Raw genomic sequence first — 72,089 nt, forward strand, 5'->3', positions numbered from 1 at the left:
TGAGCCAGTATGAAGAGAAGTATTTATCATTTCCACAATACAGGGGCCAATTGAATCAAACACACTAGTGAAAAATGAAGATGGAAGGACATCAAGGGGGCTTGAAGTCTGTTTTATATGACAAAGCAGGCCTCTGATGTCTTGTAATGTAACAGGAGTAAAAGAGGACCAAGTATCAGAGGAGAGCAAGTTGAAAGTTTGATATTGAGAGGATGATGGAGAGATATTAGACCTGATGGCAATGACCTTATTTCTGAAATAGTTCATAAACTCATTGCATTGGGACGTTGAGTGAACTGGTGCACAAGGAGCATCAGGAGAAACAATACTCTTAATTGTTTTAAACAAGAATTTAGGATCTTTCTTTTTTGAAGCTATGAGGTGTGAAAAATACTCTGTTCTGGCATTTTTCCACATGTCATTTAGCAAGAGGATAGATTCTTTAAGGTGTAACTTATAAACCTCAAGCTTGGAAGCCTTCCACAAACGTTCTAGCTTGCGACAGTATCTCCTGAAATTACGAATGTTTTCATTTAACCAAGGATGAGATTTCAAACATAGGACAGTACTTTTTTTCAAAGGTGCCACTATGCGATGTGCACCGCTGGCCACAGCCGTCCCCTTAATGTGGATGGGTGGATGTGGGTCAGCATTCCTCCTGTAGTCCACGATGAGCTCCTTGGTCTTCTCGGTGTTAAGCAGCAGGTTGTTTGTGTCGCACCACTCAGCCAGACGATCCACCTCCTCCCTGTAGGCGGCCTCATCGTTGTCACTGATGAGGCCAATCACCGTGGTGTCATCTGCAAACTTAATGATGGTGTTGGAACCATCAGCAGGTCTGCAGTCGTGGGTGAAGAGGGAGTAGAGGAAAGGGCTCATCACACAGCCTTGTGGTACACCGGTGTTCATTGTGATGGTAGATGAGCAGCGGTTATCCAGCCGGACATGTTGGGGGCGGTTGGTCAGGAAGTCCAGTAACCATTTGCAGATGAGAGAACTGATGCCCAGGTCTGTCAGTTTCCTGATGAGTTGTGAGGGGTGGATTGTATTGAACGCTGAACTGAAGTCTATGAACAGCATTCTGGCGTAGGTGTTGTTGTTGTCCAGGTGTGAGAGGACAGAGTGCAGTGCGATGGAGACTGCATCCTCTGTGCTCCTGTTCTGGCGGTATGCGAATTGGTGGGGGTCCAGGGTGGGGGGGAGACAGGATTTGAAGTGTGCTAGGACCAGTCGCTCTAAGCACTTAGTGATGATGGGGGTGAGTGCTACTGGGCGGTAGTCATTGAGGCAAGATGGGTTGGAGTTTTTGGGTATAGGGACGATGGAGGTGGATTTGAAGCAGGCCGGTACCACAGCGTGGGCCAAGGACAGGTTGAATATGTCTGTGAGCACTCCTGCAAGCTCCCCAGAACACGCTCTGAGAACACGCCCGGGGATGCCATCAGGACCTGCAGCCTTGTGGACATTGATCCTGCTCAGCACCGCTCCTACATCGGTGGGGGAGAGAGTCAGAGGTTGGTGGTCTGGCGTCACGTCTGCTTTGGTTGTGGGGTTCCCTCGCTCAAAGCGAGCATAAAAGTTGTTGAGCTCGTTGAGGAAGGAGATATCAGAGGACGCGAGGGAGGGTTTGGTGGTCCTGTAGTCTGTGATGGTCTGGAGTCCTTGCCACATGCGTCGGGGGTTGGAGTTGGAGAAGTGTTCTTCTACCTTCTTTTTGTAATGGTGTTTGGCTTTTTCTTTTTAAACTCCACATAAACTTGGTTTATATCTGACCCAGACAGACTGCAGGTCATAACTTCGTACCTGAAGTTCAGTTCACCTGACACTCGGACCGGCGGCCGCCTCGGGTCTCTGCTCCTCCTGCCTCCCCTTTCCCTCATCCACCTGCTGCCTCTGTGGAAGCTCCGCCATAGCCACCACCAAACAACTGACTTATTTTTACACATCGACCAGCATCCGGCCAATCCACCACCTTCCATCAATTATACCGGTAAAAAAATAAAAAATTTTAAAAACATCATCATAAAAACGAAAAATCACCATCGGTATGCCCGATGGCCAGTCCAGCTATGGTCGTGCCATCAGTTAACCCTTCACGTGGCAGCTGTGACACGCGTGCCCAGGGTTGCCGACCCCTGCTCTAAAGCATCTGATTTGGATTCCTGAGATCAAATATATTTTCCTTTGGCTTTGTTTTCTTCCCATTTGTGGCTTTAATGTAGTGTTACATCCTGTTTGTTTGCTTCCATCTGTATACATGTCCAGATTCACTGTTATGTTTCTATTCTTACATTGCTGTGTGATCACTGTTCCCTCTGCTAACTGATGTGACCTTTTGTATCTTACACTGATACTTGTCATATTTGTATCTGCGCCTAAAAGATAAAAATAAAAAAAGTTTTCCATGGTAAAACACAGCTCCACCTCCTGCAGTTCTCCCTCTGAACCACTAGGTGTCTCTGTTGTCTAAATGAAGACGTGCAGCACAGCAACCACAGCAGCGCTCAGATCACACGTGTCCTGTTATTATGTATAAAAGCATGAAACAGGTGAGACAGGTGGGATCAATATTAATGTTGCGGAAATATATGAAAAAGCAACAGAAGAGTGAAAACATTTCGTGTTTCTAGAAAGATCTTTCAGCTCATAGCTGCTCACAGACTGTATTTACAAGCGACAAACTGCAACTCTACAGTACATCTACAGTATATATCAAATATATTCTGTATTCAAATCTATTGAGTGATGTTTGAAAGTCTTTCCAGGTGAGTTTGATCCAGGAGGGTCTGAAGCCAGAGTCTGTGCAGAGACTGTAGAAGGACAGAGCAGCAGCAGAGCAGTCCAGATACACTGATGATCCTCTCTCAGATCCAGAGGGACACACAGGGATGATGCTGGACTCTACATTGTGTCTGACAGTGGAGCTGTTCTCAGAGCAGTTCACTCTGCAGCACTGACAGTCATCTACACTTCTTCTCATTCCTCTGTCAGTCACTGCTGGATGAAGCTCTCCTCTCCACCTCCCAGTAACATGGCCCAGTCAGAGCGTCTCTACACACAAGCTGCTGCTGCTTCAACCTCTCTGGATCATCAGGACACAGCTGCTCCTCTCTCAGCACACACATCGTCCTGTTTACCATCATCACCACCTGCAGAGAGAAGAAGGAAGAGCAGAGGAGATAAACGAGTGTTTCCAGAGACTCTTCATCAGCTGTCAGTCAGTGATGCAGCACATCCAGTATAAAGAGCAGCAGGGACTTCAGTGCTGGGACTGTACTAGGACTCATTGTTGCTTCACTTTTTCTAATCTTTGGATTTTTATTGAAGTTGATGAAAATGTTTTTCACTCCTAGTTTGAGTTTGGACTTTCATTCATTAGAAGAACCTTGGTGTGTCCACTCTGAGCTCTGTAGGAACCCCAACAACAAGCCCAACAATCCAGATGGACGGTTCCAGCTGTTAACTGGAGGAATTCCATCCAAACATCTGCTCTCACTAAATTCTTCCTCACCTACAGACTGTGTTCTTCACTGCTTTAAACTTGGAAATGAATGCAGTCATTGGTCTGTGTGCTGATTTATTCAGAGAGCTGATTGGCTGTTGACAGTACTTTATCAGAGTGTGTCAGCTGTTACTATGGTGACCATAAAGGTGACAAAAAGGCAGAACCAGGAAGTTTTTGCGTCCAATCCTGAAGCCTGTCACCATTCTCCTCTCACAACTTCACTGAGAAGCTGCAGCTTTACAGGAAACACTGGATCTTTGTTTCATACTGACTGTGTTTAGTACAATACTGCTGACAGCACCACCCACTCACTCCATCACTCTACTTACACCAGAGTCTCCAGTCTGTAGTCTGGACTCTGCTGAAGATCAGACATCTGCTTCACATCTGGATCCTTCAGGTTGTTTCCCGACAGGACCAGCTGTCTCAAATGGGAGGGGTTGGACTTCAGTGCTGCTGCCAGATAATCACAGCTGATCTCTGACAAACCACACCACCTCAATCTGTATAAAGAATGAAAGATGTAAGTTTATTAGACAAAGTGTGAGCTTGAAATCATTCAGTGTTTCATCATCTGTTTAGAGCTGAAGAAGGTTCAGAATGTAGAAGTTTAGAAAATGGAAACTCCAAACAGCTGAAGCCAACAGGAAGTAGCTTCAAATAGGAAACTGTGCAGAGTTTCAGACTATATGTCCTGATGCAGCCAGTTGGATTTTGGAGATTTGAATCTCTGTTCTGTGACTAAGTCCTTGAATCATTTCTTCCAGCTGGTCCAACAAGACAGACTAAGTATTGGACATGTGTTGTGGCTCCATTAGGGGAGCTTCTAAATGCGATGTGATAGCCCCCCTGGGTCTGTCAGATCACAGGACTGAAGAGAGCTCAAACAGGGAACACAGTTGTTCCAGTCTGGAACAACCAAAGACTCTGTACTGGGACTGAGGGACTGCTTTGACAGCACCCACTGGGACTTTTTAAATGCTCATGTTCTCACTTAGATCATCAATTTCTACTGACATTTCTTTCTGGGAAAAATGGGGATTACTTTGAAATCAGGAAGTATTTTCCCCAATAAGCAGCCCTGGATTAGTAAATCACTCCAACATGTTCTCAGGCAGAAGAAGCTGTCTTGTTATGAGGGAGAGAAGAAAAAGATTGAGGCACAGAAACTTGTTGAAAGAGAGACAAAGCAGCTAAAATCAGGTGTAAAAGTAAAGCAGAGGATGAGCTGAATAAAGGACACTCAAGGCTGGCTTGGAAAGGAATGAAGTCCATGGTGGGGATGCAGAACAAGGAGCAAAGATGAATGTGATGCTGAATCAGCAGAAGACTTGGACTCATTTGATTCCAGCTTTGATATCATTGATTTCAATGAAGAGCTTTGTGATTGTAGCAAAGGGCTGGTAGCTCTGAGAGTCCCACTGATGAGGTGTTTGTGTGGAAATCTCTTAGTGGGACCAAAGAGAGAAAAAGCCCTGGTCCTGATGCTGTGGGAGGGAAATGATTGAAGTGTGCTGTGAGGAACTGACTGGGAGATTTTCACACATTTTCCAGTCCTCCTTGGAACAACAGGAAGTTCCCAGCATATGGAAACAAAGGTTAAGTGTCCTATGGCACTCAGTGATGATGGTGCTGTGGCCCACCACCTCCACCTCTTTGTAAAGGAACTAACTGTCATCTGAATCTTCAAATGGAACTAAGACTTCCTCCACTAGGTGGCAGTGTCTGAGGAGAAAATGTTAGTGAAGCTGGTCTGGAGTCAGAAACAGGAAGTTGCAGGATTTGGGCTGAAATGGGGAAAAGTGGTTAGCACTACTGCCTTAAAGCAAGAAGGTTGTAGGCTGAAGCTTGTTGGCCTTTCTGTGGAGGTTGGATGTTCTCCCACAGTCCAATGAAATGCTGCTTAGGTTCATTGGTGCTTCTAAATTGGCTGAAGGTGTGGATGTGAGAGAGTGCTTCTCTGTCTCTCTCTGTTGGCCCTTTGATTGACTGCTGACCTGTGCAGGTGGACCACGCCTCTTGCCCTATGACAGCTAGGGCACAGGCTGCAGCCCTGTGAGCCTAAGCTGAATAAACAGTTAGCAAAAATGATTCATAGATGGCCTGAAATTCCCCAGTTAGCAGATTGGTAGATAGCTATGACATGCTAATCCCATTGTGTGTTTTTTTCCCATATTACTAACATGCCAATTTGTTTGTTGTGATTTATTATCAGCCAGACCCATATTTGCTTTAAATGACAAATTTATTTAAGACGGAGTGATTTATGTAAGTCTGGGATGGTACGTGTTAAAGGCTGCTCACAGATCCTACCTGCCCGATCTTCTTTTCATTGATATTGCTCTTATGACTGATGAAGCCGAGCTGGTGAGTTTCTGTGTTAACTAAGTAACGTGTTAAAGATACAAATATGACTATTACCAAACTGTACTGTCATTAATAGTGTTGCTTTGTTAATGTTGTATGGTTGTTTTATTTTGTGTCTTTCAGTTGATTACCTGGTTTCTGTAAAGGCACGGTTACTGTACTGGTGTTAGCTTATGCTTGTGCAATAAAGCTTATAAAAGGCAGCAATCAGAGCCTGAGTACGACACAGTTTCATCAGTTAAAACACACCCTTACGGTGGGAGTTTACTAAATTAAAGGTAGTTAGCTTAGTAAAAACCATACAGTAATCAACACTTAGCCAGCCCCACGACGGAGAAGTGGAGGAGGGGTCTCTGTCGGCTACGGAGAATCCCGTAATTAGACGGAGCCCGGCCGATCGTCAAGCCGATCGACGTAACTTCATCCCCAAAACATCGTCAAGCCGTCGTACGTGAGAGACTGTGTTTTGATTTCCTTGCTGTGACTATTAGGGCACTGGCATAGGATGAGCCAGCCGCCGAAAACTGACTTTTAATTGAGTTACTAGCCGCTAAGTGACCGGAAGTGGGCCGCCGCCATCTTTGTTGAGGGCAAAGGAGTAACGCCGGTAATAAACAAGAAGGAAAAAGTCAGTATGGCATGCCAAGAAGAATTAAAGAAAAGGCGGCCCTCTGCGCAAGCAGTTTTGACTAGGAAAGCCAATTCCACTGTCTTTAACATTAACCTTCTGACTGAACATGACCTCATGTCTGAATGTAGGACACTCAAAGACAGTTATAGTGAGGTTTGTGATAGCAGTTTTGATTACATTGCTGCTATGGAAGAAGAAGATGCAAGTGGTTTTGCAGCAGAAATAGCTGAAGTGGAGAAGAAGCTGCAGGACTGCCGCTCGAAATACCAGACCACAGAAATGAAGCTAAAGGAAGCGTCATGGTCCCATTGTGCATCAGGTCAGTTTGAGAGTCTAAGAGTTGACCTAAAAGATGCGATTAGCCAGGTGGAGGGGCTCAAAATGGGTCAGATAAAACAGGATCAGTTTGATTCAATGCTCCCTGCTGTGGAAGGCAGAGAGGAAGCTCTAAGTGAGTTTGTGCATAAGTGGGATCGTTATGTTCTGTTATGGAACGGCTGTGTGCAGACAGGAATCGTGGACCCAAAAGTGCAGACACTCGGAGGCACAAAGTAAACTCAAAAAACTGCTTTAATGCTGAACTAAAAAAGATACCAGAACTGAGACTTTAAACATAAACTCAGGCAAGCAGACAAAACACACAGCAAAATAAACGGTAGATCGCGACACAGACATAGAGAAACACAGGGCTTAAATACACAGAGGGAGCAATCAGGGAATGGGTAACAGGAGGGAAACACAGCTGGGGCAAATCAAGCCTAACGAGACAAGGGGAAGCGAAACCAGATACATTAACCTCAGACAAGGACCTTCAAAATAAAACAGGAAACATGACGCAGACTGAACTAAAGACACAGACTTGCATGAACTGCAACAGAGGGAACAGAGACGTGGGACCAGGGCAGACACAGACACTGACTGGACACGGGGATATAGCAACTAAGGATACACAGAGACACGAACTAGACAAGGGAATACAGCTGACAGGGGAGACAGAGCAACTAGAGAAGACAGAGACATAAACCATAAGACAGAACTCAAAGAAACCAAAGACTATAAATTATAAATAATAAAATAAACTCAAAAACCCTGGGTCAACGACCCAGGCATCCTAACAGTACCCCCCCCCCCCCCCCCCCCCCCCCAAAGGGCTGGCTCCCAGACAGCCCAAAAAAAACACCAAAACAAAAAAACAGGCATCCTAACATGTTCCAGAAAAAGAAGTGAATGTTATGCGAGCTTGTCTCAAAGAGCTCAAGGAAAGGAGGAGAGTAGCTATGGATGTGCTGGCTACCACCCTAGATGGAAGAAGGAGATCTGGGTGTGGCGACCTTAGAAGCAGGACTAGCAGTGAAGGTGAAGGCAGTGATGAAGGTGGCGCTGACGGTGGAGTGATGACCAGCACTAGCAAGCCAAGTGGGCCCGCTGTGACCGGTGGAGATGATCGCCCAGCGCGTGCCGGTGGTGCACTAGATGCTGACGTGCACCCTGCTGCATGCCAAAGTGCTTCAGTGGGCAGTAGTAACCAGGTCATTTATGAAGGTGGCCCCGATGGAGCACGAGCTGCAGGTCCTACCATTGCAGCCCTTGAAGCGCCACCACAGAGACCACTATCCCAGGGACTTGTGAGTCCTGTATTCAACCCTGGCCTCTCAGGCACGCCACAGCAGCTTCAAGGAATGCATGGTGTGAGACCCAATGGCGCTGGGGCAGGACAGAGCACGTCTACCGTCTCTCAAGGATCACTCGGAACGAGGATCGCACTCGCACCCCTGAGCCTACCAAAGTTCTTTGGGGACAGGAGAAGCTACTGGAGCTGGAAGAGTAACTGGGGGACCCTCCAAGCGTTAGCGGAACCCACAGGTTCCCCGGAGTGCAGGCTCTTCCACCTGATGGACAGTATTGCTGATCCAGTGAAATGTGAACTTAGGCTGTCTCACTGCCGTACTGCGAGCGAGGTTTTCCAGGTTTTAGAAGACTGTTATGGTGACGTATCACTAATAGCAGATGACATTGTACTTGAACTACAGGAGTTACTGGGCGTGCGCAACAACAAACCCAGAGAGGTTTTACAGTTAATCCAAGCTGTAGAGAGGTCGCTGTTGGACATAATAGACCAAGGTTGTGAAGATGCCATAAAAAAGCTGCCGGACAGTATGAAAGAAAGGTGGCTTTTGTACCGATGTGATCCTGTCAATGATGTCAGTCCACAGAACCGGTTTGATAAGCTATGGCAGTTCCTGAAAGATCAGAAGACAGTTCTGGTGCAACTGGAGCAGTTGCAATCCATCAGACAGTCTAATACTACCAGGGCAGCTGATCTGAGCCCCCGCGAGAAACCAAAAAAGAGACCAAATCGGAGGATGGAGAGACGTTCGTTCACCAAGGCTACTGTGAGCGAGACGAGAGGTGAGCTGTCACAGAATCCTTGCTGTTTGTGTGGTGAAGAGGGTCACACAGGCCGTTTATACCGCTGTAAGACGTTTAAAAAGGCCAACCCGTCAGAGCGGAGCGCTTATGTGAAAAAGACAAAAGTATGTCCCAGGTGTCTGGACTCCCATGGGAGTGATGACCCATGTAGTAAGAACTTTCTGTGTCGTAATGAGGGATGCAGAAGGGGTGATGCCTCATCGGATCACCATTTCTTCCTGTGTCTTAAGACCCCAACTAGGAAAGATGCAGCTAGGCAAGGGACCAAAGGGGATAAAAGGAGAGAACCCCGAGGCCCAACGGAAGAGCAAGAGGCTGTGTTTGCTGGCCTAGGTCTGTCCCCGGAGCAGCTGGAGGCTGTTCAGAAGGCTTGCACAAACAAAGTGACTTCAAAGTTGTGGGCAGGCAGAGGCTCGGAAGATGAGAGTTGTCTGAAGGAGCTACCGGTCCTCATGATGTTGTTGGACGTCACCACCAAGAGGGGAGACTGGATTGGAGCACTCATCGATTTAGCCTCTGACACGAATTACATCACCCACCAGGCAGCGGAGAGGCTTGGTCTGCCTGGTGAACCAATCACCTTAGTTGTTCATGTTGTTGGTGGCATGGAGGCAAAAGTAGAGACAAAGAGATACCTGTTGAGCATAAAGGTAGCCACAAAGAAGGGGACATGGCGACTCCATGAGATGGTTTGCTATGGATTAGAAGAGATTGTCAATGTGGGTCACTTCGTGGACTCGGAGCGCCTGGAGAAGTTCTTCCTAGGCTCCGTCGAACCAGGCGAACTGATCCGCCCGGAAAAGGTTGAGCTACTCATCAGCACCCGGGAGGGTCGTCTAGCCCCCCAGAGAATGATGAGGTGCGGTGACTTGGTTCTGTGGGATGGTCCGTTAGGGAAAACCATCAGTGGTGCACACCCAGATCTGTTTGAAGATGTGGAGGTGACTGCACGTCTCTCATCAACCCATTTTGCGTGCTCCATGAGGGCGGAGTCTCAGAGAGTTGTGGCCCTCCGTAACTGCTGCCCAAAACCAAAGAACAGCATAGAGGTCGGTACCACGGCTACACCCAACACTCAGATCATCAAATGGCTGCATTGGACAGTATTGGTGCCGCCTGTGATCCCATGTGTGGCGGGTGCCGCTGCGGGAAGTGCGCCCCTGGAGGGAAGGAAATGCCACTTGCTGATGAAAGAGAGTTGGAGATCATCAGAGGAGGTCTAACCTTCAAGCTGAGTGACAATCACAGCGACAAGCGCCATTGGGATGCTAAATATCCCTGGAAAGAGGACCCTGCGACCCTGCCTAACAACCGCAAAGCTGTGGAGGCAACTTTCCTGAAGTCAGAAAAGCGGCTCGAGAAAGATCCGCTATGGAAGGCAGCTTATGCTAAGCAGGTGTGTGACATGCTGGCGAGGGGGGCCGCTGTCCAGCTTTCCCAGACAGTGTTTGACGAGTGGAAAGGAGCCGTGTGGTGGATAAACCATTTGATGGCGCCCAACCCCCACTCCAACACCACGCCGGTGAGGCTCGTTTGGGACAGCAGCCAGGTGTACAGAGGTGTTAGTTTGAACAGCATCTTGATGAAAGGCCCAGATGTTCTGAATCCCATTAGGGCAGTGCTGCTCCATTTCCGGGAGGGAGAGCATGCAGCAATAGGGGACGTCTCCAAAGTGTATAACTCTGTATGGCTGGAGGATCAAGAGGTGCTGTGGATTATGCTGTGGTGCGTGTGAACATAGGTGACAAGCTTGCAGGTTGTATCGCTCAGTTTGCCATGCGAGAGACTGCCCTTCTGCCACAGTTTGTCAACAGAGTGGAAGAAAGACGTGTCATTGAAGAGGATACTTACGTGGATGACATCCTTGTGTACCACACTGACCCTAACAGACTGAGCGAGATCCTTGAGGGGGTTGAATCCATTCTCAAGCATGGGGGGGTTTTACCTCAAGCCTTGGGTGCGGTCTGGCTTTAGTGGAGCGGACTAGAGAAGTCATCAGTGGTCCTCTACCTGCGCTGGGAAACGTCTGGAGGGGTCAAGACTCGGCTAGTGGAGTACAAGGCCAAATTGACTCCAATCGAACAAAAGGGAGAAGCTGTCAAGGCAAAGATTTGTGGAGCTGTTTTTGCCACTCGCCTGACAGGTCACTTTCTGAAGTACACTCGGTTGGAAATAGATCATTGGTACCATTTTCTGGGCAGTCAGACTGTGTTAGATGCAATCCAACGGGAGAGTTACGGGTTCCAGACCTTCTTTGCCAATCGAGTGGGAGAGATACAGAAGGCCGGGCCTGTGACCGACTGGTGGTGGCATCCTGGCCAGTTCAACGTGGCTGACCTGGTCACAAGAGGATGTTCCCCTGAGCAGCTTGGTGAGGACTCTTCATGGCAGACCGGTCCCATGTTCCTAACCAAGCCAGTAGAGGAATGGCCCATAAAGTCGGCTGCAGAGGTGGCCTCTGGGACTAGAGAAGTCGTCAGTCGACTCCAAAGAAAGGCTTTTTCTGCCATCTTAACAAGGTCGCAGGAAAGGGTTCAGACTACTCCAGATGGTTTTGATAGCGTCGAAGGTGTGGTCAGCGGCCAAGTAAGTCCAGAGCTTTTACCATTCAGCAACAAGGTTACGTCTTTTGAAACTAAGGGGTCTCCTTCTGTTGCTTCTAATGTCTGCAGGATCAAGGAGTACTGGGGTTCAGCCTTGATAAATCAAGTAGATCTTTCACGGTTAGATTCTCTAGCCAAGCTCTGTGGGGTCATAGCTTATGTCCACAGAGCCTTGCGCTTTTGGTTATCTGGCAGGGGTTGAACTGCTGTAGGATTAAAGTGGGAGGCAGTGCCCACGGCTAAGGAGCGGGTAGAACAACCGCAACCGCCTGGTTGTGCGCAAGGATAAAACAACGGGGCTCTTGATGTGCTATGGCCGGATTCAATCCGTTGTGGAGGAGAGGTACGGGGTCCCATTGATCCCCTACAAGTGGCGATTAAGCTCTCTCCTTGCTGAGGACGCCCATCGTGTCAATCATGAAGGTGTTTCTGCAACCCTTCTTGGGATGAGGAAGAGGGGCTGGGTAGTTCAAGGTTCCAGGATCGTAAAGAAGGTGATTGATTCGTGCATATGTTGCAGAAAGTGCCGGGCCAAGCTATGCACTCAGGTGATGAGTGATCTTCCTCTCGTACACACTACGCCAGCAGTCCCTTTCGAGTACACTACTTTGGACTTGTTTGGTCCAAATTTTGTCAGAGACTCAGTAAGGCGACGAATGAATTCAGTAAAATCATAATTCACGTTGGCAGTAATGACACCCGGTTACACCAATCGGAGGTCACTAAAATCAATATTGAATCGGTGTGCAACTTTGCTAAAACAATGTCGGACTCTGTAGTTTTCTCTGGTCCCCTCCCCAATCAGACCAGGAGTGACATGTTTAGCCGCATGTTCTCCTTAAATTGCTGGCTGTCTGAGTGGTGTCCCAGAAACGATGTGGGCTTCATAGATAATTGGCAAACCTTCTGGAGGAAACCTGGTCTTGTTAGGAGAGACGGCATCCATCCCACTTTGGATGGAGCAGCTCTCATTTCTAGAAATATGAACAAATTTATTAAACCCCCCAAAATATGACTATCCAGAGTTGGGACTAGGAAGCAGAGTTGCAATCTTACATGCCTCTCTGCAGCTTCTCTCCTCCTGCTACCCCCCAAAAACCCATCTCCTTCAGTTTTCAGGCCCCTCTTCTGTGTAACCAGCTTCCAGTTTTGATTCGGGAGACAGACACTATCTCTACTTTTAAAGCATACAGTTAGGGCTGGACCAGGTGACCCTGAATCCTCCCTTAGTTATGCTGCAATAGACATAGGCTGCCGGGGGATTCCCATGATGAATTGAGTTTTTCCTTTCCAGTCACCTTTCTCACTCACTATGTATTAACAGACCTCTCTGCATTGAATCATATCTGTTATTAACCTCTGTCTCTCTTCCACAGCATGTCTTTTATCCTGTCTTCCTTCTCTCACCCCAACTGGTCGCAGCAGATGGCCGCCCCTCCCTGAGCCTGGTTCTGCCGGAGGTTTCTTCCTGTTAAAAGGGAAGCTTTTCCTTCCCATTGTCGCCAAAGTGCTTGTTCATAGGGGGTCATATGATTGTTGGGTTTTTCTCTGTATCTATGAAGCGCCTTGAGGTAACTTTTGTTGTGATTTGGCGCTATATAAATAAAATTGAATTGAATTGAATTGAAGAAGAAAGTCTGGGGCGTGGTTTTTAGCTGTATGGCCTCAAGAGCAGTTCATGCAGACATAGTTGACTGTCAACTGAGGGGTTCCTGAAGGCATACCAGCGGTTTACTGCCCTGAGGGGTCACCCTAAGAAACTCTGGTCTGACTAGGGGACCAATTTTGTGGGAGCTAAACCTGCACTGAAGGAGCTCTACAATTTCCTTGCGAGTATCGACAAAGAAGAGATCCAAAGAAAGTCAGCCGTAGTTGGGTCTGACTGGATGTGGGAGTTTAGTCCAGCGGACTCCCCACATGAATGGAGCAGCAGAGGCAGCTGTTCGCGTGTTGAAAAGGGCGTTGAGTAACGTTGGTGAGGAGGGAAACTTGACTGCTCTGGAATTCCAAACCCTCCTCTATTTGGCAGCCAACCTCACCAATGAGAGGCATATCGTGGCCAGAGCTCAAGTTCAGGAAGAAATTGTAGATGTTTTGACACCAAACTCTTTGTTGTTGGGTCGGGCAGGACCCAGAGGCGACAACATGGGTTTTGAGTTCCCTGCCTACCCATTCAGTTGATTACGTGCAGTCCAGGTGGAAGTGGACAAGTTTTGGAGACGCTGGAGTCAGTTGGCTGGGCCGCACCTGTTTGTTCGTCAAAAATGGCATGCCCCGGCGAGAAATGTCTGTGTTAGTGACCTTGTCAGGGTGGCAGATCAGAACGCACTTAGGGGCCGTTTCAAGCTGGGCTGCATGGAGGAGGCAGATCCAGATCACCGGGGTGTTGTTCGAGATGTCAAAGTAAGGATTTGTTGTAGTCGTCCCATCAACTGGTCTCAGTCAAGGAAAGACAGGGAACCATGTCATTCCACCATTCTCCACAGGGACGTAAGGAGGTTGGTGGTGTTACTGCCAGTAGAGGAGCAAGAGGGACGTGGTTCATCCCCCTGAGTACCTGAGAAATACTTGCGGATTGGGGACTCTTTGGTGTGGGGACCAGGCCCAAACTGTTTAAAACACGGTTATAAGAATTTTTTGTTTTCTATATTAGTGTTTATTGCTACTGGTTATTGTGGCCTACTTAGTCTGGCACGTAGTTCAAGTGGGAGGTGTGGTTTTTTCCCATATTACTAACATGCCAATTTGTTTGTTGTGATTTATTATCAGCCAGACCCATATTTGATTTAAATGACAAATTTATTTAAGATGGAGTGATTTATGTAAGTCTGGGATGGTACGTGTTAAAGGCTGCTCACAGATCCTACCTGCCCGATCTTCATTTCATTGATATTGCTCTTATGACTGATGAAGCAGAGCTGGTGAGTTTCTGTGTTAACTAAGTAACGTGTTAAAGATACAAATATGACTATTACCAAACTGTACTGTCATTAATAGTGTTGCTTTGTTAATGTTGTATGGTTGTTTTATTTTGTGTCTTTCAGTTGATTACCTGGCTTCTGTAAAGGCACGGTTACTGTACTGGTGTTAGCTTATGCTTGTGCAATAAAGCTTATAAAAGGCAGCAATAAGATGTCCGAGCCGGAGTACGAAACAGTTTCATCAGTTAAAACACACCCTTACCGTGGGAGTTTACTAAATTATAGATAGTTAGCTTAGTAAAAACCGTACACCCATCCAGCAGCTGTATTCCTGCTGAGCCAAAGCACTTTTTCATATACAAATTACAACCTTTAATAGAAAACTATTGGTCAGCATCTTATTAGCCTGCTGTTAGCTTCATTCCACAGAAAACTGAGAGAAACTAACAGAGATGGTAAAGAATAAAGAGAAATGTGCTGATTTAAAGCCTTTGAAGTGCTTCAAATGATCTCTGTCCACTTCTGTCCACTCATTCATTCATGTAAGCTTTCTAACGCAGCTTAGATCTTCACAGTCTGCTTTATGAAACTCATTTTAACCCTGAATGTCAGAGTGTTCCTCCTTCTCTTTCCCATCATTCATGCTGGCAGTGGAGGAGATTTGGATGTTGGACTGTGTTTTGAATGATGTGTGTTTGTTTGTGTTGGACTGCTGTCTGTAAAGCAAACGCACATTTTGCTTTGGATTTCAGTGTCAGACAGACTTTAAGGTGGAATGAAGAGTTGGAGAGTTTCACAGTGAATTATCCAGTGGAGGATTTTTCTTCTTCTTTGAAGGTTTGAAATGTGAACATTGTTCTGCTACAGTCAATGGACTAAACCAGAGAAGAAGAAAACATACTTTACCATGAAGATCCTCAGTGTGGATCAGTATAATATCAGCCTGATGTCTGCAGTTTAGTGTCAGCACAACTTTCACATCATATTCATCTCAGCACAACTAAAACATGCTGACTGACCTCAGAGTTTCAAGTCCACATCCTGGACTCTCCAGGAAACCACACAGATGCTTCACTCCTGAATCCTGCAGCTTGTTGTCGTACAGGTCCATCTCTCTCAGATTCGAGGGGTTGGACTTCAGTGCTGCTTCCAGATAATCACAGCTTATCTTTGACAAACCACAGCGCCCCAATCTGTATAAATAATGAAAGATGCAAGTTTATTAGAGAAAGTGTGAGCTTGAAATCATTCAGTGTTTCTGTTCAGAGCTGAAGAAGGTTCAGAATGTAGAAGTTTAAAAAATGGAAACTCCAAACAGCTGAAGCCAACAGGAAGCAGCTTCAAACAAACACAACAAGAGAAAAAACTGTTAATGTTTCACATTAAAGTCGTACATTTATCATAAAAACAGGACAAAGACTTGAAAAAGTCGTGTTTTTCCTTCCAGGAACCACAAGGCTTCACTTTTAAAGGTGAAGTGTGAAAGAAATGGACATATTTGAAGTCCAACACCTTTTTCCAGTCACATTATTAAAGCAGACAAACTACAAGCTCATTTTCATTCCAACAAGTCATCTTCTGACCTGGACTAACAACACTGGTCTCTATGTGCAGCTGGCTGTGAGACCAGTGCTCAGGGAGCGTCTACAAAGTGCAACACTGAAAGAACATCACACACTCATTTGCTTCCAGCACTTTCACACAAACATCTACTGTCATTATTGTCACCAAACTCTGTGGATCCTTTATTGCAAATTCAAATGGGATCAAATGGTCAGACAAAAGAGGGTTATGAGGAAATATGATGAAATGTTGTGTATTAGCAGCAAGTTATTGAATCATTTTCCTCAGAAACCAAACAAAATGATTGACAAACATGTTTTTACAAACTCAGTGTTGGACTTGGATCAGCAGGATAAGCTGATGTTTAAAGGCATTTGAGTCTCGCTGTATGAGAGTCCAGTTATTACTCAATATTTATGGATGATGTTCTTTCAGTGTTGCACTTTGAAGACGCAACGCAGCACGGTGGTTAGCACTGTTGCCGCACAGCAAGAAGGTCCTGAGTTCAATTCCACCATCAGGCTGGGGTCTTTCTGTGTGGATTTTGCATGTTCTCCCCTTGTTTGCATGGGTTTCCTCCGGGTACTCCGGATTCCTCCCACCGTCCAAAGACATTCAACTTGTGGGGATAGGTTAATTGGATAATCCAAATTGCCACTAGGTGTGAATGTGAGAGTGAATGTGAGCGTGAATGGTTGTCTGTCCCTGTGTGTTGGCCCTGCGACAGACTGGCGAACTGTCTAGGGTATACCCCGCCTCTCGCCCTATGACAGCTGGGATAGGCTCCAGCAACCCCCGCGACCCTGAAAAGGATAAGCGGAAGCGAATGGATGGACTTTGTAGAGGCTCCCTGAGCCTCACAGCCAGCTGCACATGGACCAACTGACATTACCCAGCATTAGAGGCGGGTGTAAAAAAATGGATTTTCCTATTTAAATGGTTTTAATTTGAATAAAGTGATGTTGATTCATTCAATTCTGAATCGATTTTTAATATAAACGTATTTTGCCAGAATCTCAGGTTAAAGCTCCCAAAAGTATTTCAACAACAAGCAAACAAATAAAACAGTAAATGAGAGCAGCTAAACACACAAAGATGGAAACACAGAGTGTGGATCGTTCACTCGACGGCACGTACACGGACACGCCGTCGGGGCTGAAAGTGGACAGCTCACAGATCCTGAAGCTGCAGGTTTCATCTGTCTCCAACCAAAACTGAGTGAACCAGCAGCAGAAGAAGATTCAAACTACGCTTTACGTTTGATGAACATCGTCATGAATTCTCTCTGACTTTGACGTTTACTTCCTGCACAGCTCTCTCTCTCTCAGTGTACTTCAAGAACAGTTTACCTTCAAAAATCTGTTTCCTGCATTATTCACTGCTTATTACGCACCAGTCTGCTGTTGTGTTCACTGCTGTCGGCCTCCGAAAACAAAGCCTCATTTCTGCTGTTCAATACTGAAGAAATTTAAACCTTTTAAAATGATGAAAGATTACAAACTCTCAGCTGTGTCTGTAATCAAACCTCTGTAACTTTGCTTCACTTCAGCAGCATCAGCTCATGTTCACATGTTGATTCATGGTTTGCTTCAGTTTTTGATGGACTGCAGAATATTTTGAAGGTTATCTGCTATAAAAAGCCAGAACAGGAAAATCTGCTTCATGTGTTTCTGTTTGATCTTCAGTGACTTTGACACAAAGGCCTCTGCTGTGATGATCACACCTCTGATCAAGTCTCACAGTGTCAGCTTTGTTTTTATACATATGGATATGTGCTGATAAATGATCAGAATTATAATATTTCCCACTGTCTGCTGTGTGCCGTGACCTTTGACCTGCTAAAGACAGTCAGCTGTGGATTATTCATTGTTGTGTCTGATACTTAGAACTGTGAGGAAGAACACTACACAGTTAATCAGGGTCCCCTCTCTCTGAATCAGGAAAGGTGGGCAGGCCGCGTGTGGGCCGCGGGCCATACGTTGAGTCTCACTGTTTGAAATGTGAACATTGTTCTGCTGCAGTCAATGGACTAAACCAGAGAAGAAGAAAACAGACTTTACCATGAAGATCCTCAGTGTGGATCAGTATAATATCAGCCTGATGTCTGCAGTTTAGTGTCAGCACAACTTTCACATCATATTCATCTCAGCACAACTAAAACATGCTGACTGACCTCAGAGTTTCAAGTCCACATCCTGGACTCTCCAGGAAACCACACAGATGCTTCACTCCTGAATCCTGCAGCGTGTAGTTGATGCTCAGCTCCAGCTCTCTCAGATGGGAGGGGTTGGACTTCAGTGCTGCTGCCAGATAATCACAGCTGATCTCTGACAAATCACACTCCTTCAATCTGTATAAAGAATGAAAGATGTAAGTTTATTAGACAAAGTGTGAGCTTGAAATCATTCAGTGTTTCATCATCTGTTCAGAGCTGAAGAAGGTTCAGAATGTAGAAGTTTAGAAAATGGAAACTCCAAACAGCTGAAGCCAACAGGAAGCAGCTTCAAACAGGAAACTGTGCAGAGTTTCAGACTATATGTCCTGATGCAGACAGTTGGATTTTGGAGATTTGAATCTCTGTTCTGTGACTAAGTCCTTGAATCATTTCTTCTCATTCAAGGCTCATGTTCTCACTTAGATCATCGATTTCTACTGACATTTATTTCTGGGAAAAATGGGGATTACTTTGAAATCAGGAAGTATTTTCCCCAATAAGCAGTCCTGGATTAGTAAATCACTCCAACATGTTCTCAGGCAGAAGAAGCTGTCTTGTTATGAGGGAGAGAAGAAAAAGATTGAGGCACAGAAACTTGTTGAAAGAGAGATAAAGCAGCTAAAATCAGGTGTAAAAGTAAAGCAGAGGATGAGCTGAATAAAGGACACTCAAGGCTGGCTTGGAAAGGAATGAAGTCCATGGTGGGGATGCAGAACAAGGAGCAAAGATGAATGTGATGCTGAATCAGCAGAAGACTTGCACTCATTTGATTCCAGCTTTGATATCATTGATTTCAATGAAGAGCTTTGTGATTGTAGCAAAGGGCTGGTAGCTCTGAGAGTCCCACTGATGAGGTGTTTGTGTGGAAATCTCTTAGTGGGACCAAAGAGAGAAAAAGCCCTGGTCCTGATGCTGTGGGAGGGAAATGATTGAAGTGTGCTGTGAGGAACTGACTGGGAGATTTTCACACATTTTCCAGTCCTCCTTGGAACAACAGGAAGTTCCCAGCATATGGAAACAAAGGTTAAGTGTCCTATGGCACTCAGTGATGATGGTGCTGTGGCCCCACCACCTCCACCTCTTTGTAAAGGAACTAACTGTAATCTGAAGCTTCAAATGGAAACTAGAAAGCGAAAATTTCATAAGAAATTTTAAGTGTGCCTATGCCGCCGCTAATCAGTATAGTTTGCCATTCAAACGGCTACAGAGAGCAAAACTCAGCAGAGCAGCCATTCTCCACCATGAACTATGGTAAAACCAAACACCGCTCGTGCCTCACAGATGACAGCTTACAGTTTTGTGTAAAGATGAGGTGACTTCGTACAGCCCTGATTTGCAGACGCTGTGCACAGAGGTTAATGAGCAGAAGTCCCATTGTACCACGGCAGACCCGACAATGTTTGCATGAACACGCTTTGGAGCATTACGTTATGGACCACTTTTCACACATGGTTGGCGTACCCACACAGTCGGCTGTAGCTTTTCAACTCACAGCCCAACACACACCCAAAAAACAGCTGAGAGAGCACAGACTTTCCACCCGTGGGTCCACCTCCCCTGCAGCGGCACTGCAGACCACACCCTGCCACACACATCAAAACGTAAAATAAATATTTATGCACTTTTGCATTCACTTTTTGTTTTTTGTTATTTTTACACAGTGTTCTGACTGATTAACAATGGTATACAGCCAATCTTGTGTATTATTATACAAACTTTGTTTGTAAGATTCAGATAACTATTTAATAAAAGCTAAATATTTTATATGAGAATAAGAAAGAAAAGTATATCTTTGTGTCCCCCTCTCCCTGTTAATGCCCTACCTGGCCCCCTGGCAAAAGCTTTGCTAGATCCACCCCTGCACAGTTACCAGCAGTCAGCTACACAAAAAAGGAGTTTGGTGTTATTTGTCTCTCAGAAACAGTTCATAATTTCCCTTCAACTCATTCATGTCACCTAAAAGGTAAACCTGTTTCTCCATCACCAGTTCAGCTCTGATGATTCAGTAAGGACATCTCCTGGTTTGGACCAGCCCTTTTTTACACCTGTGGCTCCAGCAAACATCAGCTGATACTAGAAATTAAAATCAAATGAATTCTAACAACAGCTGATCAAGCTTAAACGTGCTGCTGTTGTTTAGTGCTATAACCAAACAAGAGAGAAAAGCCGATCATTGATCAGTTTCATGATTGAAGTTTCAACAGGCGAGAGAATGACAGGGGAGGCTGTCATAAAGTTCAACATCAGTAACTTAGCGCGCACAGCTGTATAGAAACTCTGTCGTGCTACCTAGCACGCAGTAGGAGTTATTGTAACTGTCAGCACAATGAAAATAAACTACACCTAAACTCGGTTTATATCTTACCCAAATAGAGTGCAGTTCATAACTTCTTACCTGAAATTCAGTTCACCTCACGCTCCTGCCTTCGGTTTCCCTTATCCACGATTGAGCTCCGCGTTAGCCACCACCGGTCGATTGGCGGCCGCCTCGCCGCCTCGTATGTCTCTTTCCCCGCATGTCCTTTCTGTCACGGCTAGCTGCCCTTTGTTGGAGCTCCGCGTTAGCCACCACCAAACAACTCAGTTATTTTTCCCACATCGACCAGCATCCGGACAACCACCTTTCACTGTTTATACCGTTACTAAAATGAATAAATGAATTATCGGCCCATATAAACGAAAAATAAGTCCAGCTGAGAAACAGTCCCATGGCGAGCGATCGGGTGGTGAAACGAGTGTCAGCCGCTTCACTTTAAGCCAAGCCCGGGTGCTTTTGAGCAAAGCAGCGCTAGCCGCACTAGCAGCATTATCATAAGAGCACTGTTGCTAATATGGGAAGTTTTGACAAAACGAGCAGATATTTGACGTTTACACACCATTCTCGACTGAAAATCTCTTAAAAGTTTATTTTGTGACCTAGAAACAGTAATACAAGTAAAATATTAAATGAAGTGGTGGCCGCCATTTTTTGAATCGGTAGAGGCGTCCTATGAATTGTGGGATATGGAGTGTTCCACCAAGCATACACCCTTGCAGTTACCGTAACTATTCAATGGTTCGCGCAACCTTAAAAATTCCAATGGTTCCTGAAAGCAGCGACGCTGTGCGTGCCGTTGATATTGTCGTCATTACGGTAATGCAAATACGGGTAGACAGGCCGTACCACTCCCGACATACCACTAGAGAGAGCCAACACACCACAAATGAAGTCTGTTTCTATGAGGCCAAAGGATGAATCTTTCTCATGGGCCAAGAAATGGGCCAAAATTTGCACTAAAATCTAAATATTTAAAAAACTATAAAAGTCATAAACACCAAAAGTCATAGCCTACTAGTCCAGACCCAGCCGCACAAAATGATATAACATATGTAACCCTTGTATCAAAACTGTGCGGCACATAAGCGCGGGAAAATTTTCACTAAAATATTAATATTTAAAAAACTATAAAAGTCATAAACACAAAAATTCATAACACACCATTCCAGATCCAGCCGCACAAAATGATATAACATATGTGAACCTTGTCTCAAAACTTTGGGGCGAGTTACGCTGCAAAATTTCAGGCGGAAACTGAAGAATAATAATAATTATAATAATATGAAGAATAATAAATAATAAATACCTCTTGGCATAGGCACACTTAATAAGACTTCCTCCACTAGGTGGCAGTGTCTGATAAGAAAGTGTTAGTGGAGCTGACCTGGAGTCAGAAACAGGAAGATGCAGGATTTGGGCTGAAATGGGGAAAAGTGGTTAGCACTACTGCCTTAAAGCAAGAAGGTTGTAGGTTGAAGCTTGTTGGCCTTTCTGTGGAGGTTGGATGTTCTCCCACAGTCCAATGAAATGCTGCTTAGGTTAATTGGTGCTTCTAAATTGGCTGCAGGTGTGGATGTGAGAGAGTGCTTCTCTGTCTCTCTCTGTTGGCCCTGTGATGGAATGCTCACCTGTGCAGGTGGACCACGCCTCTTGCCCTATGACTGCTAGGGCACAGGTTGCAGCCCTGTGAGCCTAAGCTGAATAAACATTTAGCAAAAAAATATTCATAGATGGCCTGGAATTCCCCAGTTAGCAGTTTGGTAGATAGCTATGACATGCTAATCCCATCCAGCAGCTGTATTCTACCTGTAAGCTGATCCCTGCTGAGCCAAAGCACTTTTTCATATACAAATTACAACCTTTAATAGAAACCTATTGGTCAGCATCTTATTAGCCTGCTGTTAGCTTCATTCCACAGAAAACTGAGAGAAACTAACAGAGTTGATAAAGAATAAAGAGAAATGTGCTGATTTAAAGCCTTTGAAGTGCTTCAGATGATCTCTGTCCACTTCTGTCCACTCTTTCATTCATGTAAGCTTTCTAATGCAGCTTTGATCTTCACAGTCTGCTTCATGAAACTCATTCTAACCCTGAATGTCAGAGTGTTCCTCCTTCTCTTTCCCATCATTCATGCTGGCAGTGGAGGAGATTTGGATGTTGGACTGTGTTTTGGATGATGTGTGTATGTTTGTGTTGGACTGCTGTCTGTAAAGCAAACACACATTTTGCTTTGGATTTCAGTGTCAGACAGACTTTAACCCTTTAAGACCTACCATAGAACCAAGTCCGCCACAGATTATATTATATTTTTACATGTTGTAGAGCCATTTTTGGGAGCATTTCAAGTTGCTATACATCAATACAACCAATACAGCCTTTTAATAATATGCATGCATTAAGTGCATAGTAATTACATAAATTGCAAAAAAGTGCAATAAACTACAAAAAAATTTAAAATCGTTTTTGTTTTTTAACATATATTTCTAGTTAGAGAAATTTAAGAGGCTTATCCCTCAAAACTGTAAATACAAAAAAGTAGCACAAAATAGTTTCCCACCACAGGAAATTTATTTTGAGTGTCTTCATAGTTTTCTTTTTGAAATACACCAATTTCTATACCCTGCAGGAAAAACGAAAATAAATATTATAGTGCAAATTTGCAAAAAAGCAGCATATGCATCAAAATAAACTATTTCCAGCAGTGCAATATTAGTCCTAAGCATCCTAGAAACGACACAGAAAGTCATAAAGTCAAACAAAACTTTTAAAAACACTAGTATAAGCTCATGAGGCCTTGATGTTAAAAAATTACATTTCCGCGAAAATGACGTCACTTCCGGTTTCAGGCAGGTCATGGCGGACATGCGATAGTTCACGCTGGTGGACGTAGGAAGTGTTATGAACAGCTGATCGGATCGGCAAAGCCTGTTTCTGGAATATTATGTTTTTGTTGCTGCAAGCGCTTTTTATGCAGTTTTTGCAAAGCTATATGTGGAAGGAAACTGTGACCTAGGACAAGCTGATGGCATAAGATGTAAGTACAACTCCTCCGGTTTCATATGCAAAAAAAATTATTGCGCTAGCTTACGTGGTTTCAGTGCTACCGGGATTTAAAAATAGTTACGCAAAACGGAGCGTGCCCGCTCTGACCGGTTTTAAAGGGTTAAGGTGGAATGAAGAGTTGAAGAGTTTCACAGTGAATTATCCAGTGGAGGATTTTTCTTCTTCTTTGAAGGTTTGAAATGTGAACATTGTTCTGCTGCAGTCAATGGACTAAACCAGAGAAGAAGAAAACAGACTTTACCATGAAGATCCTCAGTGTGGATCAGTATAATATCAGCCTGATGTCTGCAGTTTAGTGTCAGCACAACTTTCACATCATATTCATCTCAGCACAACTAAAACATGCTGACTGACCTCAGAGTTTCAAGTCCACATCCTGGACTCTCCAGGAAACCACACAGATGCTTCACTCCTGAATCCTGCAGGGTGTTGTCGTACAGGTCCAGCTCTCTCAGATGGGAGGGGTTGGACTTCAGTGCTGCTGCCAGATAATCACAGCTGATCTTTGACAAACCACATAAACTCAATCTGTATAAAGAATGAAAGATGTAAGTTTATTAGACAAAGTGTGAGCTTGAAATCATTCAGTGTTTCATCATCTGTTTAGAGCTGAAGAAGGTTCAGAATGTAGAAGTTTAGAAAATGGAAACTCCAAACAGCTGAAGCTTCAAACAAACACAACAAGAGAAAAAACTCTGAATGTTTCACATTAAAGTCGTACATTTCTCATAAAAACAGGACAAAGACTTGAAAAAGTCGTGTTTTTCCTTCCAGGAAACACAAGGCTTCACTTTTAAAGGTGAAGTGTGAAAGAAATGGACATATTTGAAGTCCAACACCTTTTTCCAGTCACATTATTAAAGCAGACAAACTACAAGCTCATTTTCATTCCAACAAGTCATCTTCTGACCTGGACTAACAACACTGGTCTCTATGTGCAGCTGGCTGTGAGACCAGTGCTCAGGGAGCGTCTACAAAGTGCAACACTGAAAGAACATCACACACTCATTTGCTTCCAGCACTTTCACACAAACATCTACTGTCATTATTGTCACCAAACTCTGTGGATCCTTTATTGCAAATTCAAATGGGATCAAATGGTCAGACAAAAGAGGGTTATGAGGAAATATGATGAAATGTTGTGTATTAGCAGCAAGTTATTGAATCATTTTCCTCAGAAACCAAACAAAATGATTGACAAACATGTTTTTACAAACTCAGTGTTGGACTTGGATCAGCAGGATAAGCTGATGTTTAAAGGCATTTGAGTCTCGCTGTATGAGAGTCCAGTTATTACTCAATATTTATGGATGATGTTCTTTCAGTGTTGCACTTTGTAGACGCTCCCTGAGCCTCACAGCCAGCTGCACATGGACCAGCTGACATTACCCAGCATTAGAGGATAAAACAGTAAATGAGAGCAGCTAAACACACAAAGATGGAAACACAGAGCGTGGATCGTTCACTCGACGGCACGTACACGGACACGCCGTCGGGGCTGAAAGGGGACAGCTCACAGATCCTGAAGCTGCAGGTTTCATCATTGTTACGACTGTTGTCGTAATTATATGTAAATTTGAGTGTGCAGGTGCTCCTCCATGATTGGTGCATCCAGGGTGGATGGCTGGCAGCAGATAAGAAGATACCGCCAGGGACTGCCATGTCATTCATCCTTGGCCCAACCCAACCGGCAGACCGTTAACTGTGTCACTATGTTGGTTAACGTAAGAGCATGTAGGGGTGGACCGCCTTTTTGTTTGATCAGTTTTCTCCTATTTTTGTTAGGCAGGGAGGAAAGTGATTGTCGTTTGAGTTAGTTCTTTTGCGTAGGTAAGTTGTATTTATTCCTGAGATAGGCTACCTTATGTCTGTTGTTTTGGCCTTGGGTTCACCCTGAAGTTATGATATGCTCCCTTCCTTTGTTTAACTGCACTCATTGTAAATAAATCACTGTTACAAAGTATTAAGTGTGTGACGTGCTGCTTGGGGTTGGACGCGGATGGATCACCCTTTATGTTGTGGTCTGGCCGGGCCTAGACGGGCCATAACAATCTGTCTCCAACCAAAACTGACTGAACCAGCAGCAAAAGAAGATCCAAACTACGCTTTACGTTTGATGAACATCGTCATGAATTCTCTCTGACTTTGACGTTTACTTCCTGCACAGCTCTCTCTCTCTCAGTGTACTTCAAGAACAGTTTACCTTCAAAAATCTGTTTCCTGCATTATTCACTGCTTATTACGCACCAGTCTGCTGTTGTGTTCACTGCTGTCGGCCTCCGAAAACAAAGCCTCATTTCTGCTGTTCAATACTGAAGAAATGTAAACCTTTTAAAATGATGACAGATTACAAACTCTCAGCTGTGTCTGTAATCAAACCTCTGTAACTTTGCTTCACTTCAGCAGCATCAGCTCATGTTCACATGTTGATTCATGGTTTGCTTCAGTTTTTGATGGACTGCAGAATATTTTGAAGGTTATCTGCTATAAAAAGCCAGAACAGGAAAATCTGCTTCATGTGTTTCTGTTTGATCCTCAGTGACTTTGACACAAAGGCCTCTGCTGTGATGATCACACCTCTGATCAAGTCTCACAGTGTCAGCTTTGTTTTTATACATATGGATATGTGCTGATAAATGATCAGAGTTATAATATTTCCCACTGCCTGCTGTGTGCCGTGACCTTTGACCTGCTAAAGACAGTCAGCTGTGGATTATTCATTGTTGTGTCTGATACTTAGAACTGTGAGGAAGAACACTACACAGCTAATCAGGGTCCCCTCTCTCTGAATCAGGAAAGGTGGGCAGGCCGCGTGTGGGCCGCGGGCCATACGTTGAGTATCACTGTTTGAAATGTGAACATTGTTCTGCTACAGTCAATGGACTAAACCAGAGAAGAAGAAAACAGACTTTACCATGAAGATCCTCAGTGTGGATCAGTATAATATCAGCCTGATGTCTGCAGTTTAGTGTCAGCACAACTTTCACATATTCATCTCAGCACAACTAAAACATGCTGACTGACCTCAGAGTTTCAAGTCCACATCCTGGACTCTCCAGGAAACCACACAGATGCTTCACTCCTGAATCCTGCAGGTTGTAGTTGAAGCTCAGGTCCAGCTCTCTCAGATGGGAGGGGTTGGACTTCAGTGCTGCTGCCAGATAATCACAGCTGATCTTTGACAAACCACAGCGCCTCAATCTGTATAAAGAATGAAAGATGTAAGTTTATTAGACAAAGTGTGAGCTTGAAATCATTCAGTGTTTCATCATCTGTTTAGAGCTGAAGAAGGTTCAGAATGTAGAAGTTTAGAAAATGGAAACTCCAAACAGCTGAAGCCAACAGGAAGCAGCTTCAAACAAACACAACAAGAGAAAAAACTGTTAATGTTTCACATTAAAGTCGTACATTTATCATAAAAACAGGACAAAGACTTGAAAAAGTCGTGTTTTTCCTTCCAGGAACCACAAGGCTTCACTTTTAAAGGTGAAGTGTGAAAGAAATGGACATATTTGAAGTCCAACACCTTTTTCCAGTCACATTATTAAAGCAGACAAACTACAAGCTCATTTTCATTCCAACAAGTCATCTTCTGACCTGGACTAACAACACTGGTCTCTATGTGCAGCTGGCTGTGAGACCAGTGCTCAGGGAGCGTCTACAAAGTGCAACACTGAAAGAACATCACACACTCATTTGCTTCCATCATCCAACCTGAAGAGGAAACAGAGATGGCTCCCCTTCAAAGTAAAAGCTGCTCCTTTTGGACACAGTATCAAAGAAAGTCTACAGTATAACATAGAAAAGACAGAACAAAGTTTTGGTTGTTTTTAAATTGTGCAGAAATGAAACTACACTAAGCTCAATTATGTGACAGACATTTCATCCCATGTCAGTTTGGCCTCATCCTGGGCCGGATTATCCAGCACACACTCTGACCACAGGCCCAGGGGCCACGCACAGCTGGGCTCCATCCAAGAGACAGGAAACAAACCAACACAATAATAAAAAGCACCATGTGATCTTCTTACATCTTCAAGACAAACATAGTAAAAACATGAGCATATTTGTTTCCTGATAAAATGATGTGACAGGTAGAACAGAGTAAAGTGGTGGTGTTACAGCCTTTCTCCCCTCTGCTGCCGAGGCTGTTAGTCTCTCCCAAACTCAGCTACAGGACTTCCAAATGAATGAAAGCAGCAGAAGTGGCTTTACAAATGAAAGAGGAAGAGGAGAAGAAGAGGAGAGGGAGGCCACCCTGACCATCACTCCAGCTGAAAACATCACACTTCCATTAAAGTTGGTGAGAAAATGTTGAGCAGGATGAGCTGCTGGCTAATCTGGAGGCTGTAGCAGCAGCTCACAGTCACAGTGGATTTCCACTCATGAAAAAGCTCTGGCTGCTTCATTTCTCATCTCATATCAGAGACTTTAAAGCTTCACTGAAGCTGTACTGTGATGCTTCCATATTCCTATGAGGCCTCCATAATGATTTCAGCTGTTCTGTACTAGAGATGGACGATCCGATATTACGTATCGGTATCGGTCCGATACTGACGTAAATTACTGGATCGGATATCGGAGAGAAATAAAAAATGTAATCTGATCCATTAAATATCAAAAAAGCACCTCACAAAACTTGCGACATGGCGTAACTCGGCTCATAACCGTAGCACGTCGGAGCATTATGTGTCACGTGATAGAGCGGCTGTGTGTATTTGGAACGTTGAGTGTGCAAACAATAGAAACTAAACTCTTTAAATAATAAATATTTTTTTTAAAGACGGAGACTCTACAGTATGCAGCGGTAGCATCTATTCCACAATGTAGCCTGCAATCATTTTTTAAGCTCACCTTCAGACGCTTTCTGTGTTGCTGAAGTAAAATCACGTTTTGCCTGCTTAGCAGGAGTTGCCGCGGTGTTATCCATCGATAATGAACAAGAATCACTCAGAAGTTTTCGTCTATGCTCTCGTGTCAGGCGCTTCAGTAGATTACTCGTTCTATTAACAGCAGCCGATAGTGTTTTCTCCCCAGCACAACACACTGTAATATTTTTGTCTGCTGGTTTCAGAAAAGTGAAGAGACGGGAAAATGTCCACTTCATAAAACAGCCACACACTTCAGCTGAGTCCGACATCTTCCGCTTTAGAACTTTACAACTATGCAGCAAACTGGCGTGAAATGACGTGCAGCTGCACTACAGCTGTCATGGTCCTGCGGCCATGACTCAGTGACTTTGTGTTTGTGTTCCTTATTGTTATTATTCTCTTTATTATTCATGGGCTGTTTTGGGATTTTAGATACTGGGTTCTGGGTTTGTGCTCCCTCTATTGGTCCCTGGTGTTAGTGTTCCCCTGTCTTGTCAGGTTAATCAGGTCCAGCTGTGTCTCCCACCTGTGTGTGATTTCCCAGTGTCTCTCTGTGTACTTATAGTGTGTGTTTGCCTCTGTTCCTCGTCGCGTCGTCTGTGTTCATACCCGGTGAATTCCCCTGCGTGCTCTCCCTGCTGTTCTCCCTTCATGTTCAGGTTTGCCACTCCTTTGTGTAGTTTCTCCCAGTTTAGTTCATCCTTAGTTCTGTTTTGCCATCTCCACTTTATGTTTGGTATTGTCAATAAATCACCTTTACATCTGAGTAAGTGCTGCATTTGACTCCTCCTTTCCACTCTTCACACGGCCGCTGCCCCGGACCGTGACAACAGCGATGTTAAAGCGCAGAGTTTACCTCTACGTTTAGAAGATAAATTATTAAAATAAAATAATGATATTCAGCGAGTTTAATTATTTTACAGTGTAACGCAATTACATTGTAAGTAGCTGTAATTAAAATACCTAAAGATGAAAAGTAATTAGTTACTCTAATTTTTCAGTGGAAAAGTAATTTAATTACAGTAACGCATTACTTAGTAATGCATTACACCTAACACTGATCACAACACTCACAACACTCCAGCAGGCACAGCCATCGGCCATCAGCTGTGCAACACTCACACAAAAATCACCTGGGTTTAATATTTAGCCACATAGATCATTTATGTGTTTCAGCTCTTCTTACATTTTACCACCAACATGTTTCAAAAAGAGCAGCTTTTACTTTGAAGGCCAGCTGTCTCTGTTTCCTGTTTTCATTGTTGAATAATGGAACAAATCGAAGCTTCAGTGCGTTGAATTGTGTTACACAAAAATAAGAAAAGTTTTCACATTGCTCAGACAGAATCTAGTGTTTGAAGAAGAATTCAGACATCAATAAACATTTTCATCAGCACAAGAAGGACAATGAAAGCAGGAAATACCCCAAAATGCCATTTCTCATTCTACAACTTCAACAACTGCACATGAATTATACTTCATGTACAGACGCACAGTCTCTGAGTCCTGCTTTGTTGTCATGTTTGGGCCTGTGTTAGGCTGCTCTGGTTTCCTCTGCTTTAACACACATCTCACCACAGCAGCTGTGTGGGTCGTCTCTGTAGCAGCCATATCAGCTTCTGATACATGAACATCATCACAGCTCCTAACTTCACCTTTATTAGCTTCGACATTCATGTCTTTCTTTTCTCTCTCTGTTTCCACACAAGCTCAAAGTCTCTGCAGCCTGTTTTTATCTGCTATCATCAGATCTTCATCATCCTCATTCACATCCCTCACACACTCTACAGCCTCATCAGCACTGACTTCATCTTCACTGACTGATGGAGCACAACATGAACCTGTGGAGGCTGAAACACTGTCCTGTCAAACATCTCCCCGTCACCACTCCACTTCTGTCAGCCTTTAAATGAACCCTGCTCAAGTCTGTCACTTCTGTTTGGAGCAAAAAGGAAAAACTGTTGGTCAGTCGTTTGGAAAGACAACATTTCTGAAAGCACTCAAACTTCTTCACATTTGTCTTCAGACACACCCTGAACATTTAGGAACTAAAGAAAGTTTCAAACATCAATCAAATACCTGAAATACAGAAAAATAACAACAGCCGTAGTCAGTGAACTCACCTCAGAGTCTCCAGTCGACAGTTTGGACTCTCCAGTCCAGCACACAGAAGCTTCACTGCTGAATCCTGCAGGTTTTGGTTTCCACTCATGTCCAGCTCTGTCAGATGGGAGGGGTTGGACTTCAGAGCTGAGGCCACAACTTCACAGTGAGACTCTGAGAGTCCACACTGAGTCAGTCTGTGATGATAGAAAATATAAAATGTGTTATTATAAAAGCAGAAAATCTGCATTATAAACACAGACTGAATGTATATGAAGACAAAACAGAGTGAGGTCATAATCTGATGAATCTGCTCTTCACATCTGTGCTTCAGCTCCTCTTACTGTGTTTGACATGACACAACGATTGAGTCTCTCTCAGACCTGCAGACTTTTAATGAGAATCTTTGTTTGGCTTTAATCTGCAGATGAAGGAGGAAGATGGTGTCACATTTAGGCTTCCATAATGTCCACAGTCTGTCACTGAGATCTGATCCAGAGTCAGAGTGAAGACACACATTTGGACTGTTTCCTGTTTTGACTCCAGAACATTTTGAATGAGTTCAGCTCAGTGAAGAGTTCCAGCTGGAAAGATGATCTCTGTTTGCTACCTGCTGTCAGGTACGGCTGTTCACATCCACACGCAGGAAAAACCTGCTGACTGTTACCAAACGGAGCAGAAATCTCATCACTGGACAATAATGATGAATGAACTCAGAGCTGCTGATATCAGATCTGATTTCAGGGGAACTAAACACAGAAATGATTGGCTCATTTGAGCTTTCTGAGCCATTATCTGCTGGTGTGTCGCTAGTTGGCAGAAAATGATTTGTATTCCTGTTCAGGGCTTCAGTGTTTATGAGTCCAGATCCAGGTGACAGCAAGTCAAAATGATGTTACCTGTCTGTGTCCAGCAGCAGCCTGTATTCACTTTGAATATTGTTATAACCTGACATGGATCAGTTTGTCTTTGATTGGTTTGTAAATGTCACTGTTTCCATTGGACCTGATTGACGGTACAAAGACAGAGAGGGAGAGAAAGGAGAGAGAGGATGGAGACAGCAAAGAGAGAGCAAACACAAACAGGTGAGAGTGGACAGGTGACCAAGGTCAGCAACCAATCAGAGAGCTTCTGTTTGACCCACAGTCACTGATGATGACTGCACATAACCAAGCAGTGTGTTACTCTGCTTGGATCCAAATATGGATCCTGCTCTTATAATAATGACCATCAGATGATGTTATTGTGTTATTTTGTAGCTGAATACGATGTTTGTGTTTAATTTTACTTTTCCTTTATTTTTTCACGAGCAGCACTTGTCTCCTTGTGTACGACCGACAAACCTTACTGGACATAAAAGACGGTCTTTCTTATAACTTTCCGGAGTTCAAGTTTTGCAACACGGACGCTCCGTTTGCAGACCCCCCATTCATCTCACCTGAGACGCCTTTGTTCTCTGGCCCTGGAGGCCGCAAACGCCGACGCAGAGGGAGAAGATCTGGCGTTCTGGTTCGACTGAGACGGCGCACTTACAGACCACCGTTACCCAGTTTATTACTGGCTAATATGCAGTCTCTGGAGAACAAGCTGTGCGAGCTTCGGGCACGGATCTCATTCCAGCGAGAGATGCGGGACTGCTGCGTGATCTGCCTCACAGAAACCTGGCTATCGGACAAAGTACCGGACTCCGCAATACAACTGCTGGGGTTCTCTGTGCACCGCGCGGACAGGTCACAGGATCTTACTGGGAAAAGCAGAGGCGGTGGTGTTTCATGATCAACAACAGCTGGTGTGATTATGCGAACGTGCACCCGGTCAAATCCTTCTGCTCACCGGACCTGGAGTACCTGATGATTAAGTGCCGGCCATTCTGGCTACCGAGGGAATTTACAGCAGTGATTATTACGGCTGTTTACATTCCCCCACAAGCCGACACTGACCGTGCACTCAGGGAACTGTACAGCGCGATCAGCAGCGAGGAAACCGCACACCCAGAGGCAGCGTTTATCACAGCCGGAGACTTTAATAAGGGAAACCTGAAGAAAGTCTCACCAAAACTCCATCAACACATCCTTTTCAACACACGTGGAAACCGGCAACTCGACCACTGTTACACCTCTTTCCGGGATGCGTACAAAGCCCTCCCCCGCGCCCCATTCGGCCAATCAGATCACTGCTCCATCCTGCTCCTGCCCGCCTACAGGCAGAAGCTGAAACAGGAAGCTCCAACCCGGAGGGCGGTGCACCGTTGGACGGACCAATCGGAGTCTGCGCTGCGGGACTGTTTTGATCACGCGGACTGGGAAATGTTTCACGTGACCGCCAGAGACATTGATGAATACACAGACTCAGTCTGTGGATTTATCAGGAAATGCGTGGAAGATGTCGTCCCATCCAGAACAGTCAAATCCTTCCCAAATCAAAAACCCTGGATTAACGGAGATGTTCGCACGGCACTGGCGGCACGGAACACCGCCTTTGCCTCCGCGAACACATTGGACTACAAACACGCACATTACCAACTCCGGAAGACGATCAAAGCAGCCAAACGTGAGTACAGGGACAGGGTGGAACAACAGTTTGACAACCCTCGGAGTATGTGGCAGGGACTAAACACGATCACAGACTTTAGAGGGAAAACCAGCACACCGCAGACCACGGCCTCTCTGTGTGAGGATCTAAACGTATTCTACGCTAGATTCGACACAGTGAACACCATGAGACCGGACAGTGTGCGCACCGCGGATGACGTCAGTGCGCACACTGTGTCTGAGGAGGATGTGCGGAAGTGCTTCAGGAAGGTGAACGCACGCAAAGCTACTGGTCCGGACGGGATTCCCGGCCGCGTCCTCAGGTCATGCGCGGCTCAGCTGGCTGGAGTGTTCACGCACATCTTCAACCTTTCCCTCTCTCTGTCTGTAGTCCCAGCCTGCTTCAAAATGGCCACCATCGTCCCTGTACCCAAATCCTCCACCATCTCCTCATTGAACGACTGGCGACCTGTAGCCCTGACCCCCATCGTAAGCAAATGCTTCGAGAAGCTGGTCAGGGACTTCATCTGCTCTGCACTACCCGACTCACTGGACCCTCTACAGTTTGCATACCGCCACAACAGGTCCACTGATGATGCCATAGCCCTGACACTACACACTGCCCTGTCACACCTGGAGAAGAGAGACACGTATGTGAGGATGCTGTTTGTAGATTACAGCTCAGCATTCAATACCATCGTTCCCTCGAAGCTGGACAGGAAACTGCAGGATCTAGGACTGAGCAGCTCCCTCTGCAGCTGGATCCTTAGCTTCCTGTCTGACAGACGCCAGGTGGTCAGACTGGGCAGCATCACCTCATCCCCCATCACACTGAACACTGGTGCTCCACAGGGGTGTGTACTGAGCCCTCTCCTGTACTCACTCTACACCTACGACTGCACAGCCACTAACAGCTCCAACATCATTGTGAAGTTTGCGGACGACACTACAGTGGTGGGTCTTATCACCAACGGTGATGAGACGGCTTACAGGGAGGAGGTCAGCGCCCTGACCCACTGGTGTCAAGACAACCATCTCACCCTCAACGTCGCAAAGACAAAGGAGTTGATAGTGGACTTCCGGAGGTGCAGAGAAGTACACACCCCCATCACCATCAACGGCGCTGCTGTGGAGAGAGTGAGCAGCTTCCGGTTCCTTGGTGTACACCTGGCTGAGGATCTTACGTGGTCAGTACACACAAACAAAACAGTGAAGAAGGCACAGCAGCGCCTCTTCTTTCTCAGGAGACTGAAAAGATTCGGCATGAGCCCCCCCATCCTCAGGACCTTCTATCACTGTGCCATTGAGAGCATCCTCACTGGATGCATCACCACCTGGTATGGCAACAGCACCGCCTACAACTGCAAAGCTCTCCAGCGAGTAGTGCGGTGCTCTGAACGGATAATTGGAGGTGAGCTTCCCTCCCTCCAAGACATCTACAGGAAGAGCTGCCTGAGGAAAGCGGGGAGGATCATCAAGGACTCCAGTCACCCCAGCCATAAACTGTTCAGACTGCTTCCATCAGGAAGGAGGTTCTGCAGCATCCGGTCCCGAACCAGCAGACTGAGAGACAGCTTTTTCCATCAGGCCATCAGACTGCTGAACACGTCATAGACACCTCAGCTTCACTACTGGAACTTCAACATTATGCACTACACACTGTATATAAATGCCACTTGTTTTGCACATATTCAACTCTGTATATTTTATATATTTTATTATTATTATTATTATTATTATTATTATTATTATTATTTTATTTTTTTTACTATTTAATTTGTAAAAATGTGTACACACACACACACACACACACACACACACACACACACACACACACACACACGTAGGAAAATATTTAGTATACACATCCAGAAATGCATACACTATTATATATTGTACATATATTTATTAGTTTCAGGTTGGCCATTCTTGCATTTTGCTCGTTTGTGTTGTTGTGTTTGCACATCTCTGTTGCTTGTGGGGCTCGCACACAAGAATTTCACTCGCATGTGCTGTGCCAGTGTGCCTGCACATGTGATGTGACAATAAAAGTGATTTGATTTGATTTGATTTGATTTGATGTTTGTGTGATTATCAGTGAAAGAAGCAGTGAGGAGGATGGAGAGAGAGAGAGGACAGAGGGTGAAGTTAGAAACACTAAAAGGATTTTTCATGGATTTCATGGATGATTTGAGTGATTTCCAGCAGGACACTTAAACATGTCAGTGGACGTCCTAAAGAACATATTCACTGATATGAAACGTGTCATTGAACAGGATTAATATCAGTGGAAACATGGTGGAAACAGCTGTGACTGCATGGATGTGACACACTTCAAATCTGTTCTCCACTCTTGGATTTGGGATCCATGGAGCTGCTGCTGAGTCTGTACAATAAAGGAATGGTGTGGAAGGTTGCAGCGTACGGACACAAACACTTTGTGGTTACAATCTGATTTTATTTTCAACATTAAACTACTAACCTACACTGATCAATGATGTTAATGATCACATCTGGACTCACCTAGCCTTTCTGCAGGTCCTCACAGCTGGAATCAGTCTCTGTCGTCCCCGCTCTGATGTGTTGTACTCCTGCAGGTCAAACTCATCCAGAACCTCCTCTGACATCTGCAGCATGAAGGCCAGAGCTGAGCACTGGATCTCAGAGAGTTTCTTCTTTGACTTCAGGAACTCTTGGATCTCCTGAAATAATGAGAGGTGGTTCATCTCCATCAGACAGTGGAAGATGTTGATGCTTCTGTCAGGAGAGATTTCATCACTGTTCATCTTCTTCAGGTTGTTGATGACTCTCTGGATGGTTTCTGGACTGATCTCTGTCTGACCGAGCAGACCTACTAAGAGGCTCTGGTTGGACTCCAGACAGAGGCCATGAAGGAAGCGAACAAACAGGTCCAGGTGGCCATTTTTACTGTGGAGGGATTTCTCCATGGCTCTCCTCAGAAATACATCAAGTGTTTGGAGATCTTTGTTATCAAAAACACTGGAAATCACCTTGATTAAAGATTTTGGTTTAAGGAAGTTCTTCAGCACCTTTGTCTTCCTGCTGGTGAAACAGTGGAACATGTAGACTGCAGCCAGAAACTCCTGAATGCTCAGATGAACAAAGCAGTAGACTGGTTTCTGGAAGATCACACACTCTCTTTTGAAGATCTCTGTACAAACTCCTGAGTACACCGAGGCCTCTGTCACATCCAGACCACACTGCTCCAGGTCTTCTTGGTAGAACATGATGTTTCCTTTCTCCAGATGTTCAAATGCCAGCCTCCCCAGTTTCAGAAGAACTTCTCTGTCAGCTTCCATCAGCTCCTGTGGACTTGTCTCATGTCCCTCATGGTGCTTGTTCTTCTTCCTCTTTGTCTGAACCAGCAGGAAGTGTGAGTACATGTCAGTCAGGGTCTTGGGCAGCTCTCCTCTCTGCTCTGTAGTCAACATGTGCTCCAGAACTGTAGCAGTGGTCCAGCAGAAGACTGGGATACTGCACATGATGTGGAGGCTCCTGGTTGTCTTCATGTGGGAGATGATTCTGCTGGACAGCTCTTCATCACTGAATCTCCTCCTGAAGTACTCCTCCTTCTGGGCGTCAGTGAAGCCTCGTACTTCTGTTAGCCTGTCAACACATGTAGGAGGGATCTGATTGGCTGCTGCAGGTCGGAAAGTTATCCAGACGAGAGCCGAGGGAAGCAGATTCCCCTGGATGAGGTTTGTCAGCAGCTGGCTGACTGATGACTTCTGTGTGAGATCAGACAGCAGCTTCCTGTTGGTGAAATCCAATGAAAGTCTGCTTTCATCCAGGCCGTCAAAGATGAACAAAAGCTGAGAGACAGCCAGCTTCTCTGCTGTGACGTTCTGTAATGTTGGATGGAAAACATGGAGCAGCTCCAGAAGACTGTACTGCTCATCTCTGATCAGGTTCAGCTCCCTGAATGAAAGCAGAACCACCACACTGACATGTTGGTTCTCCAAGCCTTCTGCCCAGTCCAGAGTGAACTTCTGCACTGAGAAGGTTTTTCCAGCACCAGCCACGCCGTTGGTCAGAACCACTCTGATGGGTCTCTGTTGGTCAGGTAAGGCTTTAAAGATGTCCTGGCACCTGATTGGAGTGTCATGGAGGGCGTCCATCTTGGAAGCTGTCTCCAGCTGCCTCACCTCATGTTGGGTATGAACCTCTTCACTCTGTCCCTCTGTGATGTAGAGCTCAGTGTAGATCCTGTTGAGGAGGGTTCTACTTCCTGTTTCATCACTTCCTTCAGTCACACGTTCACATCTCCTCCTCAGACTGATCTTATGTTCATCTAAAACCTCCTGCAGACCAACATCTGCTGAAAGAAAGAAAAACAATGAGACTAAAGAGAAAGAAAACTCTTCAATGTCTGAACAACACAAGAAGTCCAGTTTTCAGAAATGAATCCATCAGCAGACAGATGTTCAGTCTTACTTTGTAAACAGCTGCTCTGACTGGCTGTCTGCAGTCCAGCTCTGCTTCTGGATCTTTCTCCACACTGGGGACAGGAGGAGTCTCCTGATGAAGCAGACTGGTCCCAGTATGAGGAGATGCACTGTCTGCAGTGTCCACAGCTGGTAGAGACTGGATCGTTCAGGACGTCCTGACACAAAGCACAGCAGGACAGCTGCTCCTCCTCACAAACACCACTCCTCTTCCTCCTCCTCTCTCTGTGAACACATTTCTTTATCACTAAAAACATTTACTGTCAGTGAAAAACATCCAGATGTGACCAAACTGCAGTTCCTCACAGTTCCTTTGGTTTCATCAACACTAATGAGCTGCTCTTCCTGTCTGCCTGTCTCATTAAACACTGAGTGATGAATACAAACTCAACACTTCCTGCAGACTTCCTGACTTCACAGTAAAAGCTTTCCATCAGAGAGACAGTTATGACTTTCACTGTTTTACAGCCGCTGTGTGCAGATTATCTGGGTCAGTTCACTCTGAAGCAGCTTAGAAGTGTCCGTGTAGAGCCGTGGTCTGACACACAGAGACTTCTGATTTTCTCTATTGAAACAAACATGATGAAGATGAGCAGGTTTCTCTTCTAGTATAAACTCTGTGTCTCTCTGGCTGGCTCATGATGGCTTTTCAGGTTTTATGTTTTGCTCTCTCCTGCTAGCGTTTTGCCTGCCTGGGTGGAGCTTGTAATGGCCTCTCGCTCTTGGTCCATCCAGCTATGATGATTACACCACCTGTTGCTGATTCACCTGGGCTTACCGGTAACCATTTAACGCTGCGGCATGGAGCAGTTTGTCGCTGGGACATTGACCCTCCTGTGTTCATGATCTCAGCTCCTTGCTAAGAAATCTCTCTCTAAATTTGACAGTTGGGTTAACTTTGTGTATACTTTGAGTAAAAATTTCCCTGGACCTGGTTACAGACGCTTACCTGTGACTCCCGTGTGTGACTGTGTGAGTGCAGAGCAGGACAAGAGTGACTGAAGAGGAGTGAGAGTGGACTCCCTTCCCTCTTTTCCCTGGAGCCCTGGACCCCCTCCCCAACTCACTGTACATATATAGAGCACTGTGGTTCACCCCTTTGGTAAATAAACTGTCACCTTTTTGTTTGTCAGAACTCAGTCTGTGCTTGAGTTCCTCTGTTAGCCATGACATTTTGTTGGTTCTCTCTCTTCAGGTCCCTGTAAGTGTTTGATCTAAAACATCATATTTATCCTGCTTTGATTGTTTTGTGTGCTGAGGGACATTGTTGCATGATCCACTTTTTCTTATCACTCAAATATCCTGATACTTTCAGAAAGTTGGAGAGCTCTCCTGGCTTGCTTAGTCTTTGCTCTGTACTGCAGTACTTGCATTGGTTTCACTGGACAAGTCTGCATGTGAATCTACAACTGATCTGACATTGTGGCACAAACACAGTAAACACTACGAGCACCTTGTTTCATGTGCAGTGGCTTTCTTCTCATTCTGTTACTGAACACTGTATGAAAAGCCTCTCACTGCCAGCATCCTTCCAGCCCCACGATAACAAGACCAACTCACATCTTCACAACACCAAGAATTTTTCCCCTTTTCTTTGGAGAAACTGAGAAGCCAATAGGATTATAATAATTTCCCCCAGGGATCAATAAAGTATTCTGATTCTGATTCTGATTGTAGCTCAAACTTGCCCACAGTCCTGCTTCATCACTGCTCACTCCTACCTGTGTTGGTGCTCAGTGGACAGTCATAGCCTGCTGCTAGCATGAATGCTAAATGTACTGCTGTGGATGATCAGCAGAAAAACATGTTGTCAGTTTGACTGTTTGCTGTATTTAAAGTGTTTTTCTCAGTTCGTCTGTATTCAAAGTGCATTCGGGGCTTTAGCTGACAGCTCTTTGTGCTAACAAACTAAACTCTCTTAGTTTAAGCCAACAGACTTTACCAAACACAAAGCCTGCTGCTGCCTCCATGGGTTAGCTTGTGTGACTGGTGTTTACACCAATGAAATCTAAATCACACTAATGTGTCCTCCAAGGTGTTTGGTGGGAGCACTGAGTGAAACATCTGGTAAAATAACAAACAGGGCTGTGAGAGCAACTGAAGTGATAAAAATACTGTTTAAAGATAAAAAACACTTTGATGTTCTCTCGTCACCTAACAAAGTCCAAACCCTGTGAACTATTTTAGCTTTAATAACTGTGGATTCAGGTATCCTGAACCCATCTTTGGACGTGTGTAATTAAATATTTTAAAACTCCATCAGAGACTCCTGATGTGGCTGTTTGGAGAAGGAAAAGAGGGACAAAGTGGAGCGTCGAGCTGAGGCTTCATTCACTGCAAACCTACAGTTATGTTTTCTTATTTCTGCTGTTTGCATGTTCACAGCTGAAATAAAGCTGCCTCTTTGACTTCATCCTGTTGTGTTTGGGTCCAATCCTGCCTCCCACACAGCGCTACAGGACAAAGTCTAATATTTTTATCTTTTTAATGAATCTTTGGTCATATTTATCCAGGAAACACAAACATGTAAAGGAGTCATCACAGGTCTCTGACCTCGTTGGTCCAGGTTCAGCACTGAAGTCTGGAGGTTTATCTTTGGACCCATCACTCCTCACAGATGGACAGCTGGATCCTGCAGACTGTGACCTCTGACCTCTGCGGACACAAACATGTTTTATTCAATGATCAATTCTCTGATAAAGTGATTGAAGCAGCTGTGATCACACAGACTGCAGATAATGCAGCTGTTTCCTGTCAGTAACAGTCCTCTTAGATTAGAGTTCAGCTTTTTACAGGAAAACAAATGTCCCTGAATGCAACAGTGAGACACAGTCTGCCTGTGTGGCTGTGATAGCTGCCGTTAGGAGCGCTCATGTGTTCAAGATGGGCTTTACGTCTACCAACAACTGCTCACACTGCCAAACCAATACTCTGGACAATTATATCCACGCTCTTTGGTTCTGTCCACCAGTTCAGAAGTTTTGGCGCGAGATATGTGAAGACTTATCAAAGTGTCTGAAATGTAACATTCCAACTTCCCCCTTGGTGTGTTTGTTGGGCAGCTTAGATAATGTCACTTCAGAAAAGAATATAGCCCATATGGTTTTCACTGCCCTATGCATAGCCAAGAAAACTGTCCTCATGAACTGGAAAAATAAAAACAATCTTAATTCTAACCAATATAGAAATTATCTATTAGATTACATTAGTCTTGATACAGCCTCTGCCACCACATCAGATCAATTGCTCTGGGCTCCTTTGATCAGCTCCATCACCTAGTGGAGGTGGGGGGTCATAGTTTGGTCCCGCCTTCAATGTTGTGATTGGTGTGGGGGTAGGGACAGGCTTAGGGCATCGGGGGGTTCCCTGGAGGCATCTTCCTTGGGGGGCTCAACCCGGGGTAGCGGTCATGGCCAATTAGGGGCTCTGTTGGCTCTCAGGTGACTGTTTCCTCGTGGCTGCGTGCAGCGGGGCTAGGGGAGGGTCTGTGCTGACGGACGTGGGTTACTGACCTGGAAGCCTGGCTGCACCTGGGTGGGTCCGGGATGGGCGTGAGGTTCTGGGGGCGCTCCGGCTCTGGGCTGAACCCTGGCAGGCCTCGGGGGCTTGGGTCCTGGTTGGTGTGTTGCCGGGGTTGTGGGCGGGTGGGTGTATGGGGGCCCAGCCCTGGCTCAGGGTGCCGCTGGTGCGTCGAGCCACCGGGGGGGCTCTTCAACTGGTGGGGGAGATTGTCACATCTTGCAGGAGCTTTCCTCTCTTCAGGAACTCTCTGCAGGAGGGGGAGATACAGGAGAGGTGGTGGAAGATCTCAGCCTGGGCGTCTATCGTCTTATGTAGTCTGGAAGATGAGTGGATGGTGGGGTGGGTGCAGTTTTCTCTGTGGTGGGGTTGGGTGGACTGTCCCGGGCTCTGTGGGGACGGGCGGCGCTGCTGCACTGGGCCCCGGTCCGGATGGGCCTGGGCCCCCTTTCCCTGGCGGGTCGCAGAGTATGGGGGTGCCTACTGGGGTCAGCGGGGGAGCTGGCCCCAGGGAGGGGTCACTTGCCCCTCCCTTCCTTCCCTCCCCATCTCCAGCCGCCTCCCTCTTCCCGCTCCACCACAACCACCCACACATGCAGGGCCTTGGAGTAGGGGTGTGTCACCAGGGTGCATGAAGGAACCTTTTAAAAAAAAAAACAAGCGCGCTCATGCTGACAGGGTGTACATACGGGTGATCACACCCACAAACTACACCCTTTTTGGCTCCTACCTCAAAGCACACTGTGTTCTGTTGATCTTATGTGCTGCACAATAATGTTTAATATTTAGTATTTACTGTCATGTTCCCATATATCATTGTGATGTTGTTTATTCTATTACTCTTGTTCTCTTCTGCTTGTTTTCTTTTTTCTTTCTCAACAGGTGATCCAGGTGATCGATATATGCATTTTCTTTTTTTCTTTTTTTCCTGCCCATTCTGTTGGTTTTTGTTTTTTGCCCTTCTCCCCTGTCCTTCTTCTCAGCTGTTTCTCTTTCCCTCTTTCTTTCTCCCCTTCTTTCCCCCAGTCAAGTCTGTCCTGTATTCAGCAAGTGAAAATAAAATAAACAATAAAAGGTGAATCAAATGGACCATTACGGCAAGGCTGGGATGGTCAATTTGGTAAAGTAAATCCGTTGGGCATCTTTCTTCGCCTTTAGACAAGAATTCTGATGGCAAAAGAGCCGAACGGGACAGGCAAAAAAAACCCCAAAACAAAAGAAAAAAAACCCAGTAGGGATGGGACTCCAGAACCGGCTCTTGTAGAAAACGGGACAGGCAAAAAAAAAAAAAAGGAGCGCTCATGTGTGACGAGGAGATTGTGAGTACAAGAAAACAATTATTAGAATACAATGTGTTAAATTTGCTTAGATAAGAGGGTCCAGCAGTAGATGAGAGGAATAGGGAAGGATTTGTCTGTGTGTTTTAGTTTGGCTGTGGCCTGAGAGTGTGTGCAATTGTTTAGAGAGAAAGGAATTTATGGACACTGGGGGTCTGCCTGTCACAAAAGGAGACAGGAAGCTACAGTTGGGGATGCTTGTACTTTTAATAAAAACTCATAATTGTTATAAACTTAGAAGTAGGTTTGTAGGAGACTCTCCACCTTAAATGTAAAAGTCATGGTCCCTGTGCCTCACCAGCTGATCCTGTATTAGGTAACATGTTTTCTCTCTCTCTCTCTCTCTCTCTCTCTCTCTCTCTCACTCACCTACCGGGGCGGTGCTCATTATGGGCTCCCGCCGCTGGCCCACGCACCTGCTGCCTATCGGGATGATCGCAAGGCCGATTTAAGACGGCAGCACTGTGTCACTCGTCGCTGGATCGTTGAGCTACCAGCGTCAGTCTCTCAACCATTAGTGAGGTAAACTCCGTAAAGTTGTTTCCATTCATCATTAACCCCTATCTCTGTGTGCAGATCTACCCCGGACCTTTCCCTGCCTGCCTGTTTCCGTGTGGACGAGTGAGTGGATTGGTGTTTCCCAGTGTGGGGAGTGAAGAGAGAGAGCCTTTGGAGTGCGTCTGATTCCCGTCTTTCCCCTCACATACCCCGGAACCCTGGACCCCCCTCCCCTCCAGCACGTTGTAAATAGCATCACCTGGTGTCGTTGTGTAAATAAACTGATTGTTAACTCTGCAAAGATTCCCGGTCTGCGCCTTAGTCCATTAACTAAAACGTGACAGTAAATGTAAGACAACAAGAGGCCAATGGCCCAATGGATGCAGAGTGGGCGTCTCAATATTTGTAATATGTTAACTCTGTTTTCTATGTTGTGTAGAGGAATTTGGTGTAGCTTGGGTGAGGAGATTACTTTTATGACCCCCAGGAAGTCACGTACACAGAGACACACACACACACACAGTGCTTTGACTGTTACGACGCACCCACACCTACCCACACACAGACACACAGAGTTTGCAGGTCACCATGGGGGTTTTATGATGGGGTCGCTTCTACAAAACTGTTTTTTTCACAGACAAAGGAGTGAAGATCTGCACAGGGACACCGGCCTGGCAAGTCTCCCCTTCTAGAAGATGCATGCTTAAATGAAGATGAATAAAGATGAATAAAGGTTTTGTGAAAATGAGTACTGAGTCCGAGTCTCTGGATGCCCGAGGAATAAAAAGAACCGGGGTGAAACTGATTTCGTAACAAGATCTTGTCCATCATGGACATGTTAACAATTCCTGCAGCATCACGTGGCACAAACACTTTGTGTTCCTGTCATCTGCAAGCAACAGGAAGTTCATTAATAAAGGCGGGATGGAGACGTGATAGTCCTCCTTCATCCAGCTGTTACACACATCTGGGCTCACACGACGAGCCTTTGTCTAATACAGCAGCTGCTCTCTGAACACTTTTCTGAAGAGGAGCTGCACAAACCTTTGTTTGCTTTCTAGAGCAGCGTATCAAAGTCAAACTACCCACTGCTAGCAGCTGTTTCTATCATAGTTTAGGATCCAGATGTGTGAGGTCTAAATTTACACCTCTGATTAAAATACATAGTTAAAAACAGCCAATTGAGTCCAAATGTGTCTTAAACCAGATAAACTGACAGTTACAGCTGAGCCTGTGTGTCCTTGGAGACACTGCTCTGCTACAGAGATGCATTTTAGAAACCAGGAAACATCAAAATCATTTAAATCAGAGAGTTCTTGTTACTAACAGCTCACCTCTCTGCAGCAGACACAGACTGGACTTTAAAATGAAGGCTTCGATTATTGGACCAGTCACTCTTTAAGGACACAGAGCTGGATGGTTTCTCATTGACGCTAAAAATAAGTGAACATGAAACATGTGTCACATTCAATGTGTCCAATACATTACATAAAAAGTATAAATAAAGTATGTAAATAGTATATTATTTAAATCGTTAAATAGTAAAAAGCTGATTACAATTCCAAACATTTTAATACTGACATGAACTTACTTTTCGTCAGATGACTTTTTTTGCCCTAAATTAGGAAATAAATCCTTCACCCGTTTGCTCTTAGAGGACACACTTCTGGGTGGAGGTCCAGGCTGGTTCCTGTGAATAATGATGGAGCAGTGATGTGAGTGCTGAGCTGTGACATGGAGAAGAGTCATGGACAGTTAGAGATGGTCATCTCACCTCTGAGCTTTGGTCTGGCTCTCATGTTCCCCACACAGAGTGCTTTTAGAGGGAGGGACTCCCTCCTCTCTGTCCTCACACTGATCCATGCTGCTCAATTCACATCAGCTCACACACACTTTCTACTTTCACCTGCAGAGGAAACACAAATCATTCATGTGCACATCAACTGAAATCCTCTTTTCCATCATGTGTGCTGTCCAAATATCAGCTGAATGCAGTCAGACAGCAGTGTGAGGCACAGGAAGCTGCCATCAGCTGCTCTACTTCTACTATCAGTCCACTAGATGGAGCCATGAAGCACACATGATGCATTCACTGACACACACTGATTCACTGTGACTGGAAGTTTAAGTACATTAAGCCTCCACTCATCTACATTGTGCTTACAACCCAATGCCCCCCATCTTCCACCCCCATCAACCTCCTGGGGCCAGGAATGACTGGAACTGAATTGGAAACGGGCGTAATCAAACATAAATCTGTTATTCTTATCCAACCTGTCTTCCTGGACACAGTTTGCTGACCAATCATGGAGCCTATGATTCGCTTGGACAACAACTTCATGAATGTGGAAATGAAACTGAGTGTCAGCTGAGTGTCGAGCAGAAGAGGAGTCAGAGAAAAGTGACAGAGCTGCTGACTTTACAAAGAAAACTAAAACCATGTTGAAGAGATTAAACAGATAATACAATCTAACAACAACACAGCTGCTGCTGCAGACAAAACACATGTATGAGTGTGTGACAGGAAAAGCACCGAACAGAAGTTTACTATTAAAAATGCAGCATGTTGTAAAAAGTTTGGTCAGTGAGACTGAAAAATGGCTGCATGAGTTACTATTGTGAACAAACCCCTATAAGAACCCTGATATTACCTGAATAAGATCACATCCTGATACGTAGTGCAGACCTTGGTAAGAGATACGGTCCAACTGGAATATAAACCTTTGGTGTGTTTAATCCAGTCAGCCTCTGAGTAACTCCACTCCTCTGCTTTCTGTTGGAAGAGAAACGAAAGTTTGTAGCACGATCCTTTTCCTCAGAGGCCTGTGTTGAATTTATATTACATCTAAGATAAAAAATAATTCACAAAGTCTGCTCTGTCCTCCTGTCCTCCCTGCAGTCTCTGTGAGCTCCGCAGAGTGATTATAAAGAGCCGGAGCTCAGAGTTTCTCCAACACCGTGGTCAAGTGTGAGCCACGCCTGCCACCCGTTATCTGCCAAACTTGAGCTTCAACGCTAAGTTTTACGGTAGTGCTGCTTCTTATCCCTTTTTGCTGATCACACACATAACAACACACATGATTTTCAGGAAGTTAACAGAAATAAAGCCACAGTGTCATTTGTTTTTCACTCAAGTTGTCTTTTCTTCTTAATTTTTCTGGTAATGCTTCTTCATTCATGATTCATTCAAATCTAAAATAACTTCAAAAAATGTAAAATATTTCTGAAAATCATCTTTTATAGTTGAAATTCAGTTCTCATTTGGCTCAGCTGCTCTTTCATGCATCCATAGTTTCACCTCAAACTGCTTGAGACACGAGAAATTAAAGAACAACTCTGTTCAAACGGAGAAACTTTGAAGGAGCTCAATAATGTCATTTAAATGGTTTCAGGTAGGTGTATGAAGGTTCTGTATTCAATCATATATGATAGTTGACATGAAATTCTGAATTCATCTTCTTGGACACCCACACTGCATAATTCTGTAGAAATGAAATTAGTCATTTCTAATCAATTTCAACATCAAATATCATAACATTGCATCAAAATGCGTAAAAATGATTCTTGATAGCTGACCTTAAAGTCTCTGTGCATTCTTCCTCTGGGTTACCTTCTCTATATATTTGCAGTTTAACCACCAAAAGCTGCAAGGTTTCAGAGAAATAAAAGGAATGTTCTACTCAAATTTAATAAGATTAATTTAATAAACAATTGAAAAAAAACTTTGACATTTGTCATAAAATTCTTAACAAACTCCTCTTCTGTCTGTAGCTCAGGAGTTAGAGCAGGTCACGAAGTAACTGGAAGGGTGGTTGTTTGATACGAGATACTAACCCCAAGATAGAAAACTCTTCTGCACAGGAAAAGTCCTTGAATGAGTCATTTGTATGAAGCACTTTGAATGCTCAGAGTAGAAAAGCACCATATCAGAACCAGCCTCACCCACTTGTGATGGGTGGGTGGCTGTGGCTCAGATGGTAGAGCAGATCAGCTGCTGATTGGAAGGTTGGTGGCTCAAACCTTGGCTTCCCCAGCCTGCATGCCAAATATCCTTGGGCAAGATACTAACCCCAAGTTGCCCTCTGATGATTAGTTTGCACTTGTGTTTAGAAGTGCTTGTGTGAATGAGGCCTGTTGTATAGAGCACTTTGAAAACTCCAGGAGAGTAGAAAAGCACTATATAAGAATCAGTCCATTTACTACATGTCCGCAAAGTTTCATCTCCAACTACTGCAATATTATTTGTTAGGATCGCTGTTCTCTCCGGGTACTCCGGCTTCCTCCCACCGTCCAAAGACATGCAGCTTGTGGGGATATTTAGTTGGATAATCCAAATTGCCACTAGGTGTGAATGTGCGAGTGAATGTGAGTGCGAATCGTTGTCTGTCCCTGTGTGTTGGCCCTGCGACAGATTGGCAGCCTGTCCAGGGTGTACCCCGCCTCTCACCCTATGACAGCTGGGATAGGCTCCAGCGCCCCCGCGACCCTGAAAAGGATAAGCGAATGGATGGAGGATCGTTGTTTTTTTCCTCAGGGTTTTGTGATGCCTTTTTGTCACGGCTGGCGGAGTGAGCCGTGTGGTGTGGAGGAAAAGGAGGACCCAAAATGCAGCAGTGACTGATGATACGAGTGACGTTTATTTACAAAGGTGGCAGTGGCAAAAAAACAGGCAACGAAGGCGTAATGACAAACGGAAACCTAAACTGAGAGAAACTGGAGAGCAAACCTGAAATCTTACAAAAGGGGTGCGGGGCAGAGAGACGCAGAGATAGACTGATGAATGCAGATGAACGCAGACGAGCCGACAACGAACACAGAACGACACCCACTAAATATACACACGCAAGGTAATCAGGTAATCACACACAGGAGGGAAGAACAGCTGAACCTAATACACATGAGGACCGGAGGAGACAAGCTGAACACAATGATAACAGACACAGACTTTCAGAACAAAACAGGAACTCTAGGACACGAGCCTTCAAAGTAAAGCAGGAAACACACAGACTGATTTACAACACAACACGGGGACATGAACAGAGCACCAAACTTCAGGTTCAACCCTAAACTAATACAAAATCGGAATAAACACAAGGCACAAAATTGAACTTCAAGGAAACACAAAATGCTGGGTCAAAATGACCCAGGACCATGACACTTTTTGTTTTTGAGAGTCTTTTGTGTTTTAGTTTGGCTCTATGTATATAAGGATGGTTAATAGTTCGCTTTAGGATTTACTATATCCCATGTACCCTGTTTTCATATTGTAGTTTGTCTTCTTGGTTTTGTAACACTAAATATCTGCTTTTGTGATCCCTTTTTGTACTTCAGTTATGTCCCTTTGTCTGTCATTGTCTGATTTCCCCATCTGTCATGTTTCCCATTCACTTATATTTTCCTTTCTGTTTTCTACATGTCTGCGTATGTCTCTGTGTATCATTTCCTCTTTTTTTATTGTCTCATGTCTTGTGAACTTAGCTTTGAGTTTTACTTCCCCCATTTGGTTAATGATTTGTTCCCATCAGTGTCTCAGTCTCATCTGCATTTATCTATCTCATGTTCCCCTGTCCAGTCTGTTCTCCTCTATGTAATTTAAGCCTTGTTCTCCATGTTTTCCTGTTTTATTGTTTCAACTGTTGCTTCCTGTGACTATTGTAGTTTTCTCCTGCATCATGTCTCTCACCCGTTGCCTCTCGTCTCATTATCCAGTGTGTATTTATTGTCCCCGCCTTCTTGTGTACTTTGTGCTTTCCTTGCTCTGTGTTCCCATGGTTTTGGGGGTGGTGGTGTGGGATTGATTAAGGAAATGGCTGAGTTAATAGGAATGACCAAAATGAGAAAAATAAATCGATCTTCAATAAGAGAAAGGATTATTCTAAGAAGGAATATTTTTGATGGATCAGAATTATATAATGAAATATGAACAAAATCTTTTGTTAATCATTGTTTATTAACTGAACCTTGTTGAATTTGAGTAGAACTGTTTTTTAATTTGGCAGAAACACGGCAGCAGTTTGAAATGAAACTATCCAGGCTGTGGAGTAGACGAGCAAAGTCAAGAATCCACTGAGATTTTCATGACAATAACTAAGAAGGATTTCTTAAATGAATTGTTGATACGCTGTTATAATAATCCACTGACCTTATTGAATTTGGGGAGAAATGTCCTTTAATGTGCAATCACACAGTGGGCTGAGATGAAACTGCACACAGTGTGGGTGTCCCAGAAGGGAAATCAGTTAAAACTTTAGTGTCAGCTAGTAAGCAAGAATTTAAAAAATATTTTTACAGATATCAAATTTGTTCTGTTATATAAAACTGTAATTTATACTAGTCAGGTGGATCATCAACGATCATCAATCAGTGCAGTACCAGCAAAATTCAGACAGACACACAAACACACACATGCACAATTTTACTGTCTTAACACAGTATCATAAATCTAATTAGAATATGCTACAGTCCTTTAAATACCAATTTAAATATATTTCAAAAATATGTTACAGCTTTTTTCAGTCTGTTGAACAAACATCCCCAAAGAAGAAGAAGCACTACCATAAAACGTTGTGTAAAAGTGCAAGAAAGTTTAAGAGGCTTACAAACGACGGCTCACATAACTGCGGTGTTACAAGTCAACCTCGTTCATATCTGTCATCATGAACAATGCTATGGTTTGTGCTGGAGCGAAGCTGCACACAGCTGATAATATCAGAAAAAAATACATACTGATTCGATTACCTTCACACGCAGATTCACACAAAGACGACCAGCTGCATCAGCGAAGTTTAGAAGACAGACAGTGAAACTTAAAAAAAGGAAACAGACAGATTTGTGGGAATGCTGGGGCTGGGGAACATTAGTAATTAGAAACACAAAATGTTTCTAAGCATTTGTAAATGTTTGTTGGAGGGTTTGGAGGAGCTGAATCATTTGTGTGAAAATTAAAGTCAAACACACTCTTAGTAGAGAGAGACTGTGTCTGCAGATCAAACAGGTCTCACTGTGATGTCCCTTTAGTCAGACTCTGTCTCTGCTACATTAATGACTGAAAGTTGTCACGTTCTTATTTAGTTAATACTCTTTAAACCAGGTGTACACTTTTAGTTTCATACATTATAGAGTCTCTGATGAAGAAATACGGTATATATAAGTAACCTGATGAAGCGGTATCTAAAATGTTTTTATGTTTGACATACCAAGACTGTTTCACACTGCAGGAGTTGCAGATGATAAAACAAAGACTGTAAAGCTAAGCAGTATGTTTGCTGTTTATCACTGCCTGTCCATTAGTCAAATTAATATTACTTTTATCAAAAATAATTTCCCGTCTGTATTTGGTCTTCCTCCATAGTCGCCATAGTCACATCATTGTGTTTTGTTGATGTTTCCCCTCCTTGTGATTCATTCAGTGTTGCCATGTCTGTTTCGCCCCCGGTCCCTGTGTGTTGAGCCGTGTCTCTTAGTTTGTATCCTGTTTTATTTGGACAGTCTCGTGTCCTGTGTTCAGTGTGTTCAGTTTTGCTTTCTCCTGTCTCATCACATCTAATTTGTCCCTGCTGTGTCCTCATGTGTTTCCACTTCCCTTATCATCCCTCTATGTATATATTGTGTGACTTTCCTTTTGTTCATTGTCAGGTTGTCTGTTTATTATGCGTTATTTGTCGGGGGCTGGATCTGTGACCCAGTATTTTGAGTTCACTGTGTGTGTTTTTGGAGGTCTTATATTATATTGAATATATGCTTAGTTCTTGTGTTGCCATTATTAGTTAGGATTTAGTTGGGTGTTATTCTAGCTTAGGTTTCCATCTATGTCCAAACACAGCACACAGGTGGGATGTGCAGCACGAGTGCTCTCTGCTCCTCCCAGAGAGGTGATGGAGACGATTCCTGAGGTCCAAAAAACATCTGTTGGTGGTGAGAAACTCTTTCTGTATACCACAGACTAGACTAGAGACGGATGATACTTGGGTAAATTTGACTGGGATCTAATAACAATGACTTCAGTACTTCATGAGTGATGTATTATTGTTGGTCAGCGTCACGTTTTTCTGTTTTGTTCACAGATTTTCCCTCAATCACTGTAATAGCTGCAGCAGTGCTGGTGTTGGGGTTTGTCTTTTTCTGTTGCTCCACTATGCTGCTTGAAGAAAAGTTACCTTTTCACTTTCTAGTATGTCGTTTTGTAATGTGTCTTATCTTATTAACATGATAGTGATTTATTGATTCTAACCCTAAATCTATCTAGTAATGTCTGCACATATTTTCAGTACTGATTTTAAAGTGTTTTAATCCTTCTGTCACTCAGGGAACCCAATAAGGATTCAAATACTTCAAAAGTCAACCAATGACATTGATGTGTAAGACTATTTAATAATTATTTATTTTTTATATTTCATTTATTCATTCATTCTTTGCACTGTGATTTAACCCATCTTTGTGTAAAGCAGGGGTGTCAAACTCCAGGCCTTGAGAGCCAGCGTCCTGAAGCTTTGAAATGTATCTCTGCTGCAACACACCTGAATAAAATTATTAGGTCATTAGCATGACTCTACCCTACTCAAGTAAATTTAAATAAATGTAAGTACATACCACCAGGTAGCTCCACTCGTACCCAGTGTAACGGGAAGTGAGAGGGTTAGGTTTTGGCGCTTTGAATGTTCAGTTGTGTGATGCAGCGATTAACGTTTGAGTAAAATATTGGGCTCCCTCGTGTCTTCCCTACATTCCTCCACAATGTCCGTTTTTGCAAAAATGTACTTCTAGAAGTACTTTTATTGCACGATGTTCATTCACTCATGAGCTGCTGCAACATGAATCAAATGGCTGAACTGCCACCTTGGCGTGCAGTCAAGTTCTACAGTCTGCTAATGATCTAATAATAAGTATTAATATTCCTCACTCACCTTACTAAATGTTTGTGAACACAGCCAGAAACATTTGCATCACAAACACAGACTAGTGTTTATTAGCAGAAGCTTTTGGGTGGTTGCTCTCAAACCTGTGTACAAGTTTAAGCATTAATGGTCCCTTCACTGATTTCCAGGTATCCAATGTCAGGGCTAACAGATGGATTCAGACGCAGGCAGCGTTCTGGCAAGCAAAGGGTTGACAATTTATTAACACAGAAGGGAAACCACAGTGATGTGTATATACAGTGAATGGGGCAGGGCTTCAGGGCTCCAGGGGAAGGAATCCACAGTCGCTCCCCACTCGGCCCAAACTCCGCCACTCCTCTTCTTACGCACACTCGCTTCTCCACAGCCACTCTCGCTCCAATTTCCATTTATGTTGACACACACAGGGATCACAGGTCAGGGTCTGCCACCAGTTCCGGGGAGATCTAAACACAAAGAGTCCAATTAGATCAATACGCCACACAACACTGAGAGAGTTTGTCTTAGGAGAGCTGAGAGCACGAACATGGGAGGTTCAACATTCCAGTGCCGAATACTCCGTGCCCCAGCGTTAAATAGGCAAGGGGGACGCCGCCTGATCAGCAACAGGTGTAGAAATCACCGCAGATACGTGGGCCAAGGGTGAGAGCCCACAATGAGCTCCACCCAGGGAAGCAGGAGAGAAAACAAAACAAACCTGTGGCCAACATGAGCGAGCCGGAGAGGCACAGGGACCATGACAGCCAATACCAAGTGCACAAGTTCACCCCAGATGGTTCCTCTTCTCTGTAACTTGGAGGATGTGGAGTAGGCTGTATTTTAATCAAAGACATATCAATCAATCAATAACCATGTCTAAAAACAACACAGGTTGACCAAAGTGCTGTACACAGTAAAAGAAAAAGTAAAAAGTAGAAACAAATACACACAATGAACAAAACAAAAAATAATCCCAAATTTCGTTTTTTTTTCTGAAGGGGTCAAACACTTTTATGCAAGAATGACAGCGAGGTGAAAAACCTTCACCCGCAAGAAAACTCGAGCTGTGACTCATAGTACGAACACACACCTCACAGTAACACACTTTAATTGTTTAATGTGAACTTTTTGCCAAGCTAGCTAATCCTGACCAACACACCAGACACAGAAGATAAAGGAACGATGTTTTACTGTTAGAGACAGAAAGGTTAAAACATTTTGGCAGAGGGCTAAAAGGGGCTAAAATTACCCAAAAAGAAATTCCATTTGACCAAAAACACTTAATTTTTAAAAAAATTAAGTATATAGTTATGAATAATGAACAAATAATTAACAAACTGGGGGTTTATAAATCGTGTAACACATCCTTATGGTAAGAAATACCTTAATGCGTTACATGTGTTAGAAGTCAATTTATCTTTAACAATATACTCCTTATTTTATATCTCCTGATCCTTCACAGAGCTGCATGAACCTGTTGTTGATGTCAGAGAGTCAAACTCTGCTGAAGAGTGGGTTGTTTCCTGTTCAGCCACTGGTCGACCTGCTCCCACTGTAACACTCAGTGTCTCACAACAACACCTCAGCTTCTCACAGTACAACACTGTCAGTGTGTCCAACACCAACGCTACATTCACTGTCACCACTACAGCTGTGCTCTCAGGTTCACGTAAACACAGCACACAGGTGGGATGTGCAGCACGAGTGCTCTCTGCTCCTCACAGAGAGGTGATGGAGACGATTCCTGAGGTCCAGCAGACGTCAGATTATCAGTGATGGTGAGAAACTGAGATGCAATAACAATGCATTGTGGTAGTATGCATTTTCTCTTTGATCAATAATTGATGTATTCATTTTGATCAGTGGTCTTTGTCAGTGTTGCTGCTCTGCAGTAGGCTACTCTTTAAAGAAAAAGACGAGATAACTTTCATTTTTGATTTCTTGTCATTTTTTTCTACACCAAAATCATTTCCATGTCATTCCCAAAGGTGTAATTATTTTCAGCGACTGCAAACTGAACACAAACTTTTCATAACTGAGTTTGTTTCTTCAGTTGTATTTTGGTAATGCTGTTGTACAGCAGGGAAGCAAACACAAGTGCTAACGCTAACAACATCCAATCAGGATTTATTGGTTAGATCAAAGTTAACATCTGCATTACATGTGAGCACTACACATGTTATTTAACATATATAACGTATAAGATTTTTACATCTTTCTCTTTCCCTCGAGAAGAACTGCTAAAACTGTAGAAATAACATTACAGAAAAGCAGGACATGCTCAAGCAAAACATTATAGAAAATCTGTCACGGTTCTGGGTCAGTTTGACCCAGTATTTTGAGTTGTCATGTTTTTGCAGGTTTAGTTTAGTTCCATGTGTCATTTTCTGTCTCTCTCTCTATGTCGAGTCTGCGTCTTAGTGTGATGGTTTCTTGTTCCTGTTTTATTGTGAAGGTCTGCGTCTCATGTGAGTGTGTTCAGTTTTACCTCTGTTTCGTCTTGTTGATTATTCCCAGCTGTGTCCACCACCTGTGTGTAATTCCCCTGTGTTTCTCTGTGTATTTAAGTCGTGTCCTCTGTCATTGTAGTTGCTGGTCCGTCTGTGTGTCCACCATGTCTCACCCGTGTGTTTGTGCTCTGTAGTTTAGTTGTTTCCAGTCTAGTTTAGTTCGTGCTCCATTTGCTGTTTGTCCATATTTATTTTTGTGTTCAATAAACCACCTTCACTTCTCCACTACTGCCTGCGATTGGATCCTCATTTATTATTTTCACACGGCTCTCCTCACCCGCCGTGACAGTACGGACCAGCCAGATATGGATCCAGCGGCAGTCACCCCACCTAGGGAGCTTCAGGAGGCCGTTATCGACTCTGCTTCTAAATTGATTTACCAGCTGTTAGAGCATGAGGGAGAAGCGTCTCTTTACACTGTGGAAGCCAACCTACAACACCTTATTTCCAGTTACCCCTGGTTATTGGACTCACTGCATCCGCTCGTACAGAATTTTGTTCTTCACGAGCTTCACCTACACCCCCCCGCCTGCTCATGCAGTGATATCATCAGTGACAAGTCAGGTGATAGAGGCTAATGCAAAATGGTGTTTCAGTGAGGCAGAATTTATTATGACAATACATTTTTTTTAAATACTCAGTATGAATTAAACAGGTTAAAGGTCAATGCTCTGTTGTAATATAAAGACAAAATGATTGACAGCAGCCCAGCAATATCAGTAAAACGCAAATTAGCCACATGGTGCAATGTAAGGAGCTCTGTGATTGGTTAGGAAAGGACAGACTGGCCACCTCGATTTTTCTTCACTGCACATTGATCCATAGCTTTGCTCTGTAAAGGCTAACAAAGTGCTTTTGCTTTACAAAGACATTCAGCGTCGGTATTCACTCTTTTAAAATGCCACTGAACACTGGAGTGAAATGGAGCCCTGATCCTCAGAGTTTTATTGTTGCTAACATTTCTTATAGATAGCACAGATAGTGCCCCACTGCAGTAATCACTCATGTCTAGATATTCCTGTTAAAAGGGAGTTTTTCCTCCCCACTTTAATGGCTTCCTTAACGCAGGTCAGAAAGGATAATAGAAACTCAATAAATTATGAAATACAAAACTTACTGGTTCACTGCACACACAAAACGTCTCTTATTAGCACAACACTGCTCAGGGCTCAGAGTATATTCCTTACAACTTATTAAACCTTAGCATGTTATTTTGAAGTGTTACAGGTGAAACAGCCAACCAGTGAAGTTAACTGTAATTTCAACATTGAGCTACAAAAATGCTTTTTTTTAAAAAAAAAAAAAAATTTAATTTCTTTTTACAGTTTTGCAATTTTACACAAGTTTTATCATCAGTGTCACAATGACTGCTGCTAAAATTGAGTATGAGCTTTTTGTTGGTCTGATTAAAAGGTTAAATGTAAAAGCATAATTTAAACATGTGATGTGAGGTCATTAATTACAGTGCAGGTGTCCTGCTTTAGGATCATATATTAATACTTCCAAAAAAGTAAAGTTGTAGAGAATCTATGTTCATTATCGTTGCTAATCATGGAAAGACAAAGACGTCAGACTCTGCTGAAAAATATTACACCCTCCTACTCTCTGCACACAGCGGTCTGAGGGACCTTCCAGGATCGGGGATTTTATTTATTTTGTTCTTTTTTTGGTCTTACTGGTTAGTAGGTGGTGATTTTGTACCTGGTGATCTCACATTTGGAACATAAATTGCTTTGGAGCAGATTAGGTTCAAAGGATAACTTGCAGAGGTGGGACCAAGTCATTGTTTTGCAAGTCTCAAGTAAGTCTCAAGTCTTTATCCTCAAGTCTCAAGTCAAGTCTCAAGTAATGTCAGGCAAGTCAGAGTCGAGTCTCAAGTCACTGGTGTAAAAGTCCGAGTCAAGTCACAAGTCTGAAACTTTGAATTTCAAGTCCTTTCGAGTCTTTAAAAAAAAAAACCCCGAAAAAATAATGTTGCAGTTATATGCTAAATGTAAATATTAGACCATGTAATTTTAAAATCTGTGTTTTTCTCAACACATGACAAAATAGTGAACTTAGAAAATATACACAAATTGTGAAATTGCACCTCTTTAAAATGCAGCTCAATTAAACCTAGCTCCAAGAATAATTTTCACCGACAGTTCTGAGATAAGCTGCATGTTATTCTTGGATGCGGTTGTAGGACCAGCTTTAAAATCGCATGACAAAAATATCATACACATTAAAAAAAACTGTATCACCAACGTAGCCTGGACAACATTTGCTAGTTAGATGAAGTCAGCTATCTCATCGTAGCATATTTATAGGCATATTTATAATTATACGGTTCTTGGAGTGAGTGCACACACTCATGAAGTTTAGTAACTTCAGGTCACTGCAACAAGCCCAGGTACAGTTTACCGACGGATGGGTGCAGGACCTTGAAATGCACCGTGTAGAACGAAAGACCATCGTACGCAGGGCCGGCCCGTGGCATAGGCCGTATAGGCAAATGCTAAGGGCGCCGTCCATCAGGGGGCGCCACGCCAGTGCCACAAATGTTGAAAAAAAAAAAAAAAAGTTGGTACTATTATTTCTAAATACAAAAAATAATCCCACGTTAATTAAAATGCAAAGTAAAGCTTATTTAATAGAAATATTATTTGTTACAACATTACACTACACTGCTGATGTAGGGGGGCGCCACCTAAAATCTTGCCTAGGGCGCCAGATTGGTTAGGGCCGTTTCTGATCGTACGTATCATAAGTTTACCAGTCTCACAAATTGTCGTCATAAATACACATTCCTTAACCGTTTATTAATAGGACCTTTGAGCTCAACGGTAATTAATTAGTAGTGGAAATAATTTCTGGTAGCATCACAGAAATGTAGCAGTGACAATAATATTGTATGCTGTAATCGTACTGGGCAATTAGTGATACAAAAAACCTGTTTTATCCTGTGAATAAAAGTATATGTTTTTGTCAATGTACCATAATAACAGAAGCGAAACGCAATATTGTGTCAGGACAATTCACTATTTATGCACAATAAATAAAGGAGCATAGCGGACAATTTCTGTTCAGCACCAGACTTGCTTGTAACCTATATCACCAATTATGTTAAGAAAAATGACGTATTAACTACTAAAAAACACTGACCTTCGTGTAAATGCTTGGAGCAGACTAACCTGTGAGCTGGAGTGTTCTGGCACGTTATATTTGGTCTTTGAATGGCTGCAATCCAGGCCATCCGTCGCGTCTTTGTTACTTCGGAAACATGGCTTGAACAATTTCTCTTCAACGACGTAATCCGATAACAACCGATCTCTTTACCCGTCGGCTTCCCGTGGCTGTCATGCGACCGGCTATTGCAGTTAATAATACAACAGCTTCTTGACATTTTTGTGTTTCTTTTTATCGCTGTATAACTGATTTTAATTGAAAGCCTGCGTGCGCTAGTACCGCTTGCCACGAGTTCCCAGAATCCTTTGCGGTTCTACCCGTGAATGACGTCACATTTTCAATCTCTATATAATATGCATGTTAAATTTTATATTTGGGGTGAAATATCAAGTCTTTTCAAGTAAACCGGTTCAAGTCCAATTCAAGTCCCAAGTCATTGGTGTAAAAGTCCAAGTCAAGTCACAAGTCTTAGAACATTTTTTCAAGTCAAGTCTAAAGTCATAAAATTAATGACTCGAGTCTGACTCGAGTCCAAGTCATGTGACTCGAGTCCACACCTCTGATAACTTGGCTCTTGAAGTTAGCCGGATAAGACAGCGTTCTGCTTCACAGTTGAGGCCTCAGAGAGTTGTTGCTAACCAAAGTCTATCTTGTACGGCCATGCAGCATCTTATGACATTTTGTAACCTGAGCAGTGAAATGATTGCTGTTTTAGTGCACATACACAGTGTGGGGATCAGTATCAGGACAATAAAGTTATGGTGCAAAAAGCTGCATCTGGTCAGAAGGAAAAGCACGCACACTTGGAAGACTTGACCATTTGCACAAAATGAATGGCTGACACTGGACAGATGAGAGAATGTGGATGGTCACACCCTCGTCACAACCCCACTTTGTTCCTCTGTGACAGAAGTGAACTATAACTCACAGCAGCATCTGAACTGCAGAAGAGATCTCTGCTCATCTCCGTCTGCATTCCTCTTTTGGTAAGAACTTATTATGTATAATTTAAAATGATTTTCCTTTTAAAGCTGGGCAGCAGGCTCACGTTGAACATCTCCATAAACTGTCATAATTCTGCTGCTACACTAAACACTGCATTCGGTGAGCATACTAAACTTACGTAAGCTGTATATTTGCACGGTGAGAGACCTGTTTTTGCTGATTTGTGTTCAAATACAACAAGATCTTATTTAAACTGACTGTCAGATGTTGCCTATCCAGTTATGTAATGAACCCACTATATACATGAACCACAGACCCTTCACCACATCTTCATCACCTGCTGTTCCAGACAACCAACTTATACCTGAACCACTGCAGGTTAATCATCATCATTAGTAAAGGAAAAAAAAGGTGAGTGTCTTAATTTGGAAAAGCTTGAAATAAAAAATCCTATAAATTACACAAACAGATACGAATTGGAGGAAAATCCATAGTGTCTTGAGTTCTGTTTGATTTTTATTTTGCAGTGTGTCATTGTTACTACAGAGCACACTGAAACATATGACAGGAAAGAACAACTGAGTGCAGAAAGGCATTTATATTAAATCGGATTTAAACTTTGTTCTTAATGAACCGGATCTATTATGACCTGGACTTTTATCTATAAAATGGGCTTGTGAAACCCAGAGAAAAACTCTCTCAATATATCTGTAGATATAAATATATATTTATCCAAATCACATCAAGTAAAAAAGGCAAAATGACAAAATTAAAAAAATAATAACAAAAAGTATAAATTAAAACACAAAATTTTAAGGCAAAAACAAATATCTTGATGTCTTAATACGATGAATATAAAATATAAAGTAATACAACAAGGTTAAATATCTAAACATTTAAAGACAACTACTTCAGCTTTTCAAAGCTTCTTTTTCCAGTTGAAAATGACATCATCACGCCTGAATCTGCTTCCAGGAGCTGTCCATATCAGGCTTGTTCAGGATATTTATAAATCGTCCTAACAGTTGAAAAATAAAAAATAAACAGAGAAAAAAGTAATATATATGATTATAAATAAATAAAAAAGAAAACTATAAATAAAACTACTTCTTTCATTTAAAGAAAAAGGTCTATCAGTCCTCTTGTCGTGTGTGTTTGCAGCTCACAAAGACGACTTACTGAGCTTCAGGATCCAAAAGGATGTATCTGCCAAATTCTTAATGTGGAAAAATCTCCATGTGTTTTCTTCTCCAGGAGACGATGAAGACACTGTTTGTCTGCATGATGCTCGTGCTGCTCTTTGCTTCCGGATTTTCTAAAGTGAACAATTTTCAACCAAGCGAGCACCGACCTGAAGAAACACCTTATGAAAAGTTTAGAAGACAGCATGTAGATGCTAAGATGACTGAAAAGCTGTGTAACACAGAAATATCAAATAGGAATATCTACAAACTTGACAACAGTTGTAAGGAAACCAACACATTCATCCTCAGCATTCCAGCAAAGGTCAAATCCATTTGTAGAGGTGATGGGAGGTACGATGAAAATAGCGGCATGACGTATAGTACCGCAACGTTTCGCATAATTAAATGTAAGCTAAAGCATCAGGGAGCCAGGAAACCCAGCTGCCAGTATGAAGGCAGACTTCTCACTAACAGGATCATTGTCGTGAAATGTGAAGGGAAGTTACCTGTGCACTTCGATCGGGACCTTCTACCCTCTGAGCGCAACGATGGCGAGCAACTATGAGGAAAGAGTGGTGTGGAGGGGGGCGTGGTCTGCGATGCTGCTGCAGGTGAGATGGATGTACCTGCGCTGCATTTGCTATCACGCCTCGCCAACTTAAAAGGCTTTGTGCTGTCTGAGTTGTTGGTGTTGTGGATGTGTTGGCTGGCAGTCCACAGACAGACTGATTTACACAACTGTGGAAAAAATAAAATTAATAAATAAAATAAATTGGAAAACATAGATGTGTCATTATTTCATATAGATTTCAAATAACATACCATTTGATGTCAACATGTTTTAGTTGCATTTGCAGTGCTCGTGCTGTTATATTCTTATGATTCTCTTCATTTTATGAGTGTATCCTTCAGCCTTGCTTCACATATTTACTGCTGCTTGATCAGCTTTAGTCCTGCTAGCATCAGCACAGGTAGAAACAGATCACACATCAGAGAATCGGCCGTGCATCTAAATGCAAATGGAAACTAAAAATGAAAACATAGATAACTGAGCTGAACTTCATAGATCTGAAAGTTGACCAATGCATACATAGTGCTAAAAATCAGGTATCGGGAAAACGCATTATTTTATATTATGCTGATGTCAGGGCTCTGAGTGCGGGCAGGTGGAAATGTGGATCCAAATGCAGGACTCCGAGACGAAATGTAACTAAAACCACAGCTTTTATTGCTGGCATGAAACAAAAACAGAAACCAAACCATGAAACCAAGCAGGAACACACAGGCAGGGTCTGAGGGTACGACGCGACACCAAGCATGGGAAAACACAGGGCTTAAATACACAGGGTAGTAATGAGGGAATGGGCCACAGAAGGGAGACACAGCTGGGGGAGCTGAACTTCATAGATCTGAAAGTTGACCAATGCATACATAGTGCTAAAAATCAGGTATCGGGAAAACACATTATTTTATATTATGCTGAAGTCAATTGTTATCCTTTTTTAAAACTATATCATATAATAAAGTCTGTTTTGAAGTTTACTATGGTAAAAAAATATATATTTTAAGGCTCTTCAGATATACTGTAACTTCATAGGTATGAACCATCAAAGCATTTTCATCATAAATATAAAACTTCATTAGGTAGATCTGTTCAAATACTCATTAATGCAAATATCTGATCAGCCAATCACATGGCAGCAACTCAATGCAGGTGTAAAAGGTGAGGTCTAAAAAGAACCTTTAAGAAAATATGAATCATCTTAATCAGTCTTTAATTATGAAGCAATGGCCTAACTCCCTCTGACAAACAGACCTGTGGCAAAATTTATAAACCACTTTTGACTTTTTCCAAGGTGAACATTGTCTGGCAGCAGGTGCCCTTCCCCTCCCAGATCACGGTTCATATCTGATTTTCAGCTCTAAAGTTTATTTTTCTCTTCATAACAACTGTGCAAAGGATGATTTCTGAGGATGATGACTCATTTAAAATGCTTGGATGCTGACAATTATGCAGAGTCAGGCATGGAAAGGCTGCTCTTTGTGACAGGTGGGTGCTGTCATACATGGGTGTAGCTGCCAGCTGTCCTCGAGGCTTCACCTCTGCTAAACGCGTGTCTCTGAACTTGACCTCGTCTCATAAACTCTCCTGTGATTTTTATTTTGCATCCTTGGTTATTCAAATGAATGATTAATATATTAATATAAATCTATACAGATTTGTCCACACTGGATATGACAGTAAGAGTTAGTAAAGCTTTGTTAACGTGTCCCTCTACAGCCTGTTGTTTCTTAGTTTCACCAGTGAAACTGAATTAAAAACAAAACATAGATGACATATTGTCGCCTAGGCAACCACCAAGCTCCCAGTGCCTACAGACATTCACTAAAACATGCTGGTCATTGGATCGTTTGAATAAATACCTTTAACTAAATATCAATGTTTTCGACATGTCTTAGTTTACATTATTACACAGTTATTATGAGAGAGCATGTCTAATATTTTTCCACTAAACAGTCGTCTTCTCCTTTGGTTTGTTTGTAACAACCATTTATAAAAACTTGTGTTTTGCTTTTGTTTTATTTTTAACTGCAATTCTGGTCGAGTAGCTTTTATAGTGTTAATTCAACATATACTACAAAATAAAATGACTTTTTTTAAAGTACATTTGTGGACATTTTATTTTCAAACTATCCAATCACAGAATCAAATGCACAAAGCCTGTGATGTCATCAAAGGCACAAAGCTTGTGATGTCATCACATTCTGTCATTGGAAGGAGAAATTCAGTCAACTGTAGCAACTCTTTGGTGGCAGAACTACAAAACAACCTGTTTGTTAAAACCAAGATAAGGAAGACACAGAGACGCAGAAGCAGACGCAGACGCAGAAGCAGACACTGAAGCAGACGCATATAAAATGGCAGAAGCACAGATGGAAGTGGTCGTGAGCCCAAATATAACAGTTTTGCAAAGATCGGAAAATGACCTCAAAAAACCCCAAACACCAAATCCTGAAACACGTCCTCTGGCACAAGTTCAAACAGAAGTGGTCGTGAAAGGCAAGAAAAAAAGGGGGCAAAAACAGAAAAGAGTGGCTGAAGAACCCAGACGACCGATTACTCGGGCGTATGCTCGGGCTCTTCTAGAAGCCCAAAACAACGTGGCTGATGGAAGCAACCTGAGAAATGAAGAAGTGTCAGGAAACCCTGAAGGAACCTCTGAAAGGGAAAACCCTGAATCCCTCCCTATGTCAGAACCAAAGGACGACGTGAATATGGAGACAGAGGCAAACATGAATAACGCCAGTGGACAAAACCCTGGGCCAAATGGAGGGACGTGGCAACATCAGCCAAATCCCAGATTTATACCCCATCATGGCAGAGTCCAGTATGATTCATGTTGTGAGATTGCTGCTCTCAGGCATCAACTACAAGCTTCCCAAAACCACCAGAACGAGCTTTACTGGAAACTGGTAGCTGCTAATAAGAGGGCTTCTTATTACCAGTCTAAGGTGACCAAACTTCATGCACAGATGATCGCCGACAAAAAACAGCATGAAGAAACAATTAAAGAGCTCATAGAGCAACTGGAGGAGGCTAATGATAATAATAAGCCTGATAAGAGCAAAACAGAGGTTCAAGCAAAGGACAACCAAGCAGTTGTCATGCTGGATGACATGATTCGTGTCCTGCACGAAGACGTCAGCGACCCTACCACAGAGCAGTGTGTGGATTCTTCTACACAAACCACAGAGGCTTCACACACGGACTGTGTAGGTCTGAAGGAGGCTCAATTTGAAGTCCAATACAAGACTCAACAAGAGCAAATAGGAACACTCCAACAACAGCTCCTAGAAGCTCAACACCAACTCAAGGAACAGGAAGACAAACATAGGCAGGACCAGGAGATACTGAACATGGAAATCAGTGAGCTTAAATCCCAGCTCTGCTCCAACAAGGAGCTTCATGACATGAAAGTAGAGACTCTTTATCAAGAGTTGAAAGAAGTCAAAGCATCCTACATTAAAATCACACAGGAGCAAAATGAACAAAATTCCAACACAGAAAATGGAAAATCTGAGCTTCTGGTGGAAAAAGACACCAAAGAACAGGACAAGGAAGAAGAAGAAGACTCCCTGACATCAACTGAGATGTCTCTGCATGACTCTCTACAACAAACAGAAGACAGAGAGAAAACGATAACTACCAATCCAGCTGAACTCGAAACTGAAGCTAAGACTGTGCCAGAGAAAAAACCCAAGAAGAAGAAGAGGAACTGGCTGCGTCGGCTTTTCAGCTGTACCAGTCCACAGACAGACAGTGTTTGTTTGTTTTTCTTTAGTAACAAATGACCTCAGACCAGCTTATAATATTTTATAAACAAATAAGCATAAATGCATAAACTCAGCCTGGAATAACATGGGATAAACATGGGATGTGCATTTTTTTATTTGTTTTGTGTTACTGAGTCTTGCAAGAATGCCAACCTTACCAGCAGCAGCTTGGTTTTTTTGTTTGTTGTTTTTTTAATTGAATGAGTGCTGAAAGTTGAGCAACAGCTGTGACAACGAGAGAAGATGGAGCCAATCAGAAACAACTGTGAAAATGTACAATATGCAAGCTAAGAAAGCAAAGTGTAGCAATGTTGCCATCATTTTTGTTATTGTGGTATTTTTTTCAACATTCACTGAAAATCACTTCTCTCATATTTCCTCTTTATTATTTTCATCACTGTTTAAGAAACGTAACAAAGTCTTATAAAGCATCTAAACCAGCATCATGAAGTGATGTTTAAAGATGGCAGCAAGCTCACAGCATCTCTCAACTCAAGAGCAACATTCAAAGTGCACAGGCTGAAGGAAATGATTGATTTTATCACATGCAATTACAATACGCCTTTTCATCTGTATCTGGATGTACAATGGGTATCGTTGTTTGTCCCAGCAGTTTACAATACAGAATGTGCATGTCTGTGGGGCTTTTATAAAGATTTCTATTTGCATTGATACAATTGCTTGGATCACAAATTGTTCTAACTTGATTAAAGTCACCAATGATAAAGGTATTCTTGCGCTTACAGTTACCATTATTAAGATAAGATAAGATAAGATAACCTTTATTAGTCCCACACGTGGGAAATTTGTTTTGTCACAGCAGGAAGTGGACAGTGCAAAAGTTATGAGGCAAAAATTAGAATACAATAAGAATAAATACAGTATACAACTGTACAGAATAGAATAAAATAAATATACAATAAGATAAAAATAGAATACAAATACAAATACTATATACAACTGAGTAAAAATACAACGATGACAGAAAGGATTATTGCACTTAGTATTATTGCATATGTATGGATGTGTGTGCTTGATCAGTTAAAGTCTTTATTATGGAGTCTGACAGCAGTGGGGAGGAAAGACCTGCGAAATCTCTCCGTCCCACACCGTGGGTGCCGCAGTCTCCCACTGAAGGAGCTGCTCAGTGCTGTCACAGTCTGCTGCATGGGGTGGGAGATGTTGTCCATCAGGGATGACAGCTTAGCCGCCGTTCTCCTGTCACTCACCACCTCCACTGGGTCCAGAGGGCATCCTAGAACAGAGCTGGCCCTTCGGATCACCCTGTTCAGTCTCTTCCTGTCCCCAGCAGAGATGCTGCCGCCCCAGCAGACCACACCATAAAAGATAGCAGAAGCCACAACAGAGTCATAGAATTTCTTCAGGAGTGGGCCCTCCACTCCAAACGACCTGAGTCTCCGCAGCAGGTACAGCCTGCTCTGCCCTTTCCTGTAGAGGGCTCTGTTTGCTATCAGATCATCACATCCCCCTTGTGGGATCATGTTGATGATATGCTGGTTTTCTGAACACGTTCGCTAGTCATGCAGAGCACAGTGCCAGAGAGCGCCACCAGCAGGAACATGGAAGTCTTCATTGTATTTCTATATCGAAAAAGTAAACAGAGTGAATATATAAATCAGTATTATTTCATTTCATTTATTAACTTGTTTATTTTTGTTTCCTAAATGTTAATCGTGCTTAACTATTAAAGTAAAAATACAGATAGATAGGAAACTCTCTGAAAAGTCAAACTGTTTTCAGTGAGTTTATATATTTGCCAGAGGAAAGGTCAGAATCTGCATATCTGACCACTTTGAATCAATTTATATCTAAACAGAAATCAGTAAAAGTTCAAATCAGTTTCATCAATATCCTCACTTATGAGGATATTGATATCCGTATAACTGGAGTTATTATAGATTTTCATACATGACATTTCTGAAAAAGGCGAGGGTGTCAGGGTCCCTGTGTCTACCCGGTCGCCTCAGTGTGGCTACATGTGTTTTTTTGTTTTGACTTTGTCCCCGCTCTCTCCCTCCCTCCTTCTCTCACTGCCTGGGCGGAGCTCATCTGTGGGCTCCTGCCCTTGGCCCACGCACCTGGTGACACCTGTGGCTCATCACCCAACAGTGTTCCAGTCCCCTTATAAGATGGCAGCCCTGTATTTCTCGTCGCTGGACCGTTGCCGACTCTCGTCAGTGTTAACCCCAGCTCAGTTCGTTCTCGTGTTTCCCTAGCGATCTTCTTACAGTAACCTTTTGCATCTCTGTGAATAGATTTCCCTGGACCTGCCCCTGTGTTACCTGAGCGATCAAGTGTGTGAGGATTGGAGCGAGCTTTTGTGTTTCTTGTGGAGTGTGAAGAGGAGCGTGGAGCGTGGATGGAGTGAGGACTTTGGAGCGTGTGTGGACTGCAAGTGTCTTTCCCCCCTCCTGTTCGTGTGTGGATTCCCGGAACCCGTCTTTTCCCCACTGTGTAAATAGATCACCTGGTGCTTCTGTAAATAAAAAACCTTTATTGTTCCCTACTCAGAGCCTACGCGTGAGTCCGTTCAGTCCCGTTGTGACAGAGGGTAAGGACGTAAATCGACTGGTAAAGAGGGACTGGTGAAGAGTCTGCAGCCGCAGCACCAATCCATCTGTCGATCTCCTGTTCCCTTCTCTGATCACTCGTGAACAAGACTGCAAGTTTTGTAACTTAATAAAAGCAGTAATTTGTTTGCCAGAGTGCCCCTTCCACGTCACACCCTGTTCTTTCCTTCTTGTCTTATATGAAAATTCACTTTGTGTAGCTTTTTGGGAAATTGTTAAACTTCAGGAAGATTCTGAACATGCCCCATCGTTTAGCCAGCTCTTTGGAGCTGAGCAGGTTCAGGCCTGTTGTTGTAAGTTTTATAAAACGATCTAATCTAAACAAATAATCCAGCTGAAGCTTCAGACAGCCGTCAGACAGTGAAACACTGCCATCTGCTGGACTCGAATAACAAAGACGCTGCTTTGACGGGTGAGGGAGTTTCAACAAGTCTGCAACGACTCAAGCATCAAACTACAGAACTATTATAGCGGACATGGTGCTCTAATGACTGCTTCATTAACGCAGCTCAGAAAGGATCAAACATATCAATAAATTATAAAACACAAAACGTCTCTTATTGCCCAGGGCTCAGGAAGTGAGTGACCACTTAAGTGTGTTCAACAGGAAGCTAAAGACTGGTGCTCTTAAAGTGTTCAAAAAACAGCAGGAGCTCGGTGTGAGGCCACAGTGGGCCAAAAAACACAAGATGACCTCCAGCGAGGACAAAATGTATCTGGACGTCTCTTTGAGCATCTGTCTCACTGTGTAAGTGTAGCACAGTGTCTGTGTGTGCATGGCTGGGTAAGAGAGACAGCACAACTGAAAGCACTCAGACGAGGATCCGGTGCATCGTCTGTCTCATCTCAGCCAGTTTACTTACAAACTCTTTAAGTTTGAATTTTAAAGCCGACAATGTGCACAGGGCAGTGATATTTAAAATGAAGGTAAACTATTCCCATCTCTGCAGCCCCAATTGTGTATCTCACACACACACACACAGTCCTGAATTCATTACTGAAGTCTCATCCAGACGTTCAATGTGCTCTGTAATTAAATTGAGACGTGGGGTCAAAATTCCCACCTAGATTGCGTGAGATGAAATAGAAATCGGCTCTCCTCTAACTGACTTTATAGAAATAATTACATAAGCTGCATTTATAACTGTTATTAAATAACAGCAGCACACGAGAACTGAAGTGTAATCCCAGCACATTTCACTTCGCTTGCACTGATTCTTTAGAGATGACGACCGTGGTGGATAATTAAGGGCAAACAATATACAAGTGGCGTGAAAAATGGAGGCTGCATTACCTTTCCAAAGCTTCCTTTCCCGATGGCCCGCAGTATCTGGAAGTGGTCAAAGTTTACTGTGGAGAAAATGAGAAGCAGTTAGTGAGAACGTGTCAGTTTGAGCTGAGCTATAAAACAGGGAACATGACATGTACAGCACCGTGCAAAAGTCTTGAGCCATCCCTCATTTGCTTCCAGGGATCCGGACTTCCCTGTAATCTTTAAAGTGGTATTAAGGAATAGCTCTCCAGGCTTTTTAAAGTGTTTCTGATTTTTAATCCAGGGCTTGTATTTGACCACTTTTTGTCTGTTAAGACCCTTCACACTAATCTCTGAAACATTCAAACATAAACAGACACCTAAGTCACGGAAAGGACCAGAAAACTTAACAAAGAACCAATTTTTAATTGTATCTGTACACATTTACTTGCAGCCTATTGCAAAAAAACAAAAGCCCACATCATTTGTTCTCACTTCTTTAGTTGAAGAATGCAGTTAATAACACCGTTAACACAGACTGACCTGGCAAAACACGAAAAAAATAAGGGGGTGGTTCAAGACTTTTGCTCGGTACTGTATGAGAAATGGAAATGTGCACTTCACAATGTATCGCTGCACTTCGGCAGTACTGTGAAGATTAAATGTTTTTTCCTTCCCGATGCATGTGAAAGGTTAAGACTTACATCTCCAAATGTACTGGAACTGATTTGAACCAGAGGACTCAGCCACACTGTTACTATGTACTGCATAAACACGTTTACCGATGAAGGTAAATCAGACGCTGTCCTGACTGTGTGGCTAAATTTTGTGCTGAAAGCATCAAATCAATTGAATATAATTAACTTGCTATGAGAGGTTTTTACTCCAAGTGTGACTTTTTCTGGCTTCATACACCTTTCAGGGTCAAATTCAAGCACTTTGTGAGCACGTTTAATGTCCATTTTCAACATTTTCCAGCACATTACCATAAAAAGGATGCATATTTCACTTCGCATCACGTGAATAAGACCACGTGAAAGGCCAAATTAATAATAAGTCTTCTCATCAGATATTGATGCTTCTTTCTTATGTGACACAAAAAACAGGAGGAGACAGATCTTTGCTTGTGTTGTTTTTTAAGTTCATTCATTCAAAACTAACTGTAAGACGCTTAACTACATTGCAGTCTGTGTTATTGCTGTAGACCTAATTATCACCTTTAAAGTGTTTGTGCTAATAACATCATGTAGAGTAAGACAGGCATAGAGAACAGCACTGACTGGGAGAGGCTTTGAACAGATGACATACTCAGATCAATTCAACACTTTAGACTTTAAAAATGCACAAGCGTCTTTCAAAAACCCATTTATTTAATCTATCATCATTGATATTATTATGTACAGTTATAATGTACTGTTCATCTCCCTTAAATAAACAGGCAGTGTGAAATAGTCACTTGTCTACTGTCTCAGTGGCTGATAGTGCCCCACAGGCCTCAATGTGAGCTCGAAGCCATCATGTTTCAATTGTTTAATGATAAACAGATTTTGAATGAAAGCGAGGAAACTTCGGTAGCACAAAAAAGTGCCTATTCTTTGTTCCCATATGGTTCAGTCATATTACCGTCATTTCCCCCTAAGCTGTTCCCAAAGACACCAGGTTAATACTCGAAAAGGCTGCAGCGATACACAAAAATATCATCAATATTCTGTTTACTTGGTGACAACGTCGCTTTTAGCCTTCAATCAGAAAGCCTGACGTTGGCTAGTTAAGCATCGGGCTAACGTTTAACGCTTTCACTTGCAAGAGCACCTGGCTGCAGCCACTGTGGACCTCCACAGTAACCGGAAACACGTAACTTCAGTTAAATCGACTTTGACAGCGAAAACTAAATTGCGTTTTTGTTACTATTGATGCTGCTGAGAAATAAAAATGGTTTTAAGTGTGGTTTTTTTTTAACACTCTGGGTTTGTTCATAAAAATTCCCCTAAATTGTTTGTGGCACAAAAGTGACACTTGCTGTTTCGCTGATTTATTTATTTTTTTACAGCACATCGCGTTGTGCGTTCTGATTGCTGTAGACCATTGTCAATCAATCTAGTCCAGTGTCTCCTGTACAGGAGCGGTCCCTAATAGGCCCACGGACCGGTCCCGGTTCGTGAGTCTTTTGGTACCGTTCCGCGAGAGTTGATCCTCCGGTGTGAAATGTATGGTTGTAGTTGTGTGTCTTATTTTGAAAGAACTATTTACGCGTTACCATAGCGACCAGAGAGCGTTAAGAAGCAGAGAGGAGGATGTCACTGTCATTGTTGTTGGCGCACAGCTCAAGTCACGTTTATTATTATATTTACAAAATACCACAGTTTCTTTTTTTTTTCTTTTGTTGTATTTATCCGCGACACCTTAAAGGTCGTTCCCTGAAAATATTGTCTGACATTAAAGTGGTCTGTGGTGCAAAAAGGTTGGGGACTCCTGCTGTACAGTACAGAATGCGTTTAGCTTGTCGAATTTACATAAATCTTCGATCGCTAGCAGTGTAACTCTGAAGTGCTGCACTGTATGTTTGTACGTTTTCTCCCAAACAAACACAACAATGCCGACGAAACGTTTTGCACCCTCAAATGCACCTTCAGGTTTCATTCCATGATACTGGAGTCATGTTTCTACGAAGGTTTGAACTCTAAGAGTGTTTAAACAAAAGAGAAAAGTGTGAAAATGTTCATGCCTGTCTGAGAAAAGTGTATAAAGCATGTAGTGAGGGGTTTTACAGTCTTAACATCTATAATAATTGTAAAAAATAAAGTTGGCTACTTCGTGGATTTCACCTACCGCGGGTTATTTTTTGAACGTAACACCAGCGATAAACGAGGGGCTGCTGTATTAGTAATAGTAGTGTCTGGGACATCTAATTGATTAACATCAACATTGATTATTATGCACTATTATTTTTGTTCAAGGAGAGCCAAAAATATAAAACTCTCTCTCAGCTTGTTTGTTGCCAAAAATGGCCACTTTTTGTGTATGTTCACAAAATGCTATAAAATGTATATTTCTTAAAACATTTATCTACTTTTGCCGACGTGACTCTTTAAAATAGCACCAGTCCTTTTCATCAAAATCAAAATTGTATCTGAGCATCGGGGAAAAGGCTGTCTTGCAATTGTTGAGGTCACTAGTGTGTGCCCCATTTCTTCCGGGATCACTCTCTTTATAGGTTTTAGTGGACTCCTAGTACTGTGAAGTGGTTTCATGGTACAAAGGGATTGTATTCCAAGATCTGGGAGACTGTAGAAATGAGCAGTGATGCCCTTCCTACCATCTTTCCAGAAAAATAAGTGATCTGGAAGCTGTTAGGCTTACTTACAGCAGCAGCACTTTCTGCACCTGCATAAACTCCAGGACACATTTACTAACGGTGTTTGTTGCTGTATGTGCTGCAGCTTTGAATTTTTTAATAATATATATTTTGTTAATATTTTGGCTATGGTGTCTTGTTTTGAAATGTACAAGAGTAAAAGTGTTTTTAGCAGGTGCTTCAAAGCTAAGTTTGACTGGGAAACTCAAAGCTCAATAGGCTGTATCAACAGAAATTCACTGCAGCCTATGTAATATTTCATGCGTCATAATTTATTCTACTCTATCTTGCAAATACATATTTGTGTGGCAATGTCATGCACAACACACACAACTATTAGATCCTTAAGATCAAACCCGTGTCATTCTTTTGGTCCACTGCAGTGCAGTAGTCAAAAAAAAGAATAAGTGACGTGTCCACAGATGGCCAGGATAGAGCCCAGAGTGTTAATGTTTAAAATGTATAAAAATATTATTGATTGCAATTCTTTACTGTTAATATCAACAATAAGCTTTTTATTTTGAAATTACAAGTTTAAAAAAAATGCTGTTACATTTACATTTAATGCTGTTACACTGTAATCCTTTATTATAAGTATGGACACAGAATAAAGTGAACAACATTTTGAAATAAGTTTAATTGGAATTTTGTACTACGCAAAAAACAAAACAAAAAAACAACAACAACATATTAAACAAACAAACACAGCCAGTGCCTTCATTTGTCCATTACATGTCAAACATAGCACTGACCCTTAGCCCCTGCTCATCAGCACATGCTTTCAAAAAGAGCTCCATGTCCTCTGCAAACTGAAAAACAAAGAGGAACAAGTCCCTTGCTCCAGTGTCTTCTTCCTCTGACATGTCTCTTAAGACCCTCTGCTGGTCCCCTTGATTTAAGGACAGATATTTGGGCATTGTTACATGTCCACGGAAA

The 72,089-nt window shown here is 43.2% G+C and overlaps 1 protein-coding gene across 1 annotated transcript; it reads right to left on the minus strand.

The window, feature by feature from the left end:
- Positions 1-26,620: 26,620 nt before the first annotated feature.
- LOC147336550 (protein NLRC3-like) lies at positions 26,621-45,845 on the minus strand. Its single transcript, XM_086285446.1, has 9 exons — positions 45,592-45,845; positions 44,715-44,846; positions 44,532-44,630; positions 44,275-44,373; positions 40,140-40,241; positions 37,576-37,805; positions 35,644-37,459; positions 30,610-30,786; positions 26,621-26,816 (listed from the first exon to the last, which is right to left on the minus strand). Exons 2-9 carry the CDS (start codon positions 44,801-44,803, stop codon positions 26,621-26,623), a joined length of 2,808 nt encoding a protein of 935 aa, XP_086141572.1. The 5' UTR covers positions 44,804-44,846; positions 45,592-45,845.
- Between the last annotated feature and the right edge of the window lie 26,244 nt (positions 45,846-72,089).

This window comes from Aulonocara sp. 'chitande type north' Nkhata Bay, linkage group LG3 (assembly GCF_057382095.1).
Source record: "Aulonocara sp. 'chitande type north' Nkhata Bay isolate Kocher_YH1m ecotype deep benthic linkage group LG3, A_spYH_male_GT1.1, whole genome shotgun sequence".
NCBI classification, from domain to species: Eukaryota; Metazoa; Chordata; class Actinopteri; order Cichliformes; family Cichlidae; genus Aulonocara; species Aulonocara sp. 'chitande type north' Nkhata Bay.

What these genes read in the sequence shown, in the direction of transcription:
- LOC147336550 (XM_086285446.1), bottom strand. Translation starts at nt 44,803, where the DNA reads ATGGATCAGTGTGAGGACAGAGAGGAGGGAGTCCCTCCCTCTAAAAGC. An exon ending in AAAAAGTCATCTGACGAAAA is followed by an intron (nt 44,374 to 44,531) that starts GTAAGTTCATGT and finishes ACTTATTTTTAG; the next exon opens with CGTCAATGAGAAACCATCCA. An exon ending in TCAGAGCAGCTGTTTACAAA is followed by an intron (nt 37,460 to 37,575) that starts GTAAGACTGAAC and finishes TCTTTCTTTCAG; the next exon opens with CAGATGTTGGTCTGCAGGAG.